Raw genomic sequence first — 72089 nt, 5'->3', positions numbered from 1 at the left:
ACATGTTACAGAGACCTGGACAGAGACAGTATGATCATCTCATGAACATCACATAATCTCCTATCACAGTCCCAAGATAAAACATTCCCTTAAAATCAAGACTTGCTTTAATAACCATCACATTTATTACAATAATACCTTCCCACTATAATCAATATGGATATAAACAGCCTTTGTTCTATTTTTCTCATACTTGGAAGACTTTTGCTTTCATTCCATGAAAATCTTGTATTTCTCCTCAATTATTCTAATTAGAAAAATGGTGCTGGGGGAGAAAAAATAAAACAGCAGAGAAAGGAAAGGGGCTCCTGCAATGCACTGTTTAGACAGCTAAGGTAGCCAGGCCAGGTGATGGTCAGGTAGGGACTGCTTTCTTCTCTCTGCTGGTGAGAATTGAGAATTGCTGAGAGGTATAGAAGTGAAGCTGATGGAGCCAGAGCACAGTCCAGCTTTCTTCCATGTTCTCTACATAAAATAATCAATCATCTTCAGCATTAAGACCACATGATCTCATGTTTTGAGAAGGAGAGTTGAGAAACATCTACTAGTCTTATGATAGGTTGAGTACTTTAAAGAGTTTTGGCCCAGGTGCATGGCTCACACCTGTAATCCCAGCACTTTGGGAGGCTGAGGCACGTGGATCATGAGGTCAGGAGATCGAGTCCATCCTGGCCAACACGGTGAAACCCTGTCTCTACTAAAAATACAAAAAATTAGCCAGGCATGGTGGCAGGTGCCTGTAATCCAAGGTACTGGGGAGGCTGAGGCAGAAGAATTGCTTGAACCCGGGAGGCGGAGATCGCAGTGAGCCAAGATCACATCACTGCACTCATCTTGGGCAACAGAGACTTCATCTCAAAAAAAAAAAAAAAATCTTGATTCCTTTATCCCCTGTGCTTCATAGCATTCAGAGTCTTCCATATTTTCTGGGAGTTTCCTGGTTAGTTGGGCTTGGCCTCTCCTCACTTACTGTTGGTGCCTGCCCTCTTCTCTGTGCTCCATAGCATATCATGTTTTCTCTACTCAGTTCCCTCTAGTGAGGAGACTCATCCCACTTTCACCCCCACCTTAGCACCAAGCACAATTAATTCAAGATCACTATGTGGAGGAGATAAGGGAGAATTACATCCTACGAAGAGCAGCAAAACGCATAAACATGCATATATATACACATATATGCATGTATATGCACATATACATATATATGCATATATACATACACACTTATATACACATATATACACACACACACATATATACATGCATATATTGCCACCACTATCCTGAATCTCCTCATTTATTCCCATCAGAAGGAATTTCTCCACCCCGCCCTACCATTTTCTTAGAACTTCTAGTCTCTCACATTATTCACTCTACACCTGGGGCTGCCTTGCCTTCTCTTGCTAACTGCCTAGTGGTAACTTGGCACTCCTCTTAGTTACTATTTAACATTACAGCTCACCCTTTTTTACGTCATATTTATGAAGCCTTAAATATTCTAAAAGTTGCCGGGCTCAGTGATTCACGTCTGTAATTTCAGTACTTTGGGAGGCCAAAGCGGGTGGATCACGAGGTCAGGAGTTCAAAACCTCCTGACCAACATGGTGAAACCCTGTCTGTACTGCAAATACAAAAATTAGCTGGGCATGATGGCGCGTGTCTGTAATACCAGCTACTCAAGAGGCTGAGGCAAGATAATCACTTGAACCTGGGAGGCGGAGGTCATAACGAGCCGAGATTTGTGCCACTGCACTCCAGCCTGGGTGACAGAGTAAGACTCTGTCTCAAAAAAAAAAAAAAAAAAGAAAAGAAAAAACAAACGAACTACTTTGTCTAGGGTACCCTATTATACCAAGGAATTTAGTGCCTCATGAAAAAATGCTCTCAAAGTTGTTTTTCTAAACAATAGAACCTTCTACCTTAGAAATCATTTATGATATTATCCAACATTGTTATTTTTTACTTTATATATATTTTTCACTACAATAAAAATCTTTCAAACATATCAAAATATAATTTTATTAAAACAGAAAAGTTGTTTATTAGATAATCTTTTAATTTTAACATATTAATTTATCTATCAGGAGTTCTATGTCATTCAGTCAGGAAGAGAATTCAATGAATAAATGTGGTAGCTTCACATATCAGTAGAACTTTTTCACAAAAATGGGCAATTTTTCATTTTTCAGAGTAAACACTGAGCCACCACCTGAGGAAAAATAAATGATCATTTTTAACAATTAAAGTTACTATTTTTTTAATCATCTGGTCTTTTAAGATGTTTTTAGACTTATAGTTCAAGATAAGAAGTTAGCATGCATTTATCCTTCTTTCAATTTGTATCCATCCCTAACTTATTTCTTCCTGTTGTGCAATAACTCATTATTAAGCTGAGCTTCAATTTTACCCATTCATGTTTATTTATGGGTCAGGCAAGTCAACTGCATACAAATTCACAAATTTTCTTTTTTTTTTTTTTGAGATGGAATCTTGCTCTGTTGCCTCAGCTCACTGCAAGCTCTGCCTCCAGGGTTCACGCCATTCTCCTGCCTCAGTCTCCTGATTAGCTGGGACTACTGGTGCCTGTCACCACACCCGGCTAATTTTTTGTGTTTTTAGTAGAGACGGGGTTTCACCATGTTAGCCAGGATGGTATGGATCTCCTGACCTCGTGATCCGCCCACCTTGGCCTCCGAAAGTCCTGGGATACAGGCTTGAGCCACCATGCCTGGCCTACAAATTTTCTTTGTAACTTACCTTATTGTTAAATTGGTCTTCCTAATTTTTATTTTTTTATTTTTTATTATTATTTTTATTTTTTTTTTTGAGATGGAGTCTCGCTCTGTTGCCCAGGCTAGAGTGCAGTGGTGCAATCTTGGCTCACAGCAACCTCCTCCGCCTCCCGGGTTCAAGCCATTCTCCTGCCTCAGCCTCCGGAGTAGCTGGGATTACAGGCATGCACCACCATGCCCGGCTAATTTTGTGTTTTGGTAGAGATGGGGTTTCTCCATGTGGGTCAGGCTGGTCTCAAACTCCCAACCTCAGGTGGTCTGCCCGCCTTGGCCTCCCAAAGTGCTGGAATTACAGGTGTGAGCCACCGCACCCAGCCTGGTCTTTTAAAATTTGACCTAAACAGTTCATCTTGTCATGTCCTTCATGAGAGATGAAGATCCACTATTTTTCTCTTGTTATTTTAATAAAAACAACTATTTACCTTGAATATACTGAATATACACAAAATACATATTCATTTACACACCATGGCTTTTTAAAAGGGTTGTCCTTAGATGTGGCCTCCAGGGATAATTAAGCTGTAAATGGAAGGCTTCATATGTAAAGATATTTTCGTTTTGACGTTGTCTCTTATAGTAAGTGAGTGTGTGTGTGTGTCTGCTTTTAGTGGTAGAAGTTAAGGGGAATCTCTATGATTGTTTCTTTCTCTCCATTTATCCCTCACTTTCTTTCTTTCTTTTCTTTTCTTTTTTTTTGAAACGGAGTCTCCTTTTGTCAGTGCAGTGGTGTGATCTCGGCTCACCACGACCTCTGCCTCCTGGGTTCAAGTGATTCTCGTGCCTCAGCCTCCCAAGTAGCTGGGATTACAGGCACCCACCACCACACTCAGCTAATTTTTTTGTATTTTTAATAGAGACGGGGTTTCGCCATGTTGCCCAGGCTGGTCTCAAACTCCTGAGCTCAGGCAATCTGCCCACGTCAGCCTCCCAAAGTGCTGAGATTACAGGCATGAGCCACCATGCCCAGCCCCATTTATCCCTCACTTTAATATTTTTTTAAATTTAATTTTTTTTCTTTTTTTGAGATGGAGTCTTGCTCTGTTGCCCAGGCTGGAGTGCAGTGGCAGGATCTTGGCTCACTGCAACTTCGGCCTCTCAGGTTCAAGCAATTCTCCTGCCTCAGCCTCTCAAGTAGCTGGGACTACAAGTGCCCACCACCACACCTGGCTAATTTTTTGTATGTTTAGTAGAGATGGAGTTTCACCATGTTAGCCAGGATGGTCTCGATCTCCTGACCTCGTGATCCGCCTGCCTCAGCCTCCCAAAGTGCTGGGATTACAGGCATGAGCCACCTCACCTGGACTATCCCTCACTTTATAACGTGAATCAAGTTCTTTTTAAATTTTATGTTAAAGATCTTTGAATTTTGTTAATCTATTTTATTTTCCTTCATAAAATGATCAAAGCTAGAAATAACATTACAAACTGTATCATAATCATTAATAGAAAGAGCTCTATAATCAGCTTAAATTTCTTTTCTCTCTTTTCTAGTTATGTGATCTTAGGCAAGTTACATAAATTACCTGTGCTCAGTTTATTTATTTGTGAAATGGGGAAAATAATGGTGCCTGTCTCTGGGTAAGATTGTAGTGAGGGTGAATAACAGGTTTATCAAGCATAAAGCAGTGCCTGGGACACAGGAATTGCCCTCTCTGCATGCCCCTGCATATGTGTGCATACAAGCATGAATCACTTAATGATGGAATAAATTTGGAGAAACGTGTCAGGCAGTTTTGTTATTGTGCAAATATCTCAGAGTGTACTTACACAAACATAGATGGGATAGCCTACTACACTGTTAGAGCATATGGTATAGCCTGTTGCTCCTAGGCTACAAATCTGTACAGCATGTTACTGTACTAAATACTGCAGGCAACTGTAACACAGTGGTAGGTATTTTTGCATCTTATCATAGAAAAGGTGCAGTAAAAAAAAAAAAAAAGGTACACTTGTAGAGGTCACCTACCATGAATGGAGCTTGCACAGCTGGAAGTTGCTCTGGGTAAGTGAGTGAGTGGTGAGTGAATATGAAGGCCTAGGACATTACGGGCACTGTTGCAGACTTTAGCAATACTGGGTGTACACTTAAGCTATGCCAAATTTATTTTTTAAATTGTTTTCTTTTATCAATAATAAATTAGCTTTAGCTTACTGTAATTTTTTATTTAATATACTTTTTTTAACCTTTTTGGCTCTTTTGTCACAACTCTTAGCTTAAAAGATAAACATATTGTACAGCTCTAAAAAATATTATTTTCTTTATATCTAAGTCTATAAGCTTTTTCCTATTTTCAATTTTTGTGTTACTTTTTAACTCTTTTATAAAAACAAACACAAACACACACATTAGTTTAGGCCTATACAGGGTCAGGATCATCAACATCATTGTCTTCCACCTTCATATCCTGTCTCAATGGAAGTTCCTTGGGGTAATAACATGCATGAAGCTGTTAGCTCCTATGATAACAATCCCTCGTTCTGGATACCTCCTGAAGGACCTGCCTGAAATTGCTCTACTGTTCAGTTTTCTTTTTCTTTTTTAATAAGTAGTACCCTCTCAGAACGTGATAAAAAGGGCCAGTCGTGGTGGCTCACACCTGTAATCCCAGCAATTTGGGAGGCTGAGGCGGGAGGATCACTTGAGGGCAGGAGTTCGAGAGCAGCCTGGCCAACATGGTGAAACCCTGTTTCTACTAAAAATACGAAAATTAGGCAGGTGCGGTGGTGGGCACCTGCAGTCCCAGCTACTTGGGAGGCTGAGGCAGAAAAATTGCTTGAAATCGGGAGGTGGAGGTTGCAGTGAGCCAAAATTGCACCATTGCAACTCCAGCCTGGGCAACAGAGCAAGACTCCATCTCAAAAAAAAAAAATAAATAAAAGATAAAAAGAATAGGGTAGTAAATATATAAACCAGTAATATTGTCACTTATTATCATTATCAGGTATTATGTTCTGTAAGTAGTTGTATGTACTAGAGGCCTGGCAGCACAATAGGTCTGTTTACACCAGCATCAGCACAGACATGTGAGTAATGAATTGTGCAATGATATTACATTGACAATGACATCACTAGGAAACAGGAATTTTTCAGCTCCATTACAATCCTACAAGACCAATATGTGGTCCACCATTTACTGAAATGTATTTACATGGTGCATGACTGTAAAATTACTAGTCATCAAAAATCAGTTGTATCTTCAACTTTTCCTACCTCTGCAAAATGCATCACCATTCTCCCAGTTACCCAGGCTTAAAACCTCAGAATTCTATCAAATTATTTTATTTCCTTATATCTCATGTTTAATTAGTCACTGATTCCCATCAATTTTCCCCTATCATGTTTAATAGTACCAACACATTATTTCTCTTAGAAAAAATATTTTTCTAGTTTAGGCTCTTAATTTAGCCTATTTTTAAAATATCTCAAAGTTTACCATACAGTCTTTATTTCTTATTTCTTAAAATATCTTCTACATTTTGATACAGCTAACCTTTCTAAAGCATAAATATCTCACTTTGTCACTTGTCTGCTCAAAAAAAACATAAAATATCTTCTTGGTCTAGAAACTAAAATTATAATGGTTGGCATGATGTAAACAGAAATTCCCATTTATCCTTTTTCTCCTTTGCCCCCACACTTTTCTTCCATGTTCACACCAGTACCCAGTGTCCCAGACATATGGAATTCATTGTTTCATGAATAGAGCCAACACATTCTAACTACCATGCATTTAGTCAAACCATCTGGCCACCTGGAATTTCCTACCATCCCCCATAAAATTTAAATTAAAAAATTCCACTGTTCTGTCCTCTCTGAAGATGTCCCTGAACCTTTATTGAAACTCATTGACATATCCTTTGGTTCCCGCAGCCTTTATTGTATATGTCGTAATTTAGCACATACATTACTCTGCCGTACATTTTAGTAAGTTAATGACCTGTCTCTTTTCACTGATAAAACAGTGTCAGGATTTTTTCATTTTTGTATTCCCTACTGGTCCACAGAGTGCTATGAACATATAATTTGCTAAGATAATCTTAAATTGACTTAAACTTACTGGTGAACTCACCGATTAACTGTTCTTTTCCAGTATTACTCTTAGAAATGTCCTTGCCTTGATATATTTTACGTTCTAAAAAAATTAATTTCATTTTAAGAATCACATCCTCCAAAACAAAAGAAACAAAAACTCCCATACAATTATAATGCTAGTTATAGGTAACATTAAAAATGTCATATCAATTGTAAAAAACAAAAACAAAAAAACAAACAAACGAAAAAAACAATTCCCATGAAAGCCAGAGGCAAACAACGCACAATTTTAATGTCAATATTGTCATTTTTTCCTAGGTTAGGGGACAATATAACCACATTTATAAACTTGTTCTTTTTGTCTCTCCTCATGTTGACCTCACACATAGCATATTATGCCATTAAAACAACAAAAAAAAAGGAGAAAATGCTATATTGAAATCCAGTATTTTCTTACAACAATTCGTTACTGTGAATTGTGAATGAAAATTACATTCTTTAATCACTGGGAAAGACTCTCAGTGTGCAAGTGTTTCTTTCAGCTGTTATAAACATTGATAAGATCAAAGCTTGCTCTAAAGTATCTGTTTTACCAGGTCTTGACTGAATCTCAGAACAAAATCCTGTAGTTTCTCTTTATTTCAGACAAACCTTTGAACTTTTAAAAATATCGGCACAGCTGGGCACAGTGGCTCAGGCCTGTAATCTCAGCAGTTTGGGAGGCCGAGGCAGGCAGATAACGAGGTCTAGATATCGAGACCATCCTGGCCAACATGGTGAAACTCTGTCTCTACTAAAAATACAAAAATTAGCTGGGTGTGGTGGTGCACACTTGTAGTCCCAGCTACTCAGGAGGCTGAGGCAGGAGAATCGCTTGAACCCGGGAGGCTGAGGCTGCAGTGAGACGAGAATGTGCCATTGCACTCCAGCCTGGGTGACCAAGCGAAACTCCACCTCAAAAATAAAAAAAAAAAAAGGCACATCTGGCTAAGGAAATGGCAAAAAAGGCAAAAAGATATGCACAAAAAAAGTTAGCCACTACTTGCATTGAAAATGGGTTTAAGGTTTTGGCAAGTGTTTGAGAAAAATATGAATTAAACTCATTTTTTGTGGAGACAAGTCTCTAGGCATTTAGTTTTGGTTAAGGTAAATACTTAAATCTATTTAAAATTTTAAAGACCTTAGTAATGTAAACAAATGGTGTTGAGTTTGGACTTCTCTACAATATCTATGTGGAATCTTAGGAGAGGAAGAGTGAAAGGATATAATAAAGACATTTTAAATAGTAGTTCAGCCTAAATCCTAAGCATAATACGCTGCTGCATTTTTTTTTTTCTTTTTGACAGAGCCTAACTCTGTCCCCCAGGCTGAAGTGCAGTGGTGCCATCTTGACTCACTGCAACCCCAGTCTCCTAGATTCAAGCTGTTCTCCTGCCTCAGCCTCCCGAGTATCTGGGATCACAGGCAGGCACCAGCCACGCCCGGCTTGTTTCTTGTTTTTGTCTTTTTTCTTTTTTTGGAGACAGAGTCTTGCTCTGTCACCCAGGCTGGAGTACAATGGCACAAACTTGGCTCACTGCAACCTCCGCTTCCCAGGTTCAAGTGATTCTCCTGCCTCAGCCTCCTGAGTAGTTGGGATTACAGGCACACGCCACCATGCCCGGCTATCTGCCTCCCAGTTTCAAGTGATTCTTCTGCCTCAGCCTCTTGAGTAGCTGGGATTACAGGCATGTGCCACCATGCCTGGCTAATTTTTGTATTTTTAGTAGAGACACGGTTTCACCATGTTGTTCAGGCTGGTCTCGAGCTCCTGACCTCCTGATCCACCCGCCTCAGCCTCCCAAAGTGCTGGAATTACAGGCATGAGCCACCATGCCCAGCCCGTTGTTTGTATTTTTAATAGAGATGAGGTTTCACCATGTTGGCCAGGCTGATCTCAAACTCCTGACCTCAAGTGATCTGCCCGCCTCCACCTGCCAAAATGCTGGGATTACAGACATGAGCCACTATGCCTAGCCAATATGTTACTTTTAAAAAATAAGTTATTTGTTTTAGTTTTCTTCTGTTGCTAACAATCATTTCTATTCTGTAGGGAAAAGGAAGAGGGATCAGACTATTACTGTGTCTATGTAGAAAGGGAAGACATAAGAAATTCCATTTTGACCTGTATCTTGAACAATTGCTTTGCCCTGAGATGCTGTTAATCTGTAACTTTGCCACAACCACTTTGCCCCAACCTCTTTGCCCCAACCTTGAGCTCACAAAAACATGTGTTGTATGGAATCAAGGTTTAAGGGATCTAGGGCTGTGCAGGATGTGCCTTGTTAACAAAATGTTTACAAGCAATATGCTTGGTAAAAGTCATCGCCATTCTCTAGTCTTGATAAACCAGGGGCACAGTGCACTGCGGAAAGCTGCAGGGACCTCTGCCTTGGAAAGGCGTGTATTGCCCAAGGTTTCTCCCCTTGTGATAGTCTGAAATATGGCCTCATGGGATGAGAAAGACCTGACCATCCCCCAGCCCAACATCCGTAAAGGGTCTGTGCTAAGGTGGATTAGTAAAACAGAAAATCCTCTTGCAGTTGAGATAGAGGAAGGCCACTGTCTCCTGCCTGCCCCTGGGAACCGAATGTCTCGGTATAAAACCCGATTTTACATTTGTTCGATTCTGAGATAGGAGAAAAACCACCCTATGGTGGGAGGCAAGACATGTTGGCAGCAATGCTGCTTTATTATTCTTTACTCCACTGAGATATTTGGGCAGAGAGAAACATAAATCTGGCCTACGTGCACATCCAGGCATAGTACCTCCCCTTGAACTTAATTATGACACAGATTCTTTTGTTCACATGTTTTTCTGCTGACCTTCTCCCTATTATCACCCTGCTCTCCTACTGCATTCCTCTTGCTGAGATAATGAAAATAATAATCAATAAAAACTGAGGGAACTCAGAGGCCAGTGCCAGTGCAGGTCCTTGGTATGCTGAGCACCGGTCCCCTGGACCCACTTTTCTTTCTCTATACTTTGATTCCGTGTCTTATTTCTTTTCTCAGTCTCTCATCCCACCCGACTAGAAATACCCACAGGTGTGGAGGAGCTGGCCACCCCTTCATATTTTCACTTAATTTATTCTGAATCCATGCCACTTTTGCATTTGAGGCTAATTTGTATTGAAGGAAAGGATAGCAAGTCAATTTACAACTGGATTGTTTCAATGTAGAGAGTTACATGTTTACTAAAAGGAGTAGCCCTTAATTCTTTTTAAAAAGCCCATAGCAAGCAAGATGATTAACAATTTTATATAAACAAATGTCTTACAATATTTTAAACATCTAGAGAACACTGATACCATCTTCACTTATTGACAATGGCATATTATCAATTCACTTTTCCAAAGAGATAGAAATTACTCCTTTTGACTTAGATCTGACTTCTTAAACTGTCAAATGAAGTAGCTGAGTATAACTCACCACCCACAACTTTGATATTTAGCCTCCTCTCTTCATTTGCTTTGTATTATATGTACTGTAGCCCTTACTTTAATATTTCAATATGTTACACATCTTTCTTTCTTAAAAATGTGCTTTCATTTAGATGAGAAATACAATTTTAAGCGAGAAGTTGACTCATGCCTAGTTCTGTATTTTTTTTTAATTGCTGATCTGTCCTGAGGAAATTAATGTTGCCCTACTGGGTATGATGCTGTCTCTCTGGAGAGATTCCTGCAAGTTATGACCACTGGGGATTTTATAGGTGTCCACATTAAGCCTTTCACTGAGAGTAGAGATTAACTTGCAGTTGCCTCTCTGACACAAATATATCTAAGAAATCAACATAATCTTTCAAAACCCTTCTGGGTAATACTAGTTTGTAGCCACTATTAATATAGTGGTTCTAAGTTTGTTCCAGGGTCTCAAAGCCTTAAATCATTTCATGAAAGCCTACTGCAAATGTCAACATACAATGCTTACAAGGACATAACTGGGTGTTTCACACTATTATTTTAGTTTTAACCCACTTGATCCATCAAGTTATCTGTCATAAAACAAATGAAAGGCCCCTTTAGAGAAGTCTCAGAATAAAAAATAGGCCTAGTTATGTTCCTTGGGAGAGGAGTAAATAAAGCATGGGTTTACATTCTCTGTCTATAAGAAATTGTCATTGTAGCTGTTGTTTGTTTCAAAATCTATGTACAGTTCTGACCCACCAATTGATAATGGCTGCCTGACTCTAACACTCAGGTGTGTTATTGTAAATTCCCTGAGTCTTCTTTATAGCAAGACAAAAAATCAGGACATTCTGAAAGTAATACACTGTGGATATTTACATGGCCTGAGTATAATTTTCTCTGCTTAATAATAAAACTTAATAATGAGCTTAATAATAAAACTCGCATACAAATACAAAATAAACCTCTGTCAAAATTTATTTCACATATTCCTGAGGAAATCAGTAGGTGGGAAAGCTGGTTCCAAGAACAAGTAAAACAAAAAAAAATTACAGATATTTTTCCCCCAAAACAAGAAATGTTAGAATAAGATAACTATGTTAGAAGCAAAACTGGGCCGGGAGCAATGGCTCACACCTGTAATCCCAGCACTTTGGGAGGCCGAGGCGGGTGGATCACGAGGTCAGGAAATCGAGACCATTCTGACTAACACGGTGAAACCCGGTCTCTACTAAAAATACAAAACCAAAATTAACCGGGCATGGTGGCCTGTAGTCCCAGCTACTCAGGACGCTGAGGTAGGAGAATGGCGTGAACCCAGGAGGCAGAGCTTGCAGTGATCCAAGATAGTGACACTGCACTCAGGCCTGGGCGACAGAGTGAAACTCCATCTCAAAAAAAAAAAAAAAAACAGAAGCAAAATTTATTAATAACAACAAATAGTACTGGGAAAACTGGATATCCACAGGCAAAATATAAAGTTTGGGCCCTTAACTTACATAATATACAAAAAATAAATGAAAATAGATCAAAGACTTAAAAGTAACACCTACAACCCTTAAACTCTTAGAAAAAAAAAACATAGGAGAAAATATTCTTTATGTTAGATTTAGCAATGATTTCTTAGATATGACATCAAAGGTACAGGGAATGAAAAAAATAACAAAGAAATTAGTTTCATCAAAAGTAAAATTTCTGTGCACTAAAAGTCACCATTGGCCAGGTGTGGTGGCTCACGCCTGTAATCCCAGCACTTTGGGAGGCTGAGGCGGGTGGATCACAAGGTCAGGAGTTTGAGACCAGCCTTGTGATATGGTGAAACCCCATTTCTACTAAAAATATAAAAATTAGCTGGGCATGGCGGTGTGCACCTGTAATCCCAGCTACTTGGGAGGCTGAGGTAAAAGAATCACTTGGACCTGGGAGGTGGAGGTTGCAGTGAGCTGAGATTGTGCCACTGCACTTCAGCCTGGGAGACAGAGCGAGACTCCATCTCAAAAAAAAAAAAAAGTCACCCTCAAGACAGTGGAACAACAACTCAAAGAATGGGAGAAGATATCTGCAAATCACATATGTGATATGACATCAATGTATGTGGATATAATATGTATAATAGAATAAAGAACTCTAGCAACTCAACAACAAATAATAAATGGTTCAATTTTTTAAACAGGCAAAGGACTTGAATAGATAATTATCTAAAGAAGATATACAAGTGGCCAACAAGCACAAGTTAATAATAAAACTTAATAATGAACTTAATAATAAAACTCGCATACAAATACAAAACAAACCTCTGTCAAAATTTATTTCACGTATTCCTGAGGAAATCAGTAGGTGGGAAAGCTGGTTCCCAATCAGTAGGTGGGAAAAGAGGCTTAATATCACTAGCATTAGAAAAACACAAATAAAAATAACGATGAGCTATCATTTCACACCCATTAGGATGATTACAAAAAAGAAACCTCAGAAAATAACAAGTGTTAGTGAGGATTTAGAGTCAATGGGAACCCTTGTGCATTGCTGGTGGGAATGTAAAATGGTGTAGCTTCTGTGGACAACAGTTAGGTGGCTCCTCGAAGGTTAAACATAGAACTACTATGTGATCCAGCAATTCTATGCCTATATACATGCCCAAAGTAATTGCAAATAGAGACTCCAACAGATATTGACCACCAATGTTCACAGTACCATGATTTACAGTAACCAAAAGCAGGAAGAAACTCAAATGTTCATCAATAAATGAATGAATAAACAAAATACACCATATTCACATAATGAAAACTTATTCAGCCTTATTAAGGAATGAAATTCTAATATACACTACAGGATTTCAATGACTACAACATACGTAAACTTTGAAAACATTATGCTTAGTGAAATAAGCCAGATGCAAAAGGATAAATATTGCTTGAAGTACTTAGAATAAGCAAATTATTGAGACAGAAAGAATAATCATTACCAGGGACTAGTGTGGGCGAAAATTATTGTTTAATGGGTACAGAGTTTCTATATGGGATGATTAAACAGTTCTGGAAATGGACGGTGGTAAAGGTTGTGCAATTTGGTGAATGTAATGACCTCTGCACTGTTCATTTAAAATTTATTAAAGTGATAAATTTTACAGTATGTATATTTTACCTCAATTTAAAAAAGAAAATTAAAAGAAAAAAGTATGTATGCCCAATTGCACTGTATTTTTGGTTATTAAGCATAAAATTTAAACTTTATTAAACTTATTAGAAAAAGGGAATTGGAAACGTGATATAATGCAGTAATTCACAAAAATGTGTACAGTAAATGCACTCAAGAGCAGTTTTTCTGATGCTTGATGAACTCCTATCACTTGTGAATTAAAACTGATTAATATCCTTCATGGAAACAGATCCATAAGGTCTGGCATTGTCTTTTTCTACTAGAGAGAAACCTACAAGTTATCACATAATCGCATAGCATCTAGGATCAAATCAACTAATACATAGCCAAGTCAAAAGAAAATGAAGTAATCTTTGGGTTGGCCTTTTAGATGATAGCTTTTAATAATGTAATATTACACTAAAAATACATGTCTTATGTCAGAGTTTTACTTTTCCTTAGCAGTCCCCTATCACAAATATGTCCTCTGTTAGTGCTAATCCATAACTAACTCAGTTCCTTATTTTCATGTCAATAATCTCCAAGTGTTATTCTTTTTTTTTTTTTTTTTTTTTGAGACAGAGTCTGGCTCTGTCTCCCAGTCTGGAGTACAGTGGTACGATCTCGGCTCACTGCAGGCTCCGCCTCCGGGTTCACGCCATTCTCCTGCCTCAGCCTCGGGAATAGCTGGGACTACAGGCACCCGCCACCACACCCGGCTAATTTTTTGTATTTTTAGTAGAGACGGGGTTTCACCGTGTTAGCCAGGATGTTCTCGATCTCCTGACTGCGTGATCTGCCCGCCTCAGCCTCCCAAAGTGCTGGGATTACAGGCGTGAGCCACCAGCTCGGCCTCCAAGTGTTATTCTTAATCAAAAAAAGAAAAAGTTTATCTGACTACATTTGACCCTGATTATTTACGTAGCTTCAGAAAGAGGAGTTAAACACATAGGTGAAGTCTTCCCTCTACCAGGTTCTAAAATGTAAGATTCATGGCCTTCTGAAAAGACTCCCTTACCAATGTGAGGCTGGAACCACAGAATAGGTGGAGGACTTAGTAGGTATTGGCTCAACATTTAAAGTACAATCTTGTTCCTTAATAGGTATTTTCATACCTTATAAACACATGTATGGCCTTGGATGTCCAATTAAATCCCAAGAAAAAAGGGCAGATTCTTGATGAAACTATGCAAATAGTGAGACAGCAAGTAAAAAGGGCTCCCTGGCAGAACCTCCGACCAGCTTGCACACTGGCAGGAGTGCACACTGAGGTGGAGCCTCGGGAAGTTTGCAGCGGGGAGGAGCCTGGCCTCTTATGTTCCAGGGCGGAGGCTGGATTCAATCTAAGAGGCAGGAAGCTGGGTAGCAGGACTCACTTTACTGACAGTCTGTTTCCTCTTTTTTCCCTTTTGCCCAATAAATTCCATTTTTCTCACCCTTCAAAGCGTCTGTGAGCCTAATATTTCATGGCTGTATGACAAGAACGCAGCTTTTAGCTGAACTAAGGAGAAAGTCCTACAATAATAATATGTTGTCCTACAAGCATGGAGAGTCAGTACAAATATATTGTTCTGAATTCTCAGAGAAAAATAGAAATTAGACAGTGTTTGAATGATGTATTTCACTTACAAGGTGTAGTATATGAAATTGAGGATCAGAGATAGAAAAAGAAACCGTGTAATTAATACTCCTTCTACTGGATGTTGAGTCAGTCTTTTGCTTTGATAAAATTATCTACCAATGAGGCAAAAAGATAAATCCTTAAAACAATGAGATTTAAAAGTAAGTTGTTATGTTCAGTACTTTATAGGAGAACATTCAAGTAAGTGTCAGAGGAAAACAAAAACCACCTAGAGATGCAACTAAATGGCTGTGTTTAATTTATATAGTAAACAATAATATAAAAATGGAGAAGAACAAAATTCTGCATTAGGTTCAAAACTATCTCATAAAGACTTGACCAATGTTTCACCTGGGGGCATATACCTCTCCAATTTCCTATTACAGTCTCTAATCTGTGAGTTAAATGTCTACAGGTCCTAAACCTTCCACCTCTTTTTTTTTTTTTTTTTTTTTTTTTTTTTTTTTTTTTTTTTTTTTTTTTTAGACAGAGTATCCCTGTGTCACCAGGCTGGAGTGCAGTGGTGCGATCTTGGCTCACTGCAACTTCTGCCTCCTGGGTTCAAGTGATTCTCCTGCCTCAGCCTCCTGAATAGATGAGACTACAGGCATGCATCACGATGCCCAGCTAGTTTTTGTATTTTTAGTAGAGATGGGGTTTTACCATGTTGGCCATGATGCTCTCGATCTCTTGACCTCCTGATCTGCCCACCTCAGCCTCCCAAAGTGCTGGGATTACAGGCATGGGCCACCGCACCCTGCCACCATTCATCTTAATATGTAAGACTATGTAAAATGAACTGAGAAGGCTGAGCCCTTTAGAATTGACCTCATTCAACTCACACAGATGTGTGGAACTAATGAAGAAATACGGGGCACACCAAAGAAGCCCGATTTATTTTAGCCTCACTCATTTTATAAGGCAAAAATTGTCACAGTTTTTCTAGAGGTCACCTAGGTAATCTAAAAAATACTTATTTTTCCCTAAAAATCAGAAAATATTTACTTTTTGGAATTTAAGATAGAATTTCAGATGGGCAAAAATCAAGTCTTATCAGAGGAGATTTGATCACTGTGATAAAGATAGGAATACAGGTGCAGAGAAGAAAATGGTGGCAATAATCCCAATGACAATACAATATTCTAAAATAAGCATAGAAAAAGATTCGTAATTGTTAGAAAATGTATCCCTTTCATAATTAATTATGCTGTACAAATGTTTTTTTCTTATTTTTCTTTCTAGTTCATTGAAGTATGATTGATAAATAAAAATTGTACATATTTAAGTTATATAATGTGATTTGATATATGTATACATTGTGAAGTAATAGCCACAGTCAATTAACATTTTCATCAACTTACAAAGTTACACTTTCTCTGTGTGTGTCTATGTGTGCTTGTATGGAAATACGTAAGACCTACCCTGTTAGCAAAATTCAAGTATACAATACATTCTTATCAGCTGTAGCTACTATGCTATATATGTTAGGTATCCAGAATTTATTCATCTTTTAACTAAAAGCATCTCGTCATTTTTCCTACCTTCTAATCCCTAGCATCTAATGAGTTTAAATTTTTTAGATTTCACAGATAAGTGAGATTATGCAGTTTATTTGTCTTTCTGTGTCTGGCTTATTTTACTTAGCATTATGTTCTCTCAGTCCATCAATGCTATCACAAATTTTAGTATTTCCTTCTTTTCTAAGGATGAATAATATTCCATTGTATGTATATGCCACATGTTCTTTATCCACTAATCTGCAATAAAGGCTATTATCCAAAATACACAAGAAACCCTTCAAATTTCACAAGAAAGCAAACAATTCAGTTAAAATGGGGAAACAATATAAATGGATAAGTCACCAAAGGAAATATAAAAATGGCAAATAAGTATTTGAAAATATATTCAACAACATATGACTTTAGGGGGATAAAGCAATTCTATATATTGAAATTTCCTTTAACAAAGAAAGCAAATAGAAAACTTTCTCAGAAAAACAAAATTTAAGAGATATATTGTCAGCTGACCTGTCTTGCAAGAAATAGTAAAGGAAGTTCTTCAAGGGGAGAGAAAATAATGCAAGTGAGAAATTCAGATACACAATAAAGAAGCAATAAATGAAAAAGAATAAATTAAAGTTAAAAACTTTTTTTATTCTTATTGATCTATAAGATAACTGTTTAGTAACAAAAAATGGGTAATTATAGAATGTGGACAGATGAAATGAACAATAGCAATGTCATAAGGTACAGGAGGTACAATCTGGTAGTATTTTTATGAGATACCTACACTACATGTGAAGCAACAATTTTATTTGAAGATAGACCTAAAATGTATATAATCAATTCTAATAAATTTAAATATAGACTTAAAATGCATATAATCAATTCTAAGAAAACCACCACAAGTTTTTAAAAGAAGCGATGAGATCACATCTCATGAGGTGATGAGATACACCAAGAGCTGAGACAAAAATGCAATCATAGAAGATGCTCAATTAAAATAAGAGAAGGCAGGCCAGGCACGGTGGCTCATGCCAGTAATCCCAGCACTTTGGGATGCCAAGGTAGGTGGACCACCTGAGGCCAGCCTGACCAACATGATGAAACACCATCTCTATTAAAAATACAAAAGTTAGCCGGGTGTTGTGGCACACACTTGTAATCCCAGCTACTCTGGGCTGAGATGGGAGGATCACTTTAACCCGGGATGTGGAGGTTGCAGAGTGCCAAGACCACGACTGCACTCCAGCCTGGGTGACAGAGTGAGGCTCTATCTCAAAATAAAATAAAATAAAATAAAAATAAATGAATATAATTAATGTTTATATTCTACTTCAACAAAAGTAGAATACACTTTCTTCTCTAGTTTGTACAAGACACACTGCATTATGGGCCATAAATGTCTTAAAATTTTTCAAAGAATAAAGTTCATATGAAGTACATACTCAGACCACAATAAAAATTAAAGTAGAAATAAATAACAGGAATAACTGAAAAAGTTTTCAAATATTTGAAGACTTAACAAAACATCTAGATGCATCCCAAAAGAAGACTAAAGAGTAATTAAAATATTTGGAATTAAATGAAAATGGAATCACATCTTATTAAAATATATGAGATACAGTAGAACTAGTACCTAAATTTATAGCATTAAATGCATATTATTATGAAAAAATATATAAAATCAATAACTTAAGCTTCTGCCTTAAGAAACTAGAAAAAGAAAATCCAAAGTAAGTAACAAGGTAAAAAATATATAAAGTATAGCAGATATCAGTAAAATAGAAAACAGGAAAACAATAGAGAAAATCAATGAAACAGAAAGCTGTTTCTTTGAAAAGATCCATAAACTTGTTAACATTTAGACAAACTAATAAAGAAAAAAAGGGAGAATGCACAACTTACAAATATTGGAAGTGAAAGAGGGGTATAGGTTATGACTACTGATTCTGTGGACATTAAAAGGATAATATATTTACTGTATTAAAAACTCTATACTCACAAGTTCAATAACCTATATAAAATGGACAAATACCTTGAAAGACACAATATGCCAAAATCACAAAAGAAAAAATAGATAACATTAGTACTCTTATATCTATAAAAGGAATTGAATAAATAGTTAATAACCCGCCCTCCCCTCAATGGTTCAAGGCCCAAATGGCTTTAGTGGTGAATTCTATCAAGCATTTAAAGGAGGAATTATACCAATTTTCCACAGACTTTTCAAGAAAATGGAATTAGAGAGAACACTTCCTAATTCATTCTATGAGGTAAATATTACCCTCTTACCAAATCCAATAGACATAACCTGAAATAAAATCAATATGTCAATATCTCTCATGAACAAAGATTCAATGATCCTTCACAAAATACTAGACAATTGAATCTAACTATGTATTTATTCTAGGTAAGACAGTGGGCAAGACTGATTCAATATTAGAAAATTATCTGCAGAATTTCCTAAATCAACAGGTTAAGGAAGAAAAATCATGTGACTGTATCAATTGATGTAGAAAAACCTTATGGCAAAATCTATCACCCATCCATAATTTGAGAAACTCTCAGAAAACTAGGAATTGAGGTGAATTTTCTTAACTTGACAAAGAACATCTACAAAACCCCTAAAACTATCATACTTAATGATGAGAAATGGGATGCTTTTTCCCAAAAACCAGGAGCAAGAAGAATTTTGTTTTTTGTTTTTTTTCTTTCACCACTTGCAAAATGAAACCACCACTTTGAAAGACAGATGGGCAATTTCTTATGTCCATAGTTGCTATACTGTATGTAAAAAAAAAAGTCTTACATATACTAGAGCAATTGTGGTTTTTTTTGTTTGTTTTGAGATGGAGTCTTGCTCTGTCACCCAGGCTGGAGTGCAGTGGTGCTATAGAAGGATACTGCAACCTCCACCTCCTGGGTTCAAACAATTCTCCTGCCTCAGCCTCCAGAGTAGCTGGGACTACAGGCACCTACCACCATGCCCGGCTAATTTTTTTTTTTTTTTGTATTTTACTAGAGACAGTATAACCTGTTGATTTGGGAAATTTTACCATGTGGCCCAGGCTGGTGTCCAACTCCTGAGCTCAGGCAATGCGACCGCCTCGGCCTCCCAAAGTGCTAGGATTATAAGCGTGAGCCACCGCGCCTGGCTGCAAATATGTTTTTAGGTGTTTATCCACCTTATTTGAAAACTATGTCCACACCAAAACTGGCACATGAATATATATATAGCAGCTTTGTTTATAATTCCCGAAACTGGAAGAAACCAAGAGGTCTCATAATTAATGAATGGGAAAAAAAAACCACTGATACGTCATATAAGAGAATATTACTTCCTAAAAAAGTAAATGATCTGGCAAAAGATTCAGTGAGGCGGTTTAATAGGTGAAGCATGTGGGCATTATTTGGACCAGTCAAAGTATTCTGTATGATACCACAACTGTGGAAACGTGATACCATGCATTTGCGTTTGTTTCTTTTTTTTTTTTTTGAGACGGAGTCTGCTCTGTCGCCCAGGCTGGAGTGCAGTGGCACGATCTCGGCTCACTGCAAGCTCCGCAACCCGGGTTCATACCATTCTCCCGCCTCAGCCTCCCGAGTAGCTGGGACTACAGGTGTCTGCCACCACGCCCGGCTAATTTTGTTTTTGTATTTTTAGTAGAGATGGGGTTTCACCGTGTAGCCAGGATGGTCTCCATCTCCTGACCTCGTGATCTGCCCACCTCGGCCTCCCAAAGTGCTGGGATTACATGCGTGAGCCACCGCACCTGGCCTGCATTTGTTAAAAAACAAAGAATCTCACAGCACAAAGAGTGTCACTTAATATATGCAAATTTTAAAACAACAACAACAACGACAACAAAAGTAGGTGTTCTGGGGATCCTGGGATGGAATGCAGAATGTGATAAAAAATCTAAAGTACTGCAAATGTATAAAGCCACTTCACTCTAGGGAGTGGGAAAAACGTGCTGACATAAGCATCTTAGAAAATGGATGGGCCTTCTGTGGTGGCTCACACCTGTAATCCCAGCACTTTGGGAGGCCAAGGTGGGCGGATCACCTGAGGCTGGGAGTTGAGACCAGCCTGGCCAAAATGGTGAAACCCCATCTCTACTAAAAAGACAAAAATTAGCTGGGCATGGTGGCGGGTGCCTGTAATCCCAGCTACTCAGGAGGCTGAGGCAGGAGAATCACTTGAACCTGGGAGGTAGAGGTTGCAGTGAGCTGAGATCACGCCACTGCACTCCAGCCTCAGCCTGGGCAAGAAGAGCAAAACTCCATCTCAAAAAAAAAAAAAAAAAAAAAAAAGAAGAAGAAACAAAGAAAATGCATGAAGACTGAAAGGAAGAGAAACTGCAAACAACTCATGTGATCCGGTTGGTATAGCTGTTTCCTACAGGAAATGGGATAGTGATTCTGATATTGATAGAGAATAAATGTATATTGGAACTAGACAGTTAAGCAAACGGATGACAAATGACAGGAACCTGGTTTCTCACTATTAAAGTGGGAGGTTACATGGAAGCAAGGGGAGAAGGCCGGAATGATCATGTGATAAAAGAATTGAGTTGTAGACATCAGTATGAACTAACTTACACACATTACATTTAGAAATATTTATAGTTATGTGTATACACAGCTTTGTATACACACATTTATTTCTTTGCTCTGTAAGCTAAGACGGTCTAGAACTAATGATATCCCAGCAGAAATGAACATATCTAACACTCAAGTCTTCAATTCTTGGGTTTTTGTTCATGACCTGGGATCCAGGAGTTGGTCCCTGGGGCTGGGCATTGTGTAGCCTCCGGGGTGGTGCTGAGCATCCATTCCCACCCTCCTGCAGCTGGGGACCCATCCCTTGACTTGGGCCCCCTGGAGGCAAGAACATGGTCACCCACTTTAATCACATGGTCCCTATCACATAATCAGAGGGCGCTGTGGGTTTTAACTCTTCAAGGTTGATGTGTAAAGAATTTGACATAGATATGATATAGTGACTGGAAGTCTTTTATTTATTTATTTTGAGAGAGAGTCTCTGTTGCCTAGGCTTGGAGTGCAGTGGCACAAACAATCAAACAATAACCAAAATCCAGAAGACTGAAAAAGTCAAATGTTGTCAAGGATGTGGAGCAACAGGACTTCTCATTCCTTGTTTGTGGCACAATCAGTTTACTGTACCCACGAACTCCCGGGCCCAAGTGATCCTCCCACAATCAATCTTCCAAGTAGCTGGGGCCACAGGTATGCACCACCATGCTTGGCTGATTGGTTTTATTTCCATAGAGATGAAGTTTCCCTGTGTTGTCTAAGCTGGTCTCAAACTCCTGGGATCAAGTGATCCTCCTATCTCGGTTTCCCAAAGTACTGTAAGTACAGGCATGAGGTCCTGCACCCAGCCTGGAAGTCTTTACAGATGAGTTCAATTTAACTGTTTCTCCATCTGCTCTACTCAGCCAAGTTTCCCTCTCAGTCCAAGGCAGAGAAGTGCAGCTCAGCCCCATCCAGGATGGCTGCAGATTACCCAGCGCTACCGCCATACTCCAGATGCTGGTCAACGAGGAAGGGATCCTGAGGCCTGGCAGCGGGTGCTCTCAGCAACCTTGAGGCCCTCTAAACGGGACCCGCCATCCCTGTCTGTCAGAACTGTAGCCGCTACCTGCACTTGGCTCACAGGCAAATATGGCCAAGCAACCCCAAACTCCCCTCTTCCCCTCTGGGCCCAGGCAGTGCTGAACCTGCCGCTCACTCCCATACTGGCGACTGCACAGTGTCCAGAGCCTGCAAACCAGCGCTCAGGGCGCGAGCCAAGGCTTTCTCCTTCACTCCCACTTCCTCTCACAGAGCACTGTGTAGAGAATTTTAAAGTGATTTAACTTACAAAATTAAGTACATACAGGGTTTTACTTTTAATGTACAGGTTTTAAAAGATAATGTGAGATACATTATGAAATGGTGCATAATGAAATAATTCCCATAATATATTAACTTTTTGGCTAAAAATTTTTTGGATGAAGTCCAGTATCCATTTCAATATCAATGAATGTCTATGTAAATATATTCCTTGCTGAGGGACCTTAGAAGGTAACTTTGAGGTGGGAAGATGGTTTATGTTTTTGAATTTAAGAAGACTCATTTTTCTCAAGATGCAAGTTCTTTATCAGTTTTACATAAACCAAATGAAGTTATCAACGTTTTAACATTTTTAAAATTACACACGCTGTCCTTTACTATTGTGATGACATTTAAAACATTTTGTAACGGAGTAGAAAAGTCTTGCCCTTCTAGATTTCAAAATGTGCTATTAATTTTCACAAAATGGGCCACGGCCAGGCGCGGTGGATCATGCCTGTCCACGCCACCAGCAGGCGAACCCCAGGGTCGGACACCGCCACTGCGCCTAAGTCAGGCAGTGAGACCTCAGTTGCAGGAGGGTGGGAACCTACCGCAAAGCCTTATCGCCGCAGCTGTACAGGGCCCAGTGGTCGCGAGCCTGCGCTGCCAGCGCAAGCCGAGGAAGAGCAGAGCCCAGGGTGGAGGGCCGTGTACGCGGCGATGCTCGGCGGTCTGGGCCCAGCCCTGTAGCCTCTACCATGGGCTCAGCTGCAGCTGCCACCTGAACATGGCACGTGGCAGCAGAGGCTGCAACCCCCACCCTGCCAGCGCCACCAGTAGCGCGGATACTTGGGCCAGAAGCCTCCAGGGCGCCTAAGTCAGGGGTTGGGTCCCTGCCTCTGTCAAGCAGGCCGTGTGGCAGGGAGCCCCCCACGTTCCACTCCAGGGAGCCCTGCCAGCCCGACAGCGCCTCAGTGGCAGGTGCCACCGGCACGCGGTGCTGGGCGAAGCGCAGCCAGGGCAGTTTCCCGCCTCGCATGTCTCCCCGGTCTGCTGAGTTGCGCATGCGCTGTTGCCTAACGGCTCTGCTCAGCTGCCTAACGGTTCTGCTCAGCTGCCTAACAGTTTTGCGCAGCCAGTTTCTCCCAGGACAGGCTGGAGTGTCCAAAAGCTTGGCCCGACTGCGATTTCTACTGGTGTCAGGGCGGGTGCGGGGACTGAAGAAGGGCGAGGGCGAGCGGCGGGGACTGGGAAGGGCTAGCAGCGAGAGGCGCGGGCTCTCTCTTGCTGGTGGCTGCAGCCATGGAGAGGCTCTCTGCCGCCGCTGTCAAGGGCGAGACGGACCCGGAGCGCCTGAGCCCCTTCAGTCAGCTGGTCTACACCAACAACGACTCTTACGTGATTCACCATGGGGATCTCAGGAAGATCCACAAAGCTGCCTCCTGGGGCCAAGCCTGGAAGCTGGAGAGGATGATGAAGAAGACGACAATGGACCTGAACATAAGAGATGCGAAGAAGAGGTAAACCAGGCCCTGCCTCAGCCGGGGCTGCAGGAGGAGGAGGCGGCTGTGGGAGGATCGCCCCATCAGAGTAGGGGCTGGGGGTTCTGGGGAGGAGGGGAGCAGGTGGAGGAGTGGCGGGCAGCGGGGTGGCTGTCCTGGGTCCCGGGGTCTAGGCCTTCTTCCCGGCAGTTCCCCCAGGCCTTGGATGCGGGCGCCCTGCAGGGCAGAGGGCCCAGGCCACCTTAAAATCAACCCCAGACTTCAGCTGCTTTCTCCTTCACTCCCACTTCCTCTCACAGAGCACTGTGTAGAGAATTTTAAAGTGATTTAACTTACAAAATTAAGTACATACAGGGTTTTACTTTTAATGTACAGGTTTTAAAAGATGTTAGATACATTATGAAATGGTGCATAATGAAATAATTCCCATAATATATTAACTTTTTGGCTAAAAATTTTTTGGATGAAGTCTAGTATCCATTTCAATATCAATGAATGTCTATGTAAATATATTCCTTGCTGAGGGACCTTAGAAGGTAACTTTGAGGTGGGAAGATGGTTTATGTTTTTGAATTTAAGAAGACTCATTTTTCTCAAGATGCAAGTTCTTTATCAGTTTTACATAAACCAAATGAAGTTATCAACGTTTTAACATTTTTAAAATTACACACGCTGTCCTTTACTATTGTGATGACATTTAAAACATTTTGTAACGGAGTAGAAAAGTCTTGCCCTTCTAGATTTCAAAATGTGCTATTAATTTTCACAAAATGGGCCACAGCCAGGCGCGGTGGATCATGCCTGTAATCCCAGCACTTTGGGAGGCCGAGGTGGGTGGATCACGAGGTCAGGAGATCGAGACCATCCTGGCTAACACGATCTCTACTAAAAATACAAAAAATTAGCAGGGCGTGGTGGTGGGTGCCTGTAGTCCCAGCTACTCGGGAGGCTGAGGCAGGAGAATGGTGTGAACCCGGGAGGCGAAGCTTGGAGTGAGCTGAGATCGCACCACTGCACTCCAGCCTGGGTGACAGAGCGAGACTCAGTCTCAAAATAATAAATAAATAAATAAATAAATAAATAAATAAATAAATAAATAAATAAAATTTGAAAAAAAAAAAGGGCCAGGCGTGGTGGCTCACACCTGTAGTCCCAGCACTTCCGGCGGCCAAGGCAGGTGGATTACCTGAGGTCAGGATTTCAAGACTAGCCTGGCCAATACAGTGAAACCCTGACTCTACAAAAATACAAAAATTAGCCAGGCACGATGTCGGGACCTGTAATCCCATCTACTCAGGAGGCTGAGGAGGGAGAATTGCTTGAAACTGGGAGGTGGAGGTTGCAGTGAGCTGAGATCCCATCACTGCACTCCAGCCTGGGCGACAGAGTGAGACTCTGTCTCAAAAATAAATAAATAAATCACAAATTCTTTGATAACAGCTGAAAAGACAGGTAAATGAATACAACAAAATACAAAATCCAGAAACACCCAAATATCTAAGAATTTAGAACTTGATAATTCTCACACTTTATACTAGCAGGGAAAGAATCAGTTTCATAAGTGAAATGCCTGCTTTTCGGAGAAAACTAGATTTTTATGCCATAAAGTAAATTTCTGATGGAATACAGATTAAATTTTTTTAATATACAAAATGATAAAAGCACCAGAAGAAAACATAAGTGCCTATTTACACAGGTACATTTTTATGTTGACAACACCTTTCTAAGAAGCTCAGAAGCAAGCAGTCTGAAGGATAATTAAGCAAAACAAAATTAAATTAACCTGCAATGAGAAAAAATAAAAGGCAGCATACTTGTAAAATATTTACTACTCATGTATGTGCGTGTGTGTATACATATTAGATTTAAAAATCATCATTTTATAGATAATTCACTTAAATCAACAAAAAACCCTCTAATTTAAAATTGAGCAATTTAAATTAGAGATCTAAATTGCAGATCTAAAAATAGTACTTTGCCTCTAATTTAAAACTGGGCAAAGTATTTTCTTGTTTTTTTTTTTTATTTTTTTTTATTTTTTTATTTTTTATTATACTTTAGGGTTTTAGGGTACATGTGCACAATGTGCAGGTTTGTTACATATGTATCCATGTGCCATGTTGATTTCCTGCACCCATTAACTCGTCATTTAGCATTAGGTGTATCTCCTAATGCTGTCCCTCCCCCCTCCCCCCACCCCACAACAGTCCCCGGAGCGTGATGTTCCCCTTCCTGTGTCCATGAGTTCTCATTGTTCAATTCCCACCTATGAGTGAGAACATGCGGTGTTTGGTTTTTTGTCCTTGCGATAGTTTACTGAGAATGATGTTTTCCAGTTTCATCCATGTCCCTACAAAGGACACGAACTCATCATTTTTTATGGCTGCATAGTATTCCATGGTGTATATGTGCCACATTTTCTTAATCCAGTCTATCGTTGTTGGACATTTGGGTTGGTTCCAACTCTTTGCTATTGTGAATAGTGCCGCAATAAACATACGTGTGCATGTGTCTTTATAGCAGCATGATTTATAGTCCTTTGGGTATATACCCAGTAATGGGATGGCTGGGTCAAATGGTATTTCTAGTTCTAGATCCCTGAGGAATCGCCACACTGACTTCCACAATGGTTGAACTAGTTTACAGTCCCACCAACAGTGTAAAAGTGTTCCTATTTCTCCACATCCTCTCCAGCACCTGTTGTTTCCTGATTTTTTAATGATGGCCATTCTAACTGGTGTGAGATGGTATCTCACTGTGGTTTTGATTTGCATTTCTCTGATGGCCAGTGATGAGGAGCATTTCTTCATGTGTTTTTTGGCTGCATAAATGTCTTCTTTTGAGAAGTGTCTGTTCATGTCCTCTGCCCACTTTTTGATGGAGTTGTTTGTTTTTTTTTTTTTTTTTTTTTGAGACGGAGTCTTGCTGTGTCACCCGGGCACCCAGGATGGAGTGCAGTGGCGCAATCTCGGCTCACTGCAAGCTCCGCCTCCCAGGTTCACGCCATTCTCCTGCCTCAGCCTCTCCGAGTAGCTGGGACTACAGGCGCCCGCCACCACGCCTGGCTAATTTTTTTTTTGTATTTTTAGTAGAGATGGGGTTTCACCGTGGTCTCGATCTCCTGACCTCGTGATCCACCCGCCTCGGCCTCCCAAAGTGCTGGGATTACAAGCGTGAGCCACCGCGCCCGGCCGAGTTGTTTGTTTTTTTCTTGTAAATTTGTTTGAGTTCATTGTAGATTCTGGATATTAGCCCTTTGTCAGATGAGTAGGTTGCAAAAATTTTCTCCCATTGTGTAGGTTGCCTGTTCACTCTGATGATAGTTTCTTTTGCTGTGCAGAAGCTCTTTAGTTTAATGAGATCCCATTTGTCGATTTTGGCTTTTGTTGCCATTGCTTTTCGTGTTTTAGACATGAAGTCCTTGCCCACGCCTATGTCCTGAATGGTATTGCCTAGGTTTTCTTGTAGGATTTTAATGGTTTTAGGTCTAACATATAAGTCTTTAATCCATCTTGAATTAATTTTTGTATAAGGTGTAAGGAAGGGATCCAGTTGCAGCTTTCTACATATGGCTAGCCAGTTTTCCCAGCACCATTTATTAAATAGGGAATTCTTTCCCCATTTCTTGTTTTTGTCAGGTTTGTCAAAGATCAGATAGTTGTAGCTATGCGGCATCACTTCTGAGGGCTCTGTTCTGTTCCATTGATCTATGTCTCTGTTGTGGTACCAGTACCATGCTGTTTTGGTTACTGTAGCCTTGTAGTATAGTTTAAAGTCAGGTAGCGTGATGCCTCCAGCTTTGTTCTTTTGGCTTAGGATTGACTTGGTGATGCGGGCTCTTTTTTGGTTCCATATGAACTTTAAAGTAGTTTTTTCCAATTCTGTGAAGAAAGTCATTGGTAGCTTGATGGGGATGGCATTGAATCTATAAATTACCTTGGGCAGTATGGCCATTTTCACGATATTGATTCTTCCAACCCATGAGCATGGAATGTTCTTCCATTTGTTTGTATCCTCTTTTATTTCATTGAGCAGTGGTTTGTAGTTCTCCTTGAAGAGGTCCTTCACATCCCTTGTAAGTTGGATTCCTAGGTATTTTATTCTCTTTGAAGCAATTGTGAATGGGAGTTCACTCATGATTTGGCTCTCTGTTTGTCTGTTATTGGTGTACAAGAATGCTTGTGATTTTTGTACATTAATTTTGTATCCTGAGACTTTGCTGAAGTTCCTAATCAGCTTAAGGAGATTTTGGGCTGAGACAATGGGGTTTTCTAGATATACAATTATGTCATCTGCAAACAGGGACAATTTGACTTCCTCTTTTCCTAATTGAATACCCTTTATTTCCTTCTCCTGCCTGATTGCTCTGGCCAGAACTTCCAGCACTATGTTGAATAGGAGTTGTGAGAGAAGGCATCCCTGTCTTGTGCCAGTTTTCAGAGGGAATGCTTCCAGTTTTTGCCCATTCAGTATGATATTGGCTGTGTGTTTGTTGTAGATAGCTCTTATTATTTTGAGATACATCCCATCAATACCTAATTTATTGAGAGTTTTTAGCATGAAGGGTTGTTGAATTTTGTCAAAGGCCTTTTCTGCATCTATTGAGATAATCATGTGGTTTTTGTCTTTGGTTCTGTTTATATGCTGGATTACATTTATTGATTTGCGTATGTTGAACCAGCCTTGCATCCCAGGGATGAAGCCCACTTGATCATGGTGGATAAGCTTTTTGATGTGCTGCTGGATTCGGTTTGCCAGTATTTTATTGAGGATTTTTGCATCAATGTTCATCAAGGATATTGGTCTGAAATTCTCTTTTTTGGTTATGTCTCTGCCAGGTTTTGGTATCAGGACGATGCTGGCTTCGTAAAATGTGTTAGGGAGGATTCCCTCTTTTTCTATCGATTGGAATAGTTTCAGAAGGAATGGTACCAGTTCCTCCTTGTACCTCTGGTAGAATTCAGCTGTGAATCCATCAGGTCCTGGACTCTTTTTGGTTGGTAAGCTATTGATTATTGCCACAATTTCAGAACCTGTTATTGGTCTATTCAGAGATTCAACTTCTTCCTGGTTTAGTCTTGGGAGGGTGTATTTGTCGAGGAATTTATCCATTTCTTCTAGATTTTCTAGTTTATTTGCATAGAGGTGTTTGTAGTATTCTCTGATGGTAGATTGTATTTCTGTGGGATCGGTGGTGATATCCCCTTTTTCGTTTTTTATTGCATCTATTTGATTCTTCTCTCTTTTCTTCTTTATTAATCTTGCTAGCGGTCCATCAATTTTGTTGATCTTTTCAAAAAACCAGCTCCTGGATTCATTAATTTTTTGAAGGGTTTTTTGTGTCTCTATTTCCTTCAGTTCTGCTCTGATTTTAGTTATTTCTAGCCTTCTGCTAGCTTTTGAATGTGTTTGCTCTTGCTTTTCTAGTTCTTTTAATTGTGATGTTAGGGTGTCAATTTTGGATCTTTCCTGCTTTCTCTTGTGGGCATTTAGTGCTATAAATTTCCCTCTACACACTGCTTTGAATGTGTCCCAGAGATTCTGGTATATTGTGTCTTTGTTCTCGTTGGTTTCAAAGAACATCTTTATTTCTGCCTTCATTTCATTATGTACCCAATAGTCATTCAGGAGCAGGTTGTTCAGTTTCCATGTAGTTGAGCGGTTTTGACTGAGTTTCTTAATCCTGAGTTCTAGTTTGATTGCACTGTGGTCTGAGAGACAGTTTGTTATAATCTCTGTTCTTTTACATTTGCTGAGAAGAGCTTTACTTCCAACTATGTGGTCAATTTTGGCATAGGTGTGGTGTGGTGCTGAAAAAAATGTATGTTCTGTTGATTTGGGGTGGAGAGTTCTGTAGATGTCTATTAGGTCCACTTTATGTAGAGCTGAGTTCAATTCCTGGATATCCTTGTTAACTTTCTGTCTCGTTGATCTGTCTAATGCTGACAGTGGGGTGTTAAAATCTCCCATTATTATTGTGTGGGAGTTTAAGTCCCTTTGTAGGTCACTGAGGACTTGCTTTATGAATCTGGGTGCTCCTGTGTTGGGTGCATATATATTTAGGATAGTTAGCTCTTCTTGTTGAATTGATCCCTTTACCATTATGTAATGGCCTTCTTTGTCTCTTTTGATCTTTGTTGGTTTAAAGTCTATTTTATCAGAGACTAGGATTGCAACCCCTGCCTTTTTTTGTTTTCCAGTTGCTTGATAGATCTTCCTCCATCCCTTTATTTTGAGTCTATGTGTGTCTCTGCACATGAGATGGGTTTCCTGAATACAGCACACTGATGGGTCCTGACTCCTTATCCAGTTTGCCAGTCTGTGTCTTTTGATTGGAGCATTTAGCCCATTTACATTTAACGTGAATATTGTTATGTGTGAATCTGATCCTGTCATTATGATGTTAGTTGGTTATTTTGCTCATTAGTTGCTATAGTTTCTTCCTAGCCTCAATGGTCTTTACAATTTGGCATGTTTTTGCAGGGGCTGGTACTGGTTGTTCCTTTCCATGTTTAGTGCTTCCTTCAGGAGCTCTTTTAGGGCAGGCCTGGTGGTGACAAAATCACTCAGCGTTTGCTTGTCTGTAAAGTATTTTATTTCTCCTTCACTTATGAAGCTTAGTTTGGCGGGATAGGAAATTCTGGGTTGAAAATTCTTTTCTTTAAGAATGTTGAATATCGGCCCCCACTCTCTTCTGGCTTGTAGAGTTTCTGCTGAGAGATCAGCTGTTAGTCTGATGGGCTTCCCTTTGTGGGTAACCCGACCTTTCTCTCTGGCTGCCCTTAACATTTTTTCCTTCATTTCAACTTTGGTGAATCTGACAATTATGTGTCTTGGAGTTGCCCTTCTCGAGGAGTATCTTTGTGGCGTTCTCTGTATTTCCTGAATCTGAATGCTGGCCTGCCTTGCTAGATTGGGGAAGTTCTCCTGGATAATATCTTGCAGAGTGTTTTCCAACTTGGTTCCATTCTCCCCATCATTTTCAGGTACACCAATCAGACGTAGGTTTGGTCTTTTCACATAGTCCCAAATTTCTTGGAGGCTTTGTTCATTTCTTTTTATTCTTTTTTCTCTAAACTTCCCTTCTCTCTTCATTTCATTCATTTCATCTTCTATCAGCGATATCCTTTCTTCCAGTTGATCGCATCTGCTACTGAGGCTTCTGCAATCTTCGCGTAGTTCTTGAAACTTGGCTTTCAGCTCCATCATCTCCTTTAAGCCCTTCTCTCCATTGGTTATTCTAGTTATCCATTCTTCTAATTTTTTTTCAAAGTTTTTAACTTCTTTGCTATTGTTTTGAATTTCCTCTTGTAGCTCAGAGTAGTTTGATCGTCTGAAGCCTTCTTCTCTCAACTCATCAAAGTCATCCTCCATCCAGCTTTGTTCCGTTGCTGGTGAGGAACTGCATTCCTTTGGAGGAGGAGATGTGCTCTGTTTTTTAGAGTTTCCAGTTTTTTTGGTCTGTTTTTTCCCCATCTTTGTGGTTTTGTCTACTTTTTGTCTTCGATGATGGTGATGTACAGATGGGTTTTTTGTGTGGATGTCCTTTCTGTTTGTTAATTTTCCTTCTACCAGACAAGACCCTCAGCTGCAGGTCTGTTGGAGTTTACTAGAGGTCCACTCCAGACCCTGTTTGGCTGGGTGTCAGCACTGGTGGCTGCAGAACAGCGGATTTTCGTGAGACCACAAATTCAGCTGTCTGATAGTTCCTCTGAAAGTTTTGTCTCAGAGGAGTACCCGGTTGAATGAGGTGTCAGTCTGTCCCTACTGGGGGGATGCCTCCCAGTTAGGCTGCTCAGGGGTGAGGGACCCACTTTAGGAGGCAGTCTGTCCGTTCTCAGGTCTCCAGCTGCGTGCTGGGAGAACCACTACTCTCTTCAAAGCTGTCAGTCAGACAGGGACATTTAAGGCTGTGGAGGTTCTCGCTGAGTTTTTGGTTGTCTGTGCCCTGCCCCCAGAGGTGGAGCCTACAGAGGCAGGCAGGCCTCCTTGAGCTGTGGTGGGCTCCACCCAGTTCGAGCCTCCTGGCTGCTTTGTTTACCTAAGCAAGCCTGGGCAATGGCGGGCGCCCCTCCCCCAGCCTCGTTGCCGCCTTGCAGCATGATCTCAGACTGCTGTGCTAGCAATCAGCAAGACTCTGTGGGCATAGGACCCTCCGAGCCAGGTGCGGGACACAATCTCCTAGTGTGCCGTTTTCCAGGCCCGTTGGAAAAGCGCAGTATTAGAATGGGACTGACTCGATATTCCAGGTGCCGTCTGTTTCCCCTTTCTTTGACTAGGAAAGGGAACTCCCTGACCCCTTGAGCTTCCCGAGTGAGGCAATGCCTCGCCCTGCTTCGGCTCGCGCACAGTGCGCTTCACCGACTGTCCTGAACCCACTGTTAGGCACTCCCTAGTGCGATGAAACCGGTACCTCAAGCAGAAATGCAGAAATCACCCGTCTTCTGTGTCGCTGGGGCTGGGAGCCGGAGACCGGAGCTGTTCCTATTCGGCCATCTTGGCTCCACCCTCAAAGTATTTTCTTAAGATCTGTAAGTGACCTATGCACACAGAGAACAATATTTAGTGTTCCTGGTTAGAGAAGGCATTTTAAGTTAAAAGAGGAATCAAATACTGTTTTCTATCTACAAAGTTTGTGAGGATAAAGAGCAGTGACATTTATACTGCTGTTTAAAATTTAAGTTGCAGATAACTTTTCAAATAGACAATTTGGTGGTAAGTACCATATTATTAAGAAGAATCCATATAATGGCTTTTATAAATACATTTCAGTGAATTTACAGCATGGGATAATATGTGACCACTGAAGGTAGAAATATATAGAGAAGTAGGTGACATTTGAAAATGTATTTTGGTGTATCAAGTGAGAGTAAAGTTCAGTTTGATTATACATACACACAGACTACAGTCTTGTGCTATCTGAAATTGTGTATGAAATATGATAAAATTTGTTATTTGAGGGCATTGGTTTTAATATAAAATGTTTTTCCTTTTTATTATCTTTGATTTCCACATTGAGCATGTACAATGCTATTAGAAAAAGATTATTATTAATGAAATAGTTTTTGGGAAGAGCAGGAATATAATTTTGCAATGATAAAAATAATTTCTCACTTTCCATATTTTAATTATTATTTTTTGTGGATTAGTATATTCTGTGAACTTTTACCATCTTCAAAAGACAATCTTTTTACCTGTGCTTGTTGATTTACATATATATATTATTAGGCACATATTTTTAGTATATATAGATTTATTACATATATGTCAATAATTATAGATTAATTAGTATAGTTTTATTATTAAGAAAATAAAATAGAAAATATAAGTGCTTTATAGCAATTTTTTTAAGGTATTGAACTTCTCAACTGTATTTATCCTTTTAATCAATTTATCACATGTAAGCTGAATGCCTATTATGTAGAAGATACATTAACTCTCAAGATCCTTTCATCCTTAAAAATTTCACATTTACCTGCTCAGCCTTAGCAAAGTGAGAGATTTAAAGTTGGAGTACTAGGACTGAATCTCAACTGAAGCTTTTCCTCTCATCTTTAAAATAAAAACACTTCTGAAGTGAGAAACTAGTAAAAGATAACTACCAACCACGATTTCGGAAATTTATAACAGCTTTAAATAGTAATATTAATCATTGGAAATACCTAATTTACATGCATTCTATAAATTTAAATATGAATTTACATACATTCTGTAAATCTATGGAATAAAATGAGCCATACCTACTTGAATCCCAAGTTTTCTTTGGCTTGAAGTTTTAAAAATATTAAAGAAGTACTTTGTATTAACAGTTTGTTTTTATTTCAACTCTCCTTTTGTGTAGCACTCTTAAAAGCTAAAATTGCTTTAAGTGTTAATCCTGTGACTAGGACTGCCATCATCCTGTTGTATATACCATATTCTACTTCATGGAAGGCACCGTGAATTGTGTGATGCCTCCTTAGTTATGTACCAATAAAAGATTGTTTAAATTTCTGCAAAATATACTTGTAATAAATAATGACTTATAAGTGGCATTTCAATGTCAGAGATGTTAAAATATGAGAAATAGAGTATCTTAGAATTATTAAAATACAGTTTTATCTCTAACCTTTAAAACATACCACAAAGTAGGCATAATTGTACCATTTTACTTAAAATGCTTTGTTTGTTAAGTAGTAGAAATAATTACAATATCTAACAATTGCCGAGCTGTTACATGTGCTAGGAATTCTTTGAAATACTTTGCACAGATTCTCATGAGGCATCACAGTGATGTCCTGTGAGATAACTGCTGTATTCATCTTCACTTTATTGATGAGAAAATTGAGGCACAGAAAGGTTAAGTGATAGCTAAAAGGTGAAAGACTTTAAAGTAATATTCAAGCCCAAGTTGAACTGAATCCAAAGGCCAAGCTCTTTCTATTCAAATAGGCCACTCTTTCATTAATGTAGTGAGTAATGAGGGCGAATGAATGTTGTACTTTCTTCAGGAGAATATTAAATATTTGTTTTGAAGGCAGAGAAAGAGCATGGTATTTAATGTTGACAATTACATAAATCATTATATGTTTTGAGACAGTGGACTAAACTTTCCTAAAAAGTCCTCTCACTCTCGTAGGACTGCTCTACACTGGGCCTGTGCCAATGGCCATGCAGAAGTAGTAACACTTCTGGTAGATAGAAAGTGCCAGCTTGACGTCCTTGATGGTGAAAACAGGACACCTCTGATGAAGGTAAATGGTAGCCAGTTCTTTCAGCAGGAGATGGATTTGGTTTAAATACATAGAATAAAAATGAATTTATCTCATTGAAATGTAACTAGTTTGTGAAACCTGTGGAATATTTATTTATATTTCCTATAATTTATAATTTACTTCTTGCTTTAATATTGACAGGCTCTGCAATGCCAGAGGGAGGCTTGTGCAAATATTCTCATAGATTCTGGTGCTGATCCAAATATTATAGATGTGTATGGCAACACAGCTGTCCATTATGCTGTTTATAGTGAGAATTTGTCAGTGGTGGCAAAATTGCTGTCCTGTGGTGCAGACATAGAAATGAAGAACAAGGTAGACATTAACCAATGTCATTTTCAAAATATTTGAAATCCATTTGTTTTAACATTAACATATGTAAATTGTTTTATATTTGGAAGCTCAAACATTCCTATTTTTCTATGAAAATAGTTTGACAAAGCTTAATTGTCTAGGATTTTGCTTTAAATATTAATATTTTTACAAGAACTATTAGTATGGCTTTTCTGTGCATTATGATAAATATTTGAATTTGTTAAAGGTAAAACTTTTTCAAATATTCTCTCCCACCCAAGTTTTTTTTTTCTTTCCAGTTAGTGTAAAACCACAAGAAAGTAAAATTTGCCTGCATAAATTGAGTCAACATGTAAAATTTAGGAGACATGCAGAAATCTGGATTTCCTCTTAAAGGATTGAATCTGGTGTCTCTTGAGCCCATATGACTGTTTGGTATGCTATGAAGACAGTCTAGCTTTACACAAAGCATATGTTTCCAGTTTGCTACTGTGCCCACCTAGTTACATCACTTACTCAACTTACCTCTCTTGCCTCTGTAAATATTTCAGTTACCAATTCCTCTCTCATAGTATATTTTGGTAAAGATTTCAAGTTATTGAAGACAGTTTATAGGTGTTTTTAATATATAGTTTATATTTTACATTAATTCATTAATAATAGGGTTATCTTCTAGAATTTAGAATATTTTTTAAATGATGATTTTTCTTCATATAAACCATAAATAATCATCTTCTATTAGAAGGCCTTTAAGCCTTTTTAGATTAATCATGGTTATATTTGAATAGGTTATGTATATTGCAGAAAATATTATATCTTTCTCCACAGAATTGTCCCTTGAAATTCAAGTGATTTAGTGGCTTCTATTTTGCTAATCCATATACATGAGTTAGAACTTTCATTAATAAGCCTTTTTATTCATACTTCCGATATTTTGCCAAAAAATAGTATCAATTACAATAGAAACCAGAATAAAAATGGATTATTGCATTTTAAGAAGTAGATATGCATTAGGATCCTAGGAGTATCATTATAATTGAGAATAAAATTTTATACTGAATTTCTTTTCTTTTTTCTTTTTTTTTGAGGCGGAGCCTTGCTCTGTCACCAGGCTGGAGTGCAGTGGCATGATCTTGGCTCACTGCAACCTCTGCCTCCCAGGTTCAAGCGATTCTCCTGCCTCAGCCTCCTGAGTAGCTGGGACGCAAGCATGTGCCATCATGCCCAGCTAAATTTTTTGTATTTTTAGCAGAGATGGGGTTTCACCATGTTGACCAGGATGGTCTCGATCTCCTGACCTTGTGATCTGCCCACCTTGGCCTCTCAAAGTGCTGGGATTACAGGTATGAACCACCTTGCCTGGCCTTTTATACTGAATTTCTAATAGCTGAGATAAAATCCTATTGTCTGGTAATAGGATAAACCCCATGGACCATTTAATAATAAGCAATCAAAGTTTATTTGAAGCCAATCTCTTTTAATTTAGAGCCACTTCCTTAGTGACCCATTTAGAGCAGGAGTGCCTGACATTGGCATCTGGAATCTTGGGATCATTGATAGAAGAGAATCAAGTGAGTTTGTATCACCCAGAGGAAGCCTCCATTTTTGGGGGGAAGCTTTCAAAACTGCATCCCTGAAATCCTAATTTGTCAAATGTTAATGTTTGCCACAAAAATATACTGTTAAATAAGGATTAGGTAAAGTTCAATTCATTTCTTGAATAATGAACATTTAATTCACAGTTTTATAACATTTCTTGAACATAGATAATGGTGGAATCTGTTGGGGTACAGTGTTTCTAATAAGGTAATTATTCTTTGGAATATAGTTGAAACACTGTTCTAGAGGTAATAATTTAGATTACTAATTTAGTAAAAAACAAAGTATTTACTACTATGTCTTAGGGTTTAAGGATATAGAGGTAAAAGATACAGCCCCTGCCCTCAAGAAGCTCTTGGTTTACATGGGAAACAATAAAGTCATTACAATATAATGATTTCTGGAGATAACCAGAGTTAATGTGGTGATGCAGAGGCTGAATGTTTACAAGAGAAGGTGCAGTGCATGGGAAAGCACAGAAAAGTGAGAAAGAAGGGATTGCTACTGATTTACTTTCTATTGTTTAAGTTCATAGGATATTATATAAGGTATTCAGTTCAGCTGAGAAATATGTAATTTCATGAATTATAAATTGTTTTTGCTGTTTTACAGGCTGGCCACACACCACTTTTACTGGCCATAAGGAAAAGGAGTGAGCAAATTGTGGAATTTTTACTGACAAAAAATGCAAATGCAAATGCAGTTGATAAGTTTAAATGGTATAGTAGTTTTTTAATTAAAAAACACTTGAGTAGTGTGCTAGAGTAATAACATTCAAGTCAGAGATATTAAATTAATAACATTTACTTAAAATTATTAGATTATACAGAAAAATACCAACACAAATTATCAGTTAGGAAGAAAAGCAATCATTTGGACTGGTCAACATAAAGAACAGTATATAGTAGGATTTTCTTCTTTTATTATATTGACTGATTCTTATTTGTAATCTGATGTTTTTGGTTGCATTATCTTCTATTGGCTAAAGTGGTTCTGTATTAGTTTTAAGAAGTATGAATTTTTAGTTTACTTTATAATTCAATATTGAATGATTAACACCTTTATAGTATTTTTCTAACTTCTGTTTTTCATACACTTTTGAAAAATGCAATATTTGCTGGGCATGGTAGCTGTCATCTGTTATCCCAGTACTTTGGGAGGCCAAGGTGGGTAGATCACTTGAGGCCAGGAGTTCGAGACCAGCCTAGCCAACATGGTAAAACCCCATCTCTATGAAAAATATAAAAATTAGCCAAGCATGGTGGCACATGCCTGTAGTCCCAGCTACTCAGGACAATATTATTCCTAATATTGTTTTAAGCCTTCAGATTGCTCTCACTTGTCCGACTTCTAGCTAATTTTGAAGTACAAAATATTATATCAGACTAAGGAGGAAATAGATAATTCTTCACTTAAAACTTTGCCTCTTTTAGATTAGTGAACAGAACATAGTTTCTTGCCCCTCAGTGGACTTTATGTTAGCCAATTCTACTATGCCATACCCCAGTGAGACATGAGTCTTTTTGCCCCTTCCTTTTAGCTTTGGTCGCGATTTACAAGGATAAACACTTGAGCACTCAAGATACTTAACGTTTGTTAATACATGTAAATAGTTAATTCTACACTGACAGGCACATATTAAATTGGTTCTGTTCCTAATAGTGAAGTTATCTCTTTGTTATTTTAGCACAGCTCTCATGCTTGCCATATGTCATGGATCATCAGAGATAGTTGGCATGGTTCTTCAGCAAAATGTTAACATCTGTGCTGAAGATACGTGTGGAATGACTGCAGAACATTATGCTGTTGCTTGTGGATTTAATCTGTAAGTGTTACATTTAAAGGCTAGGTGAGATTTTATAGTTTGTTTCAGGTAATTTTTGGATGACAGTGAGTTAGTTCACTTCATCGGCCAGAAACTAGGCAAAAAGCTAGACTAGTTAGAAGGAGTAATGGCTCCAGGATTCTTTATTTTAGGGCTTTAGGGACGCTAATGTTGTCTACTTGATTTGAAGTATAACCCCTATGCATGGGATAAACATAATGTCACAGTTTTGGTTTTTCTAATTAGTTATTTGGGTCTCGAAATGTCCACTTTAAGCAGAAAACCTGATAGCGTCCCCTGGGGGCTGTCTTCCATACCTTCATTCTTGAATTTTTTAAAAGAATCTGAACCTAAGCCCAAGAAAGACATTCCTTTTATACAAGTCAGAAGGACTGGGGAGGAAATCGCCATTCTCTTCATTTTGTTGTTTCCACTGATTCTGTTGCTGCATCGTTGCCATTGAAACTGCTCCTGCAGTCTGGTAATGATTGACCTTTGTGACCAGGATGCCCTTACCAACACAGATCCCTCAGTCTTCATAGTGTAGACTTCGAAGTTATTACATGTTTTTAAAGTTCACATACATATTCTCAGCCATTGTTTCCAAAGTACCAGCACCCTACTCTGGCAGCTAGAACTTTTAGCTTTAGCCACACACATAGTGAGCAAATTGACCCTTCTCCTCACACTCAAAACCTGATGTGAAACCCACATCTTAGCCTGGACATGGCCTAGACCTTCATGGTAAGTTATCCTTTGAGTGGCTTTTTTCTATTTTCTGTAGCCAACATTAGTTGTGATAGTTTGAAACTGTAAGTCAGGTTGAAATAATGTTACAGGAAGAAATTAGAAATCCATTTTGTCTTTGTTACCAGATCTATATCCCTGGCCCTTTATATCCTGTGTAGCACCATTTTGTAGGTAGTGGAAGGTCTCATCTTATTCTGTAAAATCCCATGTCATCTTTCCCAACTTGTAGTGGGTTCCAACTTGTGGTTGTCACCTCAAGTGATTCTTTTTTCCTAAAAGTAAAAATCTCCCATGCTACTTACATCTCTACCTCGAGTTTTTAAAATATTTTCAAATGCTGCATCACCATGAAGCCATTCAGTAGACTTCACTAAATCTCAAGTAAGTTGGTTAGATTTAACAGAGCTAAGCCTCATCCATCACTGATCAGTCTTCACATATAAAAGTAAGGATTTGTGTGGCTTCAGTGGTACATATAGTAAAATTGAAACAACGTTGAGAAGATCAGCATGGTCCCTGCACAAGGATGACATACAAATATGTAAAGTGTTGCATATTTCTTGCAGTCCCCAAAAGGACATTTTACTACTTTCTAACTAGCTCCAAGGAAATGGTGTGAGTCAAAGCAAAATGCGTGACACCCAGTATTGCAATTGTGATTTTCATACAAAAAATTATTTACATACCGTGATCTATGAAATAAGACGTGGTAACACATAGGATCTTGTGTGCAATATTTTGTTAGTAGGGATCTCAGAAATGAGAAAATACCAACTTGCATCTTCTTTGTGGAACTTACAAAAAATAAAGGTAGGGTTTTGTCTTCCACAGCAGCTGGAAATTAACGTAGTGACTAAGCATCATTCTAACAAAGATTTGTTGGTTCAGAGTTTAAGGAGGTAGATAAAGAGTAGTAGTAGTCCAAGCCAGATGCTGACATCTATTAGTTTTCTGCCCTTGGTGTGACTGATGAGCTCAGTAATAGAGTATAATTAGGTTATCTGCTTTAATGATTTAATATATTTATAAATAAATTTCATTACAAAATATAAAATAGCTTAGATGCTCTGAATTACAAGCCACAAAGAATAGAACATCTGATATCCAAAAGTAGGAATTAATAACAGAAAATTGCAATATATGAATATTATAACCTATGAAGAAACACATTTTTTTATTGTTTTTTTTTTTGTAATTTAATTTTTGTAGAGACATGGTCTCCCTATGTTGCCCAGGCTGGTCTTGAACTTCTGGACTCAAGCAATCCTCCTGTCTCAGCATCCCAAAGTGCTTGCGTCACAAGCATGAGCCACTGCACCAGGCCAATATATTGAGACTTTTAAAATAGTTTCAGCAATAAGGTTCAAGAACAAATTATTTTTTTGCTTCACTATTTCTTTAAGCATTTTTAAAATGTTATCTTGTTAAATCTTTATAATAACCTAGTGAAATAAGGCCCTAAAATCCTCATTTTTAGAAGACATTGAGTCTAAGAGAAGCAACTTGTTCAAGAAAAAATACCCGTTTGTAGCCATGCTAGGACTGATTCTGAGTTAAGAACATTTTCGATATGTCAAGCTAACTCTAGTTAATTTAGTGAGTTATACTGCCCTCAATTCATGAGTGTTTTATCTTTCTTTCTTCTTTAATTAGAAGCTTAATAAGTTCATAGAGCTTACAAACTTAAAGTCTATGGAAAAAGTAATGTTCTGATGTTAGCTCTAATATTGTCTGAAATACTCTAAGAACTTAATAAATTTGGTAAATGTTTTTTATATCAATGTTAAAATAATAATTTTATTTATTTCATTTTTATACATAGCATTCATCAACAACTTTTGGAATATAAACAAAAGATAACTAAAAATTCTCAAAATAGCAATCCAGGTAATACCTCTGATAATAAACTACTCTTGGTGGTGCTACCATAAGATTATAGGAGTGTTAATCACAAAAGAGCTATTAAAAAAGCAATGTGTAAGTAGCATGTGTTTACATATATACCTATATGTGTTTGTATATATATATATATATACATAGCTTTGATTTAATTTTTTAGTTTATAATTCAGAATTCATTAAGAATTTAGTTGTAGGTGGTTTATAATCTCAAAAATATTATCTGAAAAAATATTTAATTGTGGTCCCTAATATCCTATATAATACTTTTGTATAAATAAGTAAAACAATTTTTAAGTTTATATATTGTATGTTTCCTCAACTGTCATAACAATTTATGCTTGATATAAAATGTATAATCCTTGGTGTAATTGATGAGCTCAGTAATAGGGGATTATCAGTTTATCCAATTTAATGAATTAATATATTTATAAATAAATTTTATTACAAATTATAAAATAGCATAGATGCCTTGAATTACAAGCCACAAATAATAGAACATCTAATAATGAAAAGTAGGAATTAATAACAGAAAACTGCAACATTTGAATATTATAACCTGTAAAGGAACACAGTTAAATAAACTGTTAAATAAACAAATATTTATGTTTGTTTATTAAACATAAACAAACATATAAAATGTTTGTTAAATAAACAAATGAATAATTTATTTGTTTGTTTGTTTCTTTATTGTAGAGACATGGTCTCCTTTGTTGCCCAGGCTGGTCTTGAACTTCTGGGCTTTATTTAATTTTTGCAATAAATGATTTGCATTTAGAAAATTAGAATTAATTGCAGTTGGGTCTTGAGCAACATGAGAGTTAGGGTGCTGATCCCCCCCAAGCTGCTGAAAATCTGCTTTATATGAAAATCTGTTTCTTTTGACTCCTCCAAAACTCTACTAATATTCTACTGTTGACTTGGAGCCTGAAAAAAGGTGAAACCATAAGCAGTCAATTAACCCATAGTTTCTATTTTATATGTACTATATCCTGTATTCTTAGAATAAAGTGAGCTGGAGAAAAACTGTTATAAAGAGGAAGAAATATATTCACTATTTATTAGATGAAAGTAAATTATTATACATAAAGGAGTAGGCTGATAAGGAGGAGGCAGAGGAGAGATTTGTCTTGCTATCTTGCAGTGGCAAAGGAAAAGAAAAATCTGCCTATTAGCGGGCTCCTAGAGAGAAAACCCTTATTCAAAGATCAACTGTGTGACATAGTGACTTGTGCCACTAAAAAAGTAACTATCTTTAGAATTTGGAACTCAATAATACTTTTCTTGCACCATAAATGAATGTCAATAAGAATTAACATAACTTAGCGAGGGTGCATCAGTACCAATAGGAGATTATTTTTCAAAGATACCTACTGAGTGCAGAAGTCAGAAAAGCAATTCTTTGTTGAGAAGCGCAGGTTATGTTACATAGTCTTGTACCAACAAGTTCTCAAGATTATCAACTTCATTCCCTCTAAGTTGAAACCAAATAAGATATATTTACTTCATTAGAACAAGATGTGTTGTTCTATCTGCTGGATAATTAGTGTGTTAATAGTAATTTTGCTACAACAAGATACTCTGTTCCTACTAGCCAAAATATTATCATTATATATATTCAACTAGCTCAACTCTAGGCTCAACAAATTATAATAAAAGTGGAAAAAATTTTCACAATAACAGAAGTGCCACTGTGATGCCTAAATATGACACAATACATTGTACAATATGAACTGTATGAGCACATCTTTAATTTATTATACATTTATCAAAGGACTTCTATAGGTTAGAGTTTGCAAGTTGCAGGAGACCAAGATGGAATACACATAGTCTGGGTCTTTAAGGTGCTCATAATACATTAGAGCTGTCTCTATTGAATTTCTGCATTTTTCCAACTGAATTCCCTAACTATGTTTTTTATTCATTTATCCACTTGTCCACTTAACAAATAACTGTCAGGTATCTTTAAGGTACTAAGCATCTTTCTTATTATCATTGTCATTTTTTATTATTTACTACTTTATTAAGGTACTAAGCATTTTTCTTGTTATTATCATCTTTTTTATTATTTACTACTTTATTTAGTGCTTACTCTGTGCCAGAACCCCTTTGGGAGCTTAAAATTATCACTTATTATGTTGTTACCATATTCAGTATGTGTCAGACATTTTATATCCAACGTGAAGAATTAAAGCTTTAAAAAGTTTGGTAGTGTCCAGGAGCGGTGGCTCACTCCTGTAATCCTAGCACTTTGGAAGGCCAAGGTGGGCGGATTGCTTGAGCTCAGGAGTTTGGGACCACCCTGACTAACATGGTGAAACCCGTCTCTACCAAATATAAAAATTTAGCTGGGCCTGGGTGGCCTGCATATGTAATCTCAGCTACATGGGAGGCTGAGGTAGGAGAATTTCCTGAACCCAGGAGGCGGAGGTTGCAGTGATCTGCTGAGATCGTGCCACTGCACTCCAGCCTGGGCGACAGAGTGAGGCTCTTGTCTCAAAAAAAAAAAAAAAAAAAAAAGAAGAAAACAAAAGTTTGGTAGTATTTAAGGGAAGCAAGCTGAATGAGTAGAAGTTTTCCAGGTAAAGAGTCAGAAGGATGATATTTAGCAGAAGGAAAATTTAACCAGACTGTGTGTTTGGCAGAAGGAACATCTGAAGGAACACCTGACGAGGCTGCACCCTTGGCAGAAAGAACACCTGACATAGCTGAAAGCTTGGTGGAAAGAACACCTGACGAATAGGATACAGTGAATTTCTCTTCAAAGATTTTAGCCTGTAAACATCCTTTAAAATTCAAGAGGGGGAAGATTAAGTACAATGAGTTCTGAGTTCCTCATCAAAGAACAAATATGTCAGTATGTTCAGCTTCTCTGTTCTTTGTTCTCCGTTTTAAAGTTTAACTTCCTCGTTCTTTATGCCTCTTTGCCCCTAGTTTCATTAAACAACCCCCTTCTAGCCTCTAACACCTGCTTTGTCTTTAGTCATTCTTAGTCACCTGCTCTTGTCCTTAGTCATCCTTAAACACCTGCTCTGTAACTGTCTTTCCCGCTGAAACTACTCACCCTGCTACTCCAGCTCATACGCCTGCCCTCTTTGAAATAGCCAATCTGAATTAGCTTAGAGTGTGCAGTCCAACCCTATCCAATAGGGAAAAGACACAACAGTAGGGACTAGATGCATTAGGAATAAGAACCCTTTCCCCTCCCTTGTCCGGTGTGATCTTGCCATTGCTCCATCTGCAAGACCACTCTTCTATAGAAGTAAATTTGCCTTGCTGAAAAAACTTGTTGCTGGAGTGCTGACTGTTCTTTGCGGCACCGAAAATTTATTTTCCACAAATTTGGGGGCCCACCCAGCATTCCCATTCTCCTCTGGGGGAGGGTCCAGTCCTCTCCCGTGAGGAGGCGCACCCCGCTGCCTCGTTGCAGTGGCCATAAAGATAAGGAATCAAGACTCAACTGGTGCGATTAATAAACCCGGGCTCTCAGCAACGTGGAAAGAAACAGGCCAGCAACTTTGGGGAAAGGATCTTCACATACCGTGGCGACCAGGTAACTGTGCACAGACCGAGGTAAGAAATGTTGCAGGGGTGACCAAGTATTTCCTTGGTGGTCGGGATATTCTGGAGGTTGAAAGTGTGTGTGAATGATCACAAGCACTACTGCTCGTGGTGCTGTTTGTGTGGATGATACTAAGCATTATTGCTGTGAGGAGTGAGTGGGTCCTATTTGCGATTTTTTATCTAAATAAAAAACCTTTGAAGAGGAATTCACTGTATCCTCATAGGGCTCAGGGCAGATCCTGCTGTGGGGTTTATACCATGATGCCAATGCTAAGAGGGACCTAAAATTCCTGGTTGGGAAGCAGCCAGAGTGGATGAAGCGAAAGAAGGGTGCAAGGAGCCTCCAGCAGGTGGGGCTAAAGGATAGGGAAGAAATCTCTAGCATGCGGGATTGAACCTAACCAGGACCTAACATGGGAAAAGCCCCAAGTAAGACAGGAGCAAAAAAGAAGAGGATAGTAACAAATACATGGCCCCTGATAGTCCCCTGGGTCTCATGTTAAGATATTGGAAGGATAATGAGAGGACTAAACATAAGAAAAAGCATTAGAGGATAAAATACTGCTGTTTCATTTGGACCCAAGTTCCCATTTTCAAACCCTCAATCTTCTGGCCAAAGTTTGGGTCGAATGAGGATATAATGTGTCAACTTCTAATTCAATATGTTAATGATAAAAATCTGGTTTCTCAAGAAGAACTGGACTATGCTCTTTGTTGCAGACAGGGACCTGTCCTTATTCCCTTAAAGACAACTAGGGAAGAACCCAATCCAGCATCTCAAATTGAAAAGTTAGAGGAGCTGACTCCCACACCTAAAGCCAGCACGTGGGAACCCCTATACCATTTTGCCCCGCTCAGTGCCTCTGACCCTTCCCCTCGGGCAGCTGCTGCCACCCCAGATCCCACCCCAGATCCTTCTCCTGCTCACGCTGTTGCTCCTCCTTACAACTCTAATTCTTGGGAGTTATCATCCCATGAGCCTGTCCCCTGCCAGCCTAAATACCTCTCCCTAAAGGGACTCCAGCATGAGGTACAGCAATGTAAAAAGGACATTCAGAACTTCCCTTTTCCCTGCACACCTAAGGAGTCAGCCCCAACTCTCTTCCCCTTAAAGGACATGCCACAAGGAGGAGGAGCCATTGTATTTGTGAACGCTCCCTTGACCAGTTCAGAAGTCTGAAGTTTGAAAAAGGAAATTCAGCCATTGTTAGACGACTCTTATGAGGTGGCTGATCAGGTTGATCAATTATTGGGACCTCAGTTATACACTTGGATCGAGTTTATGTCCATCCTAGGCATCCTCTTTTCGGAGGAGGAAAGAAGCATGATCTGATCCATAGGGCTGCTATGGCAATTTGGGAATATGAACACCCTCCTTGTCAAAACGTTCCTACCACGGACCAAAAATTCCCTGCCCAAGATCCCCGGTGGGATAATAACGCAGACCACCAAGAAAACATGCAAGACATAAGGGAAATGATAATGAAAGAAACTAGGGAATCAGTACCCCTAACTCAAAATCTCTCTAAAGCATTTGATATACAACAGGAGAGAGATGAGTGGACTATGAAATTCTTAGACTAAAGGAGCAAATGAGACAATATGCAGGCCTAAATTTGGAAAATCCCCTGGGACAGGGAATGTTAAAGCTCCATTTTGTCACTAAAAGTTGTCCAGATATATATTTTTTAATTTTATTATTATCATACTTTAAGTTTTAGGGTACGTGTGCACAATGTGCAGGTTTGTTACATATGTATACATGTGCCATGTTGGTGTGCTGCACCCATTAACTCGTCATTTAGCATTAGGTATATCTCCTAATGCTATCCCTCCCCCCCTCCCCCCACCCCAAAACAGGCCCCAGAGTGTGATGTTCCCCTTCCTGTATCCATGTGTTCTCATTGTTCAATTCCCACCTATGAGTGAGAACATGCGGTGTTTGGTTTTTTGTCCCTGTGAAAGTTTGCTGAGAATGATGGTTTCCAGTTTCATCCATGTCCCTATGAAGGACATGAACTCATCATGTTTTATGGCTGCATAGTATCCATGGTGTATATGTGCCACATTTTCTTAATCCAGTCTATCGCTGTTGGACATTTGGGTTGGTTCCAAGTCTTTGATATTGTGAATAGTGTCACAATAAACATGTGTGCATGTTTCTTTATAGCAGGATGATTTACAGTCCTTTGGGTAAATACCCAGTAATGGGATGGCTGGGTCAAATGGTATTTCTAGTTCTAGATCCTTGAGGAATTGCCATACTGTCTTCCACAATGGTTGAACTAGTTTACAGTCCCACCAACAGTGTAAAATTGTTCCTATTTCTCCACATCCTCTCCAGCACCTGTTGTTTCCTGACTTTTTAATGATCACCATTCTAACTGGTGTGAGATGGTATCTCACTGTCGTTTTGATTTGCATTTCTCTGATGGCCAGTGATGATGAGCATTTTTTCATGTGTTTTTTGGCTGCATGAATGTCTTCTTTTGAGAAGTATCTGTTCATATCCTTCTCCCACTTTGTGATGGGGTTGTTTGTTTTTTTTCTTGTAAATTTGTTTGAATTCATTGTAGATTCTGGATATTAGCCCTTTGTCAGATGAGTAAGCTGCCAAAATTTTCTCCCATTCTGTAGGTTACCTGTTCACTCTGATGGTAGTTTCTTTTGCTGTGCAGAAGCTCTTTAGTTTAATTAGATCCCATTTGTCAATTTTGGCTTTTGTTGCCATTGCTTTTGGTGTTTTAGACATGAAGTCCTTGCCCATGCCTATGTCCTGAATGGTATTGCCTAGGATTTCTTCTAGGGTTTTTATGCTTTTAAGTCTAACAGGTAAGTGTTTAATCCATCTTGGATTAATTTTTGTATAAGGTGTAAGGAAGGGATCCAGTTTCAGCTTTCTCCATATGGCTAGCCAGTTTTCCCAGCACCATTTATTAGATAGGGAATCCTTATCCCATTGCTTGTTGTGGTCAGGTTTGTCAAAGATCAGATGGTTGTAGGTATGCGGGATTATTTCTGAGGGCTTTGTTCTGTTCCATTGGTCTGTATCTCTGTTTTGGTACCAGTACCATGCTGTTTTGGTTACTGTAGCCTTGTAGTATAGTTTGAAGTCAGGTAGCGTGATGCCTCCAGCTTTGTTCTTTTGGCTTAGGATTGACTTGGCGATGGGGGCTCTTTTTTGGTTCCATATGAACTTTAAAGTAGTTTTTTCCAATTCTGTGATGAAAGTCATTGGTAGCTTGATGGGGATGGCACTGAATCTATCAATTACCTTGGGCAGTATGGCCATTTTCAAGATATTGATTCTTCCTACCCAAGAGCATGGAATGTTCTTCCATTTGTTTGTATCCTCTTTTATTTCATTGAGCAGTGGTTTTTAGTTCTCCTTGAAGAGGTCCTTCATGTCCCTTGTAAGTTGGATTCCTAGGTATTTTATTCTCTTTGAAGCAATTGTGGATGGGAGTTCACTCATGATTTGGCTCTCTGTTTGTGTGTTATTGGTGTATAAGAATGCTTGTGATTTTTGTACATTGATTTTGTATCCTAAGACTTTGCTGAAGTTGCTTATCAGCTTAAGGAGATTTGGGGCTGAGACAATGGGGTTTTCTAGATATACAATCATGTCATCTGCAAACAGGGACAATTTGACTTCCTCTTTTCCTAATTGAATACCCTTTATTTCCTTCTCCTGCCTGATTGCCCTGGCCAGAACTTCCAACACTATGTTGAATAGGAGTGGTGAGAGAGGGCATCCCTGTCTTGTGTCAGTTTTCAAAGGGAATGCTTCCAGTTCTTGCCCATTCAGTATGATATTGGCTGTGGGTTTGTCACAGACAGCTCTTATTATTTTGAGGTACGTCCTATCAATACCTAATTTATTGAGAGTTTTTAGCATGAAGAGTTATTGAATTTTGTCAAAGGCCTTTTCTGCATCTATTAAGATAATCATGTGGTTTTTGTCTTTGGTTCTGTTTATATGCTGGATTACATTTATTGATTTGTGTATGTTGAACCAGCCTTGCATTCCAGGGATGAAGCCCACTTGATCATGGTGTATAAGCTTTTTGATGTGCTGCTGGATTCGGTTTGCCAGTATTTTATTGAGGATTTTTGCATCAATGTTCATCAAGGATATTGGTCTGAAATTCTCCTTTTTGGTTGTGTCTCTGCGAGGCTTTGATGTCAGGATGATGCTGGCCTCATAAAATAAGTTAGGGAGGATTACCTCTTTTTCTATTGATTGGAATAGTTTCGAAGGAATGGTACCAGGTCCTCCTTGTACCTCTGGTAGAATTTGGCTGTGAATCCATCTGGTCCTGGACTTTTTTTGTTTGGTAAGCTATTGATTATTGCCACAATTTCAGAGCCTGTTATTGGTCTATTCAGAGATTCAACTTCTTCCTGGTTTAGTCTTGGGAGGGTGTATGTGTTGAGGAATTTATCCATCTCTTCTAGTTTTCCTAGTTTATTTGCACAGAGGTGTTTGTAGTATTCTCTGATGGTAGTTTTTATTTCTGTGGGATTGGTGGTGATATCCCCTTTATCATTTTTTATTGCGTGTATTTGATTCTTCTCTCTTTTCTTCTTTATTAGTCTTGCTAGCAGTCTATCAATTTTGTTGATCTTTTCAAAAAACCAGCTCCTGGATTCATTAAGTTTTTGAAGGGTGTTTGGTGTCTCTCTTTCCTTCAGTTCTGCTCTGATTTTAGTTATTTCTTGCCTGCTAGCTTTTGCATGTGTTTGCTCTTGCTTTTCTAGTTCTTTTAATTGTGATGTTAGGGTGTCAATTTTGGATCTTTCCTGCTTTCTCTTGTGGGAATTTAGTGCTATAAATTTCCCTCTACACACTGCCTTCAATGTGTCCCAGAGATTCTGGTATATTGTGTCTTTGTTCTCATTGGTTTCAAAGAACATCTTTATTTCTGCCTTCATTTCGTTATGTACCCAGTAGTCATTCAGGAGCAGATTGTTCAGTTTCCATGTAGTTGAGCGGTTTTGAGTGAGTTTCTTAATCCTGAGTTCTAGTTTGATTGCACTGTGGTCTGAGAGACAGTTTGTTATAATTTCTGTTCTTTTACATTTGCTGAGGAGAGCTTTACTTCTAACTATGTGGTCAATTTTGGAACAGGTGTGGTGTGGTGCTGACAAAAATGTATATTCTGTTGATTTGGGGTGGAGAGTTCTGTAGATGTCTATTAGGTCTGCTTGGTGCAGAGCTGAGTTCAATTCCTGGGTATCCTTGTTAACTTTCTGTCTCGTTGATCTGTCTAATGTTGACAGTGGGGTGTTAAAATCTCCCATTATTATTGTGTGGGAGTCTAAGTCTCTTTGTAGGTCACTCAGCACTGGCTTTATGAATCTGGGTGCTCCTGTATTGGGTGCATATATATTTAGGATAGTTAGCTCTTCTTGTTGAATTGATCCCTTTACCATTATGTAATGGCCTTCTTTGTCTCTTTTGATCTTTGTTGGTTTAAAGTCTGTTTTATCAGAGACTAGGATTGCAACCCCTGCCTTTTTTTGTTTTCCATTTGCTTGGTAGGTCTTCCTCCATCCCTTTATTTTGAGCCTATGTGTGTCTCTGCTTGTGAGATGGGTTTCCTGAATATAGAACACGGATGGGTCTTGACTCTTTCTCCAATTTGCCAGTCTGTGCCTTTTAATTGGAGCATTTATCCCAGTTACATTTAAAGTTAATATTGTTATGTGTGAATTTGATCCTGTCATTATGATATTAGTTGGTTATTTTGATCGTTAGTTGATGCAGTTTCTTCCTAGCCTTGACGGTCTTTACATTTTGGCATGTTTTTGCAGTGGCTGGTACCGGTTGTTCCTTTCCATGTTTAGTGCTTCCTTCAGGAGCTCTTTTAGGGCAGGCCTAGTGGTGACAAAATCTCTCAGCATTTGCTTGTCTGCAAAGCATTTTATTTCTCCTTCACTTATGAAGCTGGATATGAAATTCTGGGTTGAAAATTCTTTTCTTTAAGAATGTTGAATAGTAGCCCCCACTCTTTTCTGGCTTGTAGAGTTTCTGCTGAGAGATCCGCTGTTAGTCTGATGGGCTTCCCTTTGTGGGTAACCCAACCTTTCTCTCTGGCCGCCCTTAACATTTTTTCCTTCATTTCAACTTTGGTGAATCTGACAATTATGTGTCTTGGAGTTGCTCTTCTCGAGGAGTATCTTTGTGGTGTTCTCTGTATTTTCTGAATCTGAATGTTGGCCTGCCTTGCTAGATTGTGGTAGTTCTCCTGGAAAATATCCTGCAGAGTGTTTTCCAACTTGGTTCCATTCTCCCTGTCACTTTCAGGTACAGCAATCAACGTAGATTTGGTTTTTTCACATAGTCCCATATTTCTTGAAGGCTTTGTTCATTTCTTTTTATTCTTTTTTCTCTAAACTTCCCTTCTCACTTCATTTCATTCATTTTGTCTTCCATCACAGATACCCTTTCTTCCAGTTGATCTCATCAGCTTCTGAGGCTTCTGCGTTCTTCACGTAGTTCTCGAGCCTTGGCTTTCAGCTCCATCAGCTCCTTTAAGGACTTCTCTGCATTGGTTATTCTAGTTATCCATTCATCTAATTTTTTTTTCAAAGTTTTTAACTTCTTTGCCATTGGTTTGAATTTCCTCCTGTAGCTCAGCGTAGTTTGATCGTCGGAGGCTTTCTACTCTCAGCTCGTCAAAGTCATTCTCCATCCGGCTTTGTTCCATTGCTGGTGAGGAGCTGCATTCCTTTGGAGGAGGAGAGGTGCTCTGCTTTTTAGAGTTTCCAGTTTTTCTGCTCTGTTTTTTCCCCATCTTTGTGGTTTTATCTACTTTTGGTCTTTGATGATGGTGATGTACAGATGGGTTTTTGGTGTGGATGTCCTTTCTGTTTGTTAGTTTTCCTTCTACCAGACAGGACCCTCAGCTGCAGGTCTGTTGGAGTTTGCTAGAGGTCCACTCCAGACCCTGTTTGCCTGGGTATCAGCAGTGGTGGCTGTAGAACAGCAGATATTGCTTACCCACAAAGGCTGCTGCCTGATCGTTTCTTTGTAAGTTTTGTCTCAGAGGAGTACCCGGCCATGTGAGGTGTCAGTCTGCCCCTACTGGGGGGTGCCTCCCAGTTAGGCTGCTCGGGGTCAGGTACCCACTTGAGAAGGCATTCTGCCCATTCTCAGATCTCCCTCTGCATGCTGGGAGGACCACTACTCTCTTCAAAGCTGTCAGACAGGGACATTTCAATCTGCAGAGGTTACTGCTGTCTTTTTGTTTGTCTGTGCCCGGCCCCCAGAGGTTGAGACTACAGAGGCAGGCAGGACTCCTTGAGCTGTGGTGGGCTCCACCCAGTTTGAGCTTCTTGGCTGCTTTGTTTACCTAATCAAGCCTGGACAATGGCAGGCACCCCTCCCCCAGCCTAGCTGCCGCCTTGCAGTTTGATCTCAGACTGCTGTGCTAGCAATTAGTGAGACTCTGTGGGCGTAGGACCCTCTGAGCCAGGTGCGGAATATAATCTCCTGGTGTGCCGTTTTTTAAGCCTGTTGGAAAAGTGCAGTATTAGGGTGAGAGTGACCCGATTTTCCAGGTGCCGTCTGTCGCCCCTTATTTTGACTAGGAAAGGGAACTCCCTGACCCCTTGCACTTCTCGAGTGAGGCAACGCCTTGCCCTTCTTCAGCTCGTGCATGGTGTGCTGCACCCACTGTCCTGCACCCACTGTCTGGCACTCCCTAGTGAGATGAACTGGGTACCTCAGATGGAAATGCAGAAATCATCTGTATTCTGCGTCGCTCACACTGGGAGCTGTAGACCTGAGCTGTTCCTCTTCAGCCATCTTGGCTCCACCCTTTTTTGAATGCTTGTGAATTCCTTCAGAGTCTCAAGGCCTGATCCGTTCCCAGGTCTTCAGTTTTCTCAAGTTCTTTGAAGATTTAGGTTGACTGAACCTTCTTCAAGCCCCACATCTGGACGCCAAAAATGTTGTAGAAAAAATCTGGGTTCTTGTCGTACAACCAGCAAAAGTTAGGCACACAGACACTTTGATGAGTGAGGGGGAATGGAATTTATTGGGTGAAATTGAAAAAAATAATAAAGGGAAACAACCCACAGAAAAGTGACAGAGTCCTGCTAGCAGGTTTCCTGCCTCACAGATTGGATCCCAGGTTACCACACAGGAACTGGAGAGGCCAGGCTCCTCCCCCCTGTAAAGGGCACTAATGTCCAGATATTTCTTTTTATTTTTTTGAGATGGAGTCTCCCTCAGTCACCCAGGCTGGAGTGCAATGGTGCGATCTTGATTCACTGCAAGCTGTGCCTCCTGGGTTCGCTCCATTCTCCTGCCTTAGCCTCCTGTGTAGCTGGGACTACAGGTGCCCACCACCACGCCCAGCAAATTTTTTGTATTTTTAGTAGAGACAGGGTTTCTCCATGTTAACCAGGATGGTCTCAATCTCCTGACCTTGTGATCCACCCACCTCAGCCTCCCAAAGTGCTGGGATTACAGGCATGAGCCACTGAGCCTGGCCAACATTGTCCAGATATTTCAAAAAAGTTACAAAAATTAGAAGATTGGGAAAACTGACCTCAAGTGAACTTCTCAGAGATACTCAAAAAGTATCTGTGAAGAGAGATGAAGAAAAGCAAAAACAAAAGACAAAACTTATGTTATTCACCTTCCAACAGATGGCTCCAAACCCATGTACCCCTAAACAGAGCTTCCAGTAGGCCAGAAACTATAAAGGTCCCAAACCCTCCTTTAAAGGACCCAAGCCTCCATTGGGAGGATCAAGGCTCTCATCTACCAGGCCCTCTAAATAGCATGGGGGAGTAAAATCAAAGAATCCCAGAACTGAGAGTGGGGAATTTTAGTCAATTCAGGAGTGACTCGATCCTCTGTTTGTTTTCCCCCCATGTAATATTGCCTGCTCTTCAGAGGAACTTTTGGTTTCTGGGGTAAAGGGAGAAGGATTTAAAGCAAAAATTTTAGAAAACACAGAAGTCATATACCAGGCTCAATCAGCTCATATTCAGTTTTTATTAATCCCTAAAGCAAGGACTAATTTACTAGGGAGGGATTTAATGTTGAAGTTAGGCTTAGGCCTGTAACTCAGCCCAAGAGGATTCCTCACCTCATTAAAGCTACTCACCTCTGCAGATGAAAAATATATTAATCCTAATGTCTGATCCAAAGAAGGAAACTGAGGGAAACTCTGAGTCCCTCCAATCACATCAAGCTAAAAATCCCCAGGGAAGTAGTAAGGAGGAAACAATACCCCATTCCCCTAGAGGGCAGGATAGGGTTGAAACCTACAATTGAAGGTCTTATTAAAGATGGGCTTCTTGAGCCCTGTATGTCCCCTTATAACACCCCAATATTCCCAGTCAAGAAATCAGATGGGTCATACCGGCTGGTACAGGACCTTAGGGCTATTAACCAAATAGTACAAACTACTCACCCCATTGTCCTCGATCCTTACACCATTCTCAGCAAGATTCCATAAAATAATCAATGGTTTACTGTAATAGATTTGAAGGATGCTTTTTGGGCATGTCTCCTGGCTGACGATAGGCAAGATATATTTGCTTTTGAGTGGGAGGATCCCCATTCAGGGTGGAAACAACAATATCAATGAATCCCAAGGGTTCACAGACTCCCCTAACCTTTTCAGTCAAATTTTAGAACAAGTATTAGAAAAAGTTGTCACCCCAAACAAATATGCCTGCTCCAATATGTTGATGATATTCTTATATCTGGTGAAGATACAGAGAAGGTAGCTGGCTTCTCTACACATGTTCTCAACCATCTGCTGTTCGAGGGGTTATGAGTCTCAAAGGGAAAGCTTCAGTATGTAGAACCTGAAATTAAATATTTAGACCACTTGATAAGTGCAGAGAAGTGAAGAACAGGGCCTGAACGAGTTGAGGGAATCATGTCCCTACCCTTGTCTCAAACTTAAACAGGAACTCAGGAAGTTTTTAGGGTTAGTTGGATACTGCTGCTTATGGATTAACTCACATGCACTAAACAGTAAACTTCTATATCCAAAACTTGCCCAGGGGAAGAATGACCATCTCCTGTGGACTTCTGAGGAAGTTGATCAGGTTGAAGAGCTGAAAAAAGACTTATAACTGCCGCTGTCTTAGCCTTACCTTCCCTAGAAAAGCCATTCCACCTTTTTGTCAACATGGATAATGGGGTAGCTTTAGAAGTGCTCACTTAAGAACACGGAGGCCATCGGCAGCCCATGGTGGCCTTCCTGTCAAAAGTCTTAGATCCAGTTACTTGTGGGTGGCCTCAATGCATCCAATCCATTGTGGTTGCAGCACTAATGGTCAAAGAAAGCAGGAAGTTAACCTTTGGAGGAAAATTGACAATAAGAACGCCCCACCAAGTTAGAACTATCTTAAACCAGAAAGCAGGGAGGTGGCTTACTGACTCAAGAATCTTAAAGTATGAGACTATTCTGTTAGAAAAAGGTGATTTAACATTAACCACTGATAATTCCCTGAACTCAGCAGGTTTCCTAATAGGGGATCCAAATCTAAAGAGATAGCACACATGTTTACATTTAACTGATTACCATACAAAGGTCTGACCAGACCTAGGAGAAACTCCCTTCAGGATGGGATGACACTTATTTATAGGTGGTTCCTCCCAGGTGATTGAGGCAAAAAGATGCAATGGGTATTCAGTAATTGATGGAGAAACTCTTGAAGAAATAGAGGCAGGAAAATTGCCTAAGAATTGGTCTGCCCAAACTTGTGAGCTGTTTGCATTCAGCCGAGCCTTAAAGTACTTGCAGAACCAGGAAGGAGCCATCTATACCAATTCTAAGAACGCCTTTGGAGTGGCTCATACATTTGGAAAAATTTGGACTGAACAAGGTCTCATTAATAGTAAACATCAAGATCTTGTTCATAAGGAGCTAATCACCCAAGTATTGAATAACCTTCAGTTGCCAGAAGAAATAGTGATTGTCCATGTCCCCAGACACCAGAAAAGTCTTTCTTTTGACAGTATAGGAAATAACCTAGCAGATTACACAGGCAAACAAGCTGCCATTTCTTTTAAAACATCTATTTTTCACTGAACTCTTTACCTTCCTCCTCCTACCATAATCTCCATTTTCTCTTCCACTGAAAAGAGAAACTAATAAAAATAGGTGCTAAAGAGAATTCAGAAGAAAAATGGATATTGCCAGACCAGAGGGAAATGTTGTTCAAACCCCTTATGAGGGAAAACTTGTCCCAACTGCATCAAGGGACCCACTGGGGGTCCTAAGCCACGTGTGACACAGTTCTGGAAGTTTTTGGGTGTATAGGAATTTATACTCTGGCCAAACAGGTTACAGACAGTTGCTTAGTATGTAAGAAAACTAATAAACAAACTATAAAAAGATTACCCCTTGGGAGAAGGAGTCCAGACTTAAGGCCATTTCAAAGTATCCAGATTGATTACACAGAGATGCCTCCAATAGGTCATCTAAAATATTTACTAGTGATAGTAGATCACCTTACTCACTGGGTCAAAGCTATTCCCTTTTCAAATGTGATGGCCAGTAATGTAGTTAAGGCCTTAATTGAAAGTATAGTGCCCAGGTTTAGTCTAATAGAAAATATTGACTCAGGCAATGGAACCCATTTTGCCTCAAACTATTACATTTGATGCTTGCCTTGTTATACCTTGTGGAGACTTGTCAAGTCAAAGACAGCTCTCCACTTCAGAAAAGTACCTCTGTACTTCCTGGCTCTCCTCAGACTGGACATTAGTGAATTTGGATCATTTAGTCTAGGAAAGTTTCAGTGAAGACCTCAGTGTCAACTGGGAGTCTTGCCCCCTTGACACAGAGCTTTTATGACGTAGTTGGTCCAGCTACGTGCAAGTGAGAGCAAGGATGGACTGCCCCAACCAGTAGTTGTAATTCCTAAAACCATACATTCATTTTACTAAAGATATAGCTCCCCCTAATTTTCAGGTAAATGAGTGCAACCCAATACAGGTTATTATTTCAAACCCTCAAAGTTCTTCCCCTTCCCTAAGCCAATTCCCTCCTTTAAGCTGGTTTTATGATATGGGGGCTGAGTTTTCAGAAACAGACCCTATTGGATCTTTTGAAATATGCTTCATTGCTCCCCTACTGCCTACAGCTTCCCCTAAGCCTTCTTCCAAAAACTCTTGCAATGAAACTGTTGTTCCTCCTCCATCTAATGACAAGACCAAGGTAGCTATTGTAGAAGTTAAAGACCTAAAACAAACTTTGGCTACTGAGACAGGATATCAAGATGCGAATGCCTGGTTGGAATAGATCAAATACTCCATTCGCACTTTAAACAAAAGCAATTGTTATGCTTGTGCACATGGCAGACCAGAGGCCCAGATTGTCCCCTTTCCACTAGGATGGTCCTTCAGTCGACCAGGAATGGGCTGTATGGTAGCTATTTTGCAGGGTACCACAGCCTGGGGTAACAAGTCTTGTCAATCTCTCTCTCTGCTATATCCCAAAGTTCAACACCCTGCATGTCAGCCCCCAAGGGCCATCCAGCTTCCATTTCCCTAAACTAAGTTCAGTTCATGTCTCTCACAACAAGGAGGAAACTTAGTATTGCTTGGAGACCTAAAAGGATGCAGTAAACTTAAGACTTTCCAAGAGCTTACCAATCAGTCAGCCCTTATACACCACTGAGCAGATGTGTGGTGGTATTGTGGTGGACCTTTACTGGACACTTTGCCAAGTAACTGGAGCAGCCCTCATGCTCTAGTCTATTTGGCTATACTTTTCACTCTGCCATTTCGTCAACCAGAAAAAGGGAAAACACAACATTGTAAAGCAAGGGAAGTCCATTATGGGTCTTTTGACTCCCACATTTATTTAGATGCTATTGGAATCCCACAACGAGTACCAGATACATTTAAGCCCAAGATCAAATAGCTACAGGATTTAAATCGATATTTTGGTGGGTTACAATAAAAATGTAGATTGGATAAATTACATCTATAATAATCAACAGTGGTTTATTAATTACACCAGGGATGTTGTCAAAGGAATAGCAGAACAATTGAGGCCCACTAGCCGGATGGCCTGGGAAAACAGAATGGCCCTAGATATGATATTAGCTGAAAAAGGTGGTGTTTGTGTTATGATTAAAACTCAGTGTTGTACCTTTATCCATTGGGGGCAAACAACAGTGCCCCCAGTGGGAGCATAACAAGGGCCCTACAAGGATTTACCACTTTATCCAATGAACTAGTTAAAAATTCTGGAGTCAATAACCCTTTCTCAAGATGGCTAGAAAGGTGGTTCAGTAAATGGAAAGAAATCATAGCCTCAATTCTTACTTCTCTTACAGCAGTAACAGGTGTACTCATTCTTGTTGGGTGTTGTGTCATAGCATGCATCCATGGGCTGGTGCAAAGGCTTAGAGAAACAACACTTTCTAAAACCTCCCTTAGCTGTCCTCCATCTTATTCAGATAGGCTTTTCCTTTTAGAGGATCAAGTTGAAAAAAAAAGCCAAGACTTGTTAAAAAGGTTTGAAGAGGAAGGGCTATAAAAATTGAAAAAGGGAATTGTAGAATACAGTGAATTCCTCTTCAAAGGTTTTAGCCTGTTAACGTCCTTTAAAATTCAAGAGAGGGAACATTGTTAAGTACAGTGAGTTCTGAGTTCCTCTTCAAAGAACCAATATGTCAGTATGTTCAGCTTCTCTGTTCTTTGTTCTCCATTTTAAAGTTTAACTTCCTCATTCTTTATGCCTCCTTGCCGCTAGTTTCAGTAAACGACCCCCTCCTAGTCCCTATCACCTACTCTGTCCTTAGTCATTCTTAGTCACCTGCTCTGTCCTTAGTCATCCTTAGTCACCTGCTCTATAACCGTCCTTCCTGTGGAAACTACCCACCCAGCTGCTCTGGCTTGCACCCCTGTCCTCTTTGAAGTAGCCAGTCAAAATTAGCTTAGAGTGTGCCGTTCAACCCTAGCCAATAGGGGAAAGACACAGCAGTAGGGACTAGCTGCGTTAGGAATAAGAACCCTTTCCCCTCCCTTATCCAGTGTGCTCTTGCCATTGCTCCATCCGCAAGACTCACACTTCTATAGAAGTAAATTTGCCTTGCTGGAGTGTTAACTTGTTACTGGAGTGCTAACTCTTCTTTGTGGCACCAGAAAGTTGTTTCCAACACAAAGCTGCACCCTTGGTGGAGGGAACATCTGACGAAGTTCAATGTTTGGGGAAAGCAATATCTGGAAAGATTGAACAGTCAGCAGGAGGAATACCTAGGAAAATTACAAGGCCTGTGAAAAAAACATCTGAGAAATTTGCATGGCCACAAGAAAGACCTACGAAGACCACATGGGAGGAAAAAGAAACATCTATAAAGACTGAATGCGTGGCAGGAGTAACATCTAATAAAATTGAAGTTTAGGAAGAAGGAACATCTAAGATGATTACATGTCCTACAAAAAAACAGCTACAAAAGCAAGTACAAATGGTAAGATGCTTGAGTGAACTTTGTAGAGTTTATTGGCACTTTGGGTTCCCTAGGGGAAATAGTGTGGTATGGGAGTAGTTGGGAATGACTTGAATGTCTAGATAAGGCAAGCTTAGGCAACACATTTTAATAGTGTAGAAATGAGTAGATTTTATTCTGTAGGCCCTGGAAAAATTCTCAGAATACGTCTAGCTGTAAATATTAGATGAACTAACTAACAATTGCTAAAACCATAGAAACCAAAGTTGTTTTGGTGGTAAAGGGATATAGGATCTCACTGCCCCCCCCATTATTAGTTGTACTATCAGCAGTGTTTTGTTCATATCTCCTTTCTTGGTTGGCTAATTAGCAACAGCTCCAATCATCATGTTATCTCAAGACAATATCTGAAGGCTAGGAGGGCTGCTTTTGTTCACGTTTTTTTTAAATAGGAAGAAAACTTGGAAGCTTGCAGTAATCTTCCTGTAACATTTTATTGGCTGGATTATACCACATGCTTATTTTTATACCAATCACTAGGAAAACAAATGTAATTACTGTGATTAGCTTAGAATAATGATTTTTCTTTTAAGATTGGATGGGGGTAATGGAATAATAAATATCTAAATGAACTTGTGTTTCTGCAGCAATAAAGAATAAATAATGACTATGCATAGGAAGCCAGCAATGTTTTCTGCAGGAATTCAGTGGAAAAGTTTGAGCAGGTGAGTCACAAGATTAGATTTGAGTATCAGGGCATTCTGGTCATGGTATAAAGCAGAGATTGGCAAACTTTTCCTGTAAAGTGCCAGATAGCGAATATGTTGGTCCATGTGGTCTCTATTACAGCTATTCAACTCTGCCATTGTAGGGTGAAAGGAGTCATAGATAATGTATGGGCAAAGAGGCATGATTGTACTCCAATAAAAGTTTGTATAAAAAACCATTTAGTAAGCTGAATTTGGCCTGTGGCCTATAGTTTCTGACCCTTCATATAGAAGATAGATGGAGGATAATCACATAAAAAGATTTAAAGATGAAGCTTTTGTAGTAGTTCATGCGATAGTCTTTTTTTTTTTTTTTTGTAACCAATCTGTGGCCTCGTATCAATCTATTATGAAAGTTTGACCCATCAAGGGTAAAATGAATCAAGTTCAGAAGCTACAATTAAACATGTAGGTCCTTCTTTGGCATTATTTTATTTTGATTAATTTTTTTAACTTAAAAAATAAGAACAGTAATTTGTAGGGTTTCTTTTTCCCTGTGAAAGCCATCAGTTAAGGGGCCACGTTTAACCAGGAAATATAAATATAAAATAAATAAGTTTGTATTTCCAGTGGCACTGGAAAGATAAAGCAAAGGCAGAGAAGAGGTGCAGTTAATATGTCTTGGTGATAATTGAGTTTAAAAAGCTAGGGGACAGATACAGTCTCAGGTCATTCATAAGTTTTCAGATTGTGCACAAACATTTACAATGCTCATGAGGAAGGAGTAGGAATTTGTCAGGTTAACAGAGAAGTGCAAACAGTCATGGGACAGACCAACAGTTTTCTTTACATATTGAGTTCAATGAAACATTCATGTGGGATACTTTCAGTAGGTAATTGGATTATATGCATTTCTAGCTGGAGACAGAACTCTGGTTGAAGATGCAGGCTTAGAATAATTTTATTATAATTATTAGGCAAAGCCATAGATCTCAATGAGCTTATCCATGATGCAGAAGATGTAGAATAAAGCCATTGACAAAACCCTGGGAATATCAACATTTCACAAGAGTCAAAGGACTTGGTAAAGGAGACTGAGCAGTGGTTAAAGAAACGTAGGAGAGGAGTCTGAGAAAGTGATGTTGCAAATTTCTTTTAAATGTGAGAATTTCAAGCAGTAAAATTACTGAAAAGTCTACTGGATTTAACTTACAAGTTCTTCAGTGGTAATCTGTTCAAAAGAATTATTTTAGAGTTGTTAGGTATACTGTTGATGTGTTTGATATTTCTGGTATCCAAGAAGAAATCTCTCAAGATCTTACCTAACTTTTTGTAACTAAAGCAGCATACATACACAGGGAGTGGGAAAATGTCTAGACTGGTGAGTACACATGCCAACATTTTTCCAGAATTTTCTGCCTCCTTATTATACCACTTGAGTAGGAGTTTAGAAATTTTAGACTGTACTTGGGAATTTGTCTATTTCTTTTGCAGTTCTATCAATTTTTGTATCATGTATTTTGAAGCATTTATGTTATTATGTACATAAATATTTAGGACTGTTATGTTTTCTTGATTAATTGAACCACTTGTCACTATAAAATGACCTTGTTTATTGCTGGTAATATTTTTGCTATGAAATGTACTTTGGTATTAATACAACCACTCTTCCTCAGCCTTCTTTTGTCAAGTGTTAGTGTGTTATATCTTGTTTCATCTTTTAACCAATTTTTGTCTTTATATTTAAAGTTTATTTCTTATATGCATTATACAAGTAAGACTTGCTTTTTTATCCATTCTGACAATCTGCCTTTGAGCAGAGGTTTTTAGACCAGTTTAATTTATAATGTAATTATTGATACGATTAGAGTTGTCTGTCATCACACTGGTTGATTTCTATTAGTCCCAGATCTTCTTTGCTTTGCTTTTTTCCTTTTTCTGCTTCCTTCAGACTAGTTTAGTAATTTTTGTAATTTAGTTATATATCTGTATATGCATAACATTTTAGTTGTTAATCTACTTTTACATTTATTTATGATTTACTCATATCTTTTTTGGTATAAATTTATTTGGTATTAGGTATAACTCTTTGCTGTCTTAGTAGTTGCTTTGGGATTTATAGTGTATGAATTTACCTCATCACAACCCACCTTCAAGTAATATTATATCATATCATAGATGGTGTAAGAAATTACAATCATATTTTCATTTCTTTTCTATCAGCCAGATCCCAGCCTAGATCTGTGGGATTATGGCTTTCGTTAAGTTTAGAACATATTTAGCCAATTTTTCCTCAAATTTTTTATTCTGCCTCTCCTCGTACCTCTTTGGGGACTTATATATTACCTGCTGGGAGTTTGCTCATAGTTCACTAGTGTCTCAAATTTGTGAATCTTTTCTTTCATGATGGCTAATTAATCTATGCTCATATCTACTCAGTGCAGCTTTCATCTCCAGCATTGTAACTTGTATCTCTACAAGTGCAATTTGGTTTTTAAAAGTATCTTCTATTGCTTTACTTATCTTCTTGATTTTTATAGTAGAATAGAGTTGAGTTACTTATAAACAGCTTGATCCTTTTCATTTTTGCTTTTTGTGGTATGAGCTAACTCCCCATACCTGAGGCAAGGCCTGCTGAGTATTCATTTTCCTGTGAAGTCTGAGTTTTCCCAGGAAAATCTATAAAAATAGATACTCTTCTCGGCACTGTGTGAGCACCAGGTGTGATTTCCTCTAATTTTATAAGCCTCCCCTCACCCCCACCCGGTTTGTTCTTAGGTAGTTTTGTAGCTCACATGCAATTTTCAAAATTTTGCTAAATACTGACAGGGGGTTTCTTGCTGTTGCTTCTGTATCTCTCTCTTCTCCTCAGTGTTTGTTCTGTAATATCTGTCTGCTTTGGTTTTACCAGACTCTAAGCTTCATCAATGTAACCAAGAGAGTCTGGTAGATCCCACCTCAGTTTTTTCTTCCTATGTCATATCTCAGAATCTCTGTCAAGGCAGGAAGCTGAAACATTCATAAGGTTTGCTTTCTTTTGTTTTTTTATTTTTTCTGTTTTTCAGGGATTATTATCTTCTTTGCCTGATGTCCAGTGTCTGAAAAATTGTTTAATGTATTTTGTGTGTTTTGATTTTAGTTATTTTACCTAAGAAGAAAAATCATACCTGTTGCTGTCTCTTGGCTAGAGGCAGACTACACTAGAGTTTCAGCACGTGCCACAGACTGGCTAAAATGCTTTCCTTCCCTGTTTGCTCAACTGCTTCCTTTTCATTCTTCATTCCTCAGTGTAGCTATACATTCCTGGGGGGAGTTTTCCATGAGCCTAGTATAGATCTAATTCTTAGCAATCTGTTTTCTTACAGAATCTATCTGAATTTATAACTGTCACTTTTCTGGGGCTTTGTCTTTTAGCACATTTTAAGTTAAACAAGGGCAGAAGTTTTTGTTTTTTCTGTTTAATTTGTAGAGCTTAGTATAATGCCTTCCACGTGGTAGGCAATCAATATGTATTTGTTCAGTGTATGAATTAGTGATTGTTAAAATATGCAGTTCTTTATATCCCAAAAGTACTAATATATTTTACTTCTATCTCCTCCTTGAGACAGATTCAACTAGCCTATCAAAAATCTTGGATGCAGTTCTTTCTTGTGAAAGAGCAAGGGAACTTAAAAATATCCCTGTGGGCCAGGCCCCGTGGCTCATGCCTGTGATCCCATCACTTTGGGAGGTCAAGGCAGGCAGATCATGAGGTCAGGAGATCAAGACCATCCTGGCTAACACAGTGAAACCCCGTCTCTACCAAAAATACAAAAAAAATTAGCCGGGCGTGGTGGCGGGTTCCTGTAGTCCCAGCTACTCGGGAGGCTGAGGCAGGAGAATGGCATGAACCCGGGAGGTGGAGCTTGCAGTGAGTGGAGATTGCACCACTGCACTCCAGCCTAGGCAACAGAGTGAGACTAAAAAAAAAAAAAAAAAAAGAAAAGAAAAAAAAATCCCTGTGAACAATACAGCAAAAATGAAACAAATGAAAAATAAGCTTCGTGTACTACAAAAGGAACTATCAGAAGCAAAAGAAATAAAATCATAGAGAATCAAAAAGTTAAAAAAGAACAAGAGCTCTGAAGTGTGAGGTATGACATACTAGTATATAGGATACTTTTTGTACTGGCTGACTTACCTTCTGAAGTTTAACTGGAGAAAGAAATCTCTGTCTTGTAGAGTGTCAAATTCATTTAAATAATACAAGTTCTTAACTGTGAATACATCTCCTGATAATTAAATGCATATTTATTTAAATCACAATTTTAATGGCTATATAGAAGGCCATTATTTGGAAACCCCATTGTTTACTTAACAAATTAATTTTTTTATCTTTTTTGTATTATAATAAGTGCTGCAAGGCATAACTGCAAGTAAATCTTTTTCTACCATTCTAATTATTGACTTGGAATAAATTATTCAATATAAAAATATTTGGTTAAATTATAGGAAGTTTTTAAGAAGTTCTTTGTTCATTACTTCTAAATTGTTCTCAAGAAAATTTATATTCATTTATAGTTCAACAAGGAGAGTGTGAAACGGCCATTCCTCTACCCCCAATAATCATTTTCCTTTAATTATACACTTGTAATCTTAATATGCATGGAGTATAAAGAAAAATATAGAGTCATTTATGACTAGTATATTCAATATCTCTCTCTCCTACATAAATAAAATTAATTCAGAGTTCTATGTTAAAAATACTTATTTTTATTTTTTAATTAAATATTATATTCTGTCATTCTAAAAGAGATTTAAAATTTGTTGATAAAATATATAATAATCAACAAGATACATTTAAAGTATTACTAAAAAAAGAAACAAAAGATATATGGGATAATAGTTTTAGATTTCTTCAGCCTAGTCTCAGATTTTAATATTATAATTATTTTTAGGGATACTTGCCTTATTTTATAAAGATGAATATTTATGTCTAATGGATATGTAAGCTTGTTTATAAAAAGTAATGTCATTTTAATTAGTTAACTGTAAATGATCTGTCCTCATTGAGGAGTAATTTTGACTGTTACATTTTTAAAATGATAATTTTCAACTTATAACTTTACTTGATAGCTTCCAGTATTCTTTTCCATAACAGTTGTTGAAGTTACTAGTAACAGAAACTTTCTAACTAGGAGATGTTCTTTTCTCACTATTTTTCAAGTATGTGTGTCATTTGGGAGAGAGTTCTGTAATAAATTAAATACCTCAGAACTAGAAAGGAAAAACATATTCAAAAATATAAGAATTTTATTGGAATAATAAACCAATATAGGAAGAAGTAGATCTCAAAGTGAATTCTATTTTCTAACAAAATGAATTTTAAGATAAGTATATTTAATTGCAGATTGACTTTAAACCAAGAAGAAGAGAAGAGAAGAAATGCCAATCTATTAAATGAAAAAATTAGGGAAGAATTAGGAAAAATCGAAGAGCAACAAAAGAAAAAGTTAGAAGTGAAGCAACTTGAACTGGCTCTCCGAATATACAAAATATGGAATTGAAGACTAAGAAGTAGTCTTACTGAATCAGGTCAATCGCTGGTAAAAATTTTATATTTCTAACTTTATTTCATCAATATTACTTTTAATATCCCTTCGATTTAGTATGTATTATTCAGAATTATGATAATGCTGCTATAATATTTAGGTACGAACTTTTGTATATTTCATTCATAAGTTTTCATTTCTATTGGGTATGTACCTAGGAATGGAATTGCTGGGTCATAAGGTACCTATGCATAACCTTTTCAGTAATCACCTCACAGTTTTCCAAAGTGTGTACTATTTTACTTTCCCACCGGCAATGTATGAAAGACCTAATTTCTCTACAGCCTCACCAGGCTGGAGTGCAGTGGCACACTCTCAGCTCACTGCAAGCCCCGCCACCTGGGTTCACACTATCTTCCTGCCTCAGCCTCCCGAGTAGCTGGGACTACAGGCGCCTGCCACCACGCCCGGCTAATTTTTTGTATTTTTTAGTAGATACGGGGTTTCACCATGTTAGCCAGGATGGTCTGGATCTCCTGACCTCGTGATCTGCCCTCCTCGGCCTGCCAAAGTGCTGGGATTACAGGCGTGAGCCACCGCGCCCAACCATTTGTCATTTTTTATTGTAGGTACACTAGTGGGTGTTACGTGGTATCTCTTTGTGGTTTTGATTTTGCATTTTCTTGATGGCTTGTGATGTTAGGCTTTTCTTCATGCACTTATTGGACACTCTTATATCTTCTTCACAAAAATGTCTAAATATTTTGCCTATTTTTATGTATTTTTTCTTTTTACTGTTGAGTTGTAAAAGTTATTTGTGCATTTTGGATATAGATTTCTAATCAAATATATAAGTTGCAAACATTTTCTCCACTTTTCTGGTTGTCGTTTTATTTTCTTTGTTACATCCTTTGAAACACAATGTTTCTAATTTTGATGAAGACCAGTACATTTTCTTTTATCACTGAGCTTTCGATGCCATATCTAAGAAACTATTGCCAAATCCAAGGCCATAAAGATTTGTTATTTTTTATTCTAAGAGTTTTATAGTTTTGCAATTCAGAAACATAAAATCAAATACTGCATGTTCTTACTTAAAAATGGGAAATAAATAATGTGTACACATGAACAAAGAGTGTAAAATGATAAGACTGTAGACTCAGAAGGGTGAGAGGGTGGGAGGGGGAAAGGTGATGAGAAATTACTTAGTGGATACAGTGTACATTGTTCCAGTGATAAAGCTCAGACTTCACTCCTAACAAAATTGCACTTGGACTCCTTAAATTTATACAATTTTAAAAAATGGTTTTAGAGTTTTGGTTCTGTGATTAACTTTATAATGTTTTATTGTGGTAAAGCATATGTAATAAGCTTTGCCATTTTAAACATAGAATTCAGAGGCATTAATTACATTCAGAATGTTGTGCAATCATCAAAACTATGTATTTCCAAAAATTTTTTTCACCCCAAACTGAAACTCTGTACTCATTAAGCAATAACTCCTCATTCTCCCTTTTCTCCCAAGTCCCTGGTAGGAATAAATTTTATGGTATTTCAATTAATTTAAATGTAAAAAACTAAATGCAGCTGGTGGCTATCATACCGGACCTCACAGTTCTAACACCACCAGTATCAACCCCCGGACAGATATAATCATTTCTAAGCTGCCTTTGCATTTATTATTATTCTATTATGGTAATCTGTAATCTATTCTCCCACAAAGCTGGACTATTCCTGTAAGAACATATCTTATACCATTTCATTCCCAGCTCTGAATCCTCCAGTGGTTACCTATCACAATTAACAAAGAAATCCAAGCTCTTTACTATGGTCTGTGTTTATCTGCTCCTCAGACTGTGCATTCTCCTTTCCTGCTCCCAGTGCCTGCAGCCTGACTGGTCTTTGTAGTGATCTTTGAGCTCATCAAGTGCTGTCTGTATTCAGACTCTGCACAGTGTCTCTTCTCTCTGCCCTCTAGACATTCGCTTAACTCACTCCATCATACCATTCTGACCTGCTCAAGTGTCACCTCCTCAAAAAGATTGTTCCAGAGCTCCCTATCTAAAGTAGCAGTCCCTGACAGCCTGAATGTGATTACTGTACCTTATTTTCTTTGTATTATTATACTTTTTATTTGGACAGATTTTTATCTGTCACCAAGGCTGGGGTGCAGTGGCACAATCATGGATCACTGCAGCCTCAAACTCTGGGGCTCAAGCAGACCTCCTGTTTCAGCCTCCCAAGTAGCTGGGACCACAGGTGAGCACCACCACACTTGGCTAATATATTTCTTCATAGCACTTAGTACATCCATCACTTTAGTGTGCAACTGTTTATGCATTTATATTCTATCTCTGTCACTATACTGCAAGCTCCATAAAGACAGACCTTCTCTCTCCAGTTCCCATAATACTACCCAGTATAAAATAGGCTGTAAGTAAACATTTATTGAGTACATAAAAGAAGAATCTTATTCATGTCAAGGCTGTAATCTATGTTAGACTCAAAGAGATAGTCTCCTGACTAAATGGAAGTGTTTCTTTATTGAAGCATGCCTTTAAAAAAAGTGTTGCACATGATTAAAATGTGAAATGCCTGATGCAAATATTGCACAAAAAAATAGAATGAAAGTGATGAATACAGCCAAAAAAGACAGCCAAATTCCATTTTAGCAATAAAGTAAAATATAATCTACTGTCAGGGGAAGGTAACTTGAAGTACTTGAGATGTTCTTTAATTTAAAAATCCAAAAATATTTTTAGCTTTAGTTACTATAAAAAATGTTTAAGCATTTTCCATTTGAAATAAAATTTTAATTTCATGTTTTGTCAGTTTAGTTTCCCTAAATAAATAGAAAATAGTAAGATATCACATACTAAAAAAATCAACTTCTTTGGTAATAAATCAGTTCAACTGTCAGACCAAAACATAGTTACATTTTACCCAATGTCATGCTGACCAATTTGATCAAACGCCACTTCCTTATAACTAAGAGAAATGCAAAGATGTAGACTTTATGTTGAGTGAGAGAGGTAAGGATTACTAGGAGCTAGATAATTGTTTTACTAATCAAGTTCGATTTTCATTACTATTTTGTGTCTATGTTAATTAATGGTCTTGATTCAAGAAAATTTTAAAAACTCATCTTCTCAGTCAGGTAAAATATTAACAAATAGGCATAGAAATGAAGGCATTTAACACAGTCATAGTTTACATTTTAAAATTAAAATACTTCTAGAAATAACAAAAAAAGAAAAAAGACAGATATAAAAACAAATGAACTTAATTTTTGGTGCAAAGCACTCATTACTAAGCCTAACACAAATATTTTGGTAAAGGCTTTCTAACACTGACATTCTTCTCATGACTTAAAGGAGCCACTAATTTTACTTTTGACATATATTTAGTTTTAATGCTAAAAGCTAAAAGGAGCCTATTATTTTATTTATAATTTGTGGTCTGCATGTACATCATCATCCATTGAGTCTACTAAAGTTTCTGAAAGTTTCAGAAACAGTAACATAAGAATACTTTTTCCAGCCACACACAGTGGCTCACGCCTGTAATCCCAGCACTTTGGGAGGCCAAGGTGGGGGGATCACCTGAAGTCAGGCATTCGAGACCAGCCTAATGAACCTGGTGAAACCCCATTTCTACTAAAAATACAAAATTAGCTGGGCGTGGTGGCACATGCCTGTAATCCCAGCTACTCATTTAATGACCACATGTGAAGTTTCTTTTGAACTAATTTTACCTACCTATTTTTATTGCTTTTTTTGCTCCTATTAGAAAAAATATTAAAGTTCCTGTTACTACAAACACAATCTATTCAAATCTAAGCATAGTGCTTATCTTAAAAGATCTGTATGCTTGGAATTATGGAAATCCTATTCTCCATTTAAAATACTGCTTTCCAGTAAGCCAAATGGGGCAATTGTGGCTCACAATCATAAGTTATTAAATATTAATACCATCATCTAGATGGAACTTTTAGTTATCTGCATGTTCAAATTGTTTTAACTTATAATAAGTCAGAAACTATACATTTTTATAAACTATAAAAATAAACTAAAAATATATTTATCAATGCATTTTTTTTTCAGTTTTAAAATACTTAGCCCCAGGATTATTTCTAGTTGATGTAACACTAGATTTCAGATGATGTGAATGTAGAAACTAGAAATATCCTGGTTGACTCTGCTTCACTTTCTGCCTTCATTTAGCACACAAACATAGCAGCACAATGAAAGCCAGCAATGCTACCCCTTTTGAAAAACACACCAGTGCCCTTCTAGGGAGAATATATGTGTGAAAAGATTCATCTGAAAGTCATGCCATCTTCTTTTTGATTTAGACTTATATATGACAAATAATACAAATAAAAATTTAACACTGGCATATAATCAGAAAATTATTCTAAAAATTCCTTCTGACACATTATTCTTTTTCACCAAAATGGTTGTGATGAAATGATTGCCTTTGCAGGACTGTTGCCTTAAATAACCAACACTCCCGTTTCATTGTTCTTGAACTTTAACCATAATGCTTTCATGCTTTTTCTAGAAATTTTATTTCCTAATTATGTCACTTAGGTATGATTACCATAGCTTCATATTTTCAAAAATGGTTCTAAAAAAACTTAAACCACTGACCATCTTTGTTTCCCAAAGGAGTAGTGTAATAAATTAACACTATCATCTAGCGTACTGTAAATAGATGAAAAATAAAGATGTAGAGCAGGGGTGTCCAATCTTTTGGCTTCCCTGGGACACACTAGAAGAATTGTCTTGAGCCATACATAAAATACACAAATGATGATTAAAAAAAATCCCAAAAAACTCATAATGCTTTTAGAAAGTTTATGGATTTGTTTAGGGCTGCAGTGAAAACCATGTTGGGCCACATGCAGCCTGTAGGCCATGAGTTGGACAAGCTTGATGTACAGTCATTTATTTTAGCTGCACACTCAAGACTAAGGACAAGAGCTTTCAGAGAAAACAGCTTATAGGATGTCAGGAGACCTGTTATAGAAACCTTCACCCCTATGTCTAAAGGGGACAAAATTCTATGTCTTCCACCCTTAATTCCGACCATTAACCAAAACTGGAGAAATCTAACATGGCATTATATCACAAAGTATTTTATTATTTTTATTTTGGATTCAAGGATACACGTGCAGATTTGTAACATAGGTATACTGCATGACGTTGAGGTTTGGGCAATTAATAATCCCATTGCCCAAGTAGTGTACATTATACATGACAAGTACTTTTTAACCTTTGTTCCCCTTCTCCCTCCATTTTGGAATCCTTAGTGTTTATTTTTCTCATCTTTGCTTCTATGTGTACCCAATGTTTAGCTTCCACTTATAAGTGAGAAAATGTAGTATTTGGTTTTCTGTTCTGTGTTAATTTGCTTAGAATCATGACCTTGAGCTGCATCCATATTGCTGCAAAGAGTATTACATGATTCTTCTTCAGTGGCTGCATAGTATTAGATGGTGTGTAATTACCTAATTTTTAAAATCCATCTTAAGATTTATGGGCACATGGTTTCATTCCATGTCTTTGCTATTGTGACTAGTGCTGCAATAAACATACGAGTGCAGGTGTATTTTTGGTAGAATAATTTATTTGTATTAGGGTATATGCCCAGTAGTGAGGCTGCTGGGTCAAATGGTAACTTTAGTTTTAGTCCTTTGAGGAATCCCCAAAATACATTCTACAGGAGCTGAACTAATTTGCATTCCCACTAAGAGTATATCAGGGTTCTCTTTTCTACACAATTTTAACATGGTTTTTTTTGTTTTTTGTTTTTACTTTTTAATAATAGCCATTTAGACTGGGGTGAGATGGTATCACATTGTGGTTTGGATTTACATCTCTCTAATCATTAAAAATGTTGATCAATTTTTCATATTTGTTGGCTGCTTTTTTTGTCTTTCTTTTAAAAGTATATGTTCACATTTTTTGTCAACATTTTTTCTTAAATTCCTTATAAAACGTATATATTAGTTATTTGTTGTATGCAGTTTACACATATTTTAGCCCATACTGTAGGTTGCCTGTTTATTTTGTTAATAGTTTCTCCTGCTGTGCAGGTCACAATTTTTAATTTTTATTTTTGTTGCTTTCACTTTTGAGGATGTAGTCATTAATTCTTTACAGAGACCAATGCCAAGGAGAGAATTTTCTAGGTGTTCTTCTGGGGTTTTTATAGGTTGAACTCTTACAGATAAGTCTTTAATATATCTTGAGTTAATTTTCTATATCATGAGAATTAGGGGTCGAGTTTTCCTCTTCTGCATATGACTAACCAGTTTTTCCAGCAACTTTTTTTGGGTAGGGAGTTATTTCCATTTGTTTCTGTTGATGCTGTCAAAAATCAATTAATTGTAAGAGTTCAGCTTCATTTCAGGGCTCTCTCTTCTGTTCAATAGGGGTGTGTGTGTGTGTATCTGCATCCATGTTATATTGGTTACCATAGCTTGTGGTAAATTTGAAGTTTGGTAACATAATATCTACAGGTTTATTCTTTTTGTTTAGTATAGCCTTGGCTATTTGAGCTTTTTTGTTTTCATATAAATTTTAGAATAGTTTTTTGTCTAATTTTATAAAAAATGTCATTGGTAGAGTGATAGAAATAGAAATAAACAGTCGATTGCTTTGGGCAGTATGAACTTTTTAATAATTCTAATCCATTAGCATGAAATACTATCCCATTTATTTGCACTATGTCTGATTTCTTTCAGTAGTGGTTTGTAGTTCTTCTAGTAGAGTTATTTAACCTCCTTTGTTTAATGGATCACTATTTTATTTTTTGTTTCTGGCTATTGTAAACTGGATTGTGT

The 72089-nt window shown here is 38.4% G+C and overlaps 1 protein-coding gene and 1 non-coding gene across 4 annotated transcripts; both read left to right on the top strand.

Annotated features, from left to right (window-relative positions):
• Positions 1-23464: 23464 nt before the first annotated feature.
• Positions 23465-66112, top strand: ANKRD30BL (ankyrin repeat domain 30B like). 3 transcript variants are annotated; one of them, XM_055275197.2, is made up of 10 exons: positions 23476-23581; positions 23612-23893; positions 34494-34608; positions 34771-34944; positions 37135-37241; positions 40920-40984; positions 43641-44548; positions 58697-59022; positions 59649-59726; positions 65098-66112. In XM_055275197.2, exons 2-7 carry the CDS (start codon positions 23676-23678, stop codon positions 43736-43738), a joined length of 777 nt encoding a protein of 258 aa, XP_055131172.1. In that variant the 5' UTR covers positions 23476-23581; positions 23612-23675; the 3' UTR covers positions 43739-44548; positions 58697-59022; positions 59649-59726; positions 65098-66112. The 3 variants fall into 3 exon arrangements, with proteins under 3 accessions (XP_055131170.1, XP_055131171.1, XP_055131172.1); XM_055275195.1 differs by lacking the exons at positions 58697-59022; positions 59649-59726; positions 65098-66112 and adding an exon at positions 38210-38347 and having other exon boundaries at positions 23465-23581; positions 40920-41074; positions 43641-43741; XM_055275196.2 differs by lacking the exons at positions 40920-40984; positions 43641-44548; positions 58697-59022; positions 59649-59726; positions 65098-66112 and adding exons at positions 38210-38347; positions 40307-40806 and having other exon boundaries at positions 23466-23581.
• LOC129481376 (U6 spliceosomal RNA) lies at positions 39555-39658 on the top strand. Its single transcript, XR_008657386.1, has one exon. It is a non-coding gene; the product is annotated as a U6 spliceosomal RNA (small nuclear RNA).
• Positions 66113-72089: the final 5977 nt, after the last annotated feature.

This window comes from Symphalangus syndactylus, chromosome 4, assembly GCF_028878055.3.
Source record: "Symphalangus syndactylus isolate Jambi chromosome 4, NHGRI_mSymSyn1-v2.1_pri, whole genome shotgun sequence".
NCBI classification, from domain to species: domain Eukaryota; kingdom Metazoa; phylum Chordata; class Mammalia; order Primates; family Hylobatidae; genus Symphalangus; species Symphalangus syndactylus.
The sequence above is the reverse complement of the archived record's forward strand: the minus strand, read 5'-3'. Positions and strand labels throughout refer to the sequence as shown.

Bases quoted from the DNA above. Each gene is read 5' to 3' on its own strand.
- ANKRD30BL (XM_055275195.1), top strand. From the start codon at position 23,676: ATGGAGAGGCTCTCTGCCGCCGCTGTCAAGGGCGAGACGGACCCGGAG. The intron at 23,894-34,493 runs GTAAACCAGGCC...TCACTCTCGTAG, and splicing joins ATAAGAGATGCGAAGAAGAG to GACTGCTCTACACTGGGCCT. The intron at 37,242-38,209 runs GTATAGTAGTTT...TTGTTATTTTAG, and splicing joins GCAGTTGATAAGTTTAAATG to CACAGCTCTCATGCTTGCCA.